The sequence below is a fragment of the Chiloscyllium plagiosum genome, chromosome 9, assembly GCF_004010195.1.
Source record: "Chiloscyllium plagiosum isolate BGI_BamShark_2017 chromosome 9, ASM401019v2, whole genome shotgun sequence".
NCBI classification, from domain to species: Eukaryota; Metazoa; Chordata; class Chondrichthyes; order Orectolobiformes; family Hemiscylliidae; genus Chiloscyllium; species Chiloscyllium plagiosum.
The window spans coordinates 31,350,200-31,422,288 of NC_057718.1; the positions used below are offsets into that span (position 1 = coordinate 31,350,200).

Genomic DNA, 72,089 nt, shown 5'->3' on the forward strand with positions numbered 1-72,089 from the left:
GCTCCAAAGTCCAAACAACATGATCCCTGCAACATCAAATCCAATGGTAATCTGATAGGAACTTAAACTAACAAGGAGTAGGAACTGTTCAGATAAGGGCAAATTCATAAGTCTTAAGGGAAATGTTGAAAATGTACAATAGAGTAATGATTTGGGTAAAATCAAGCAGCTTGTATCTGGCAGAAATAGGAAGGATTATGATAACAGGATCAAGGCATTAGTGACTATAGCCACATTAGGGAGAAATAATAAGAAGTTGGAAATAAGATGTAGTTTCTGAATGTAAACAGTTTTTATCATAAAGTGGATGAGTTAATCGCACAAATAGAGATAATTGAATTTGATCGTGATATTGGATGGCCAAAGTCAGAACATAAATATTTTAGATGCATGAGTTTAAAAAATATTGAAAAGGAGGGAGTTGGCTCCAGTAATAAAGGTAGCAGTGAAAAAGACTCAGGAAATCCAACCAGTGTCTCAACACCGACAACCCCCAAATCTCCTGCAAGTTGCAGGTGACAAAAGCCCATGCCCTCCTTGAATAGATATACAAGTTCATCAACACCCCTCCAGCGGAGAGTCCTAGTACTTAAAAATTTTTTTAATGGAATATGTGTATTCCTGACTCAGCCTGCATTTATTGCTCATCTCTAGCTGCTCTTGAGAAGGTGATGGTGAGCTACCTTCTTGGACTGCTGCATTCCATCTGCTCTAGGTACACCCAGAATACTGTGAGGGAGGGAGTTCCAAGTTTCTGAGCCAGTGACACTGAAGAAAAGGAATTATATTTCCAAATCAGGATGGTGAGTGGCTTGGAGGGAAACTTGCATGAGGTGGTATTCCCATATACACGCTGCCCCTGTTCTTCCAGATGTTGGTGGTCATGAAGTTAGAAAGTGCTGTCATAGCTGCTTTGGTGAATTTCTGCAGTGCCTTTGTAGATGACACACACTGCTTCTACTGTGTGTCAGTGGTAGGTAGATTGAATGTTTATGGATATGATGCCAATCAAGCAGGCTGCTTTCTCCTGGGTGGCGTGAAGCTTATTGAACGTGGCTGCAGCTCCACCCATCCAGACAATTGGGCAGTATTCCATTATACCCTTGAATTGTAGATAGTGGACAGGCTTTAGAGATGCTACTCACTGGTGAGTTGTTCACTGCAGGATTCCTAGTCTCTGACCTGCTCTTGTAGCCACTGAATTTATATGGCTAGTCCAGTTCCATTTCTGGTCAAAAGTAACCCCCAGGATGTTGATAGTAGGGAACTCAATGATTATGTTGACATTGAATGTCAAGAGACTCTGGTTAGATTGTTTCTTATTGGAGATGCTAATTTCCTGGCTCTTGTATAGCGCTATTGTTACTGCCACTTGTTAGCCCATGCCTGGAGATATTGTCCAGGTCTTGCTGCATTTGAACATGGCTTGCTTCAGTATCTAAGGAGTCATGAATGGTGCTGAACATTTTGAAAAAATCGGTGAACATTCTCACTTCAGACCTAATGATGGAGGGAAGATGATTGATGCAGCAGCTGAACATGGTTGAACCTAGGACACTCCGCTGGAGACCTCCTGCAGACTGGTTCTGGAGCTGAGGTGACTCATTTCTAATAACCACAGCCATCTGTGTTTGTGTCAGGTATGACTTCAAACAGAGGAGAGTTCCATAAACATCTAAACAAAAGAAAGTCAGTAATTCTTCTTCAGAGTACATAGCATTTAAAGTTGCTCTAGTGTGGCAGAGGATGGGGTCCTTTGTGCAAATGAACAGATTCAGCTGAGAGTGATTAATACAGACATTCCAGGAAAATTCACAGAGCTAGTTCGAAAGACATGTTTCAGATGAGTCAGAATAGCAGATTGGCATAACTATCAAACCTCTCCGCACACTATCAGCGTGTCTGTATATTATTCCTTCAGGTCTTCTGTAGCACTGTTGTGCATCAAACTTTGTGGTCCCAATTTTTCAAAAAACCAAACAAATACCACCATTCAGAATGCTTTAAAACAGGTCTTGGAACAGATTATTATGCAGTAATTGCTAAACAAGCACTTCCTTGCCAGAGGCGTGTGCATTGCAACAAGGATCCTTTGTCGTCACTTATATACTTTTCATAAACAAGTATCTAATTCCTATTTTACAACAAGTTATTCATTTTGTATCATATGTGGTTTCTTGATTTGGTGTAAATCTGTTGACAACCCAACAAAGTCAACAGGTAGTAGCAAGTTTCAGATTTGTACAGAAACCCATTATAGAACTCAAAAGCAACACCTGATCCTTACTCTGGATTATAGTATGCTCTTTCTTCCACCGCAGGTAATGGTATCTCATGAGGTCAGCAACTGAAAACAAAATCAGATCCTAACATGTCATTTGGACACTTCAGTTATTGTCTTACGACCAGAAACGCGTGCTTTCTGAAACAAGCTTTTATTTCTCCTGTTAACTACTGTATCGTCTACATAACTCCCCCAGGACAATCTCCCACCCAGATTATCCTGAATTGCCACCTATTTTTAGGCCAGATTTGGAATGATGAACAGAATTAAATATGTTCTGATATATTTCCACCTCAAAACTGTTACAAAATTGTGCCTGTATGCTCCTCCCAAACCACATATTCCCTTGAAGGTCATTCCATCAAAATTACATTATGATTCAATATCATTTATAAGTAACTTTCACCAGTTTCTAAGTCTGAGCTGCCCTAAGGCAGATATCACACTAATGCTGCCCTTCTGTTAGCTGCTATTTAAGATTGTTGTTTATTTGCTTGTTCAATGACATTTCTTTTGCAATTTTGGAACTTGAATCAGGACTTTTGCAATTACATTTAATCAATCCTGCTCGAAATAAGAAACAGAAATTTCTTAATGGGAATGCTATCACATTCACTATTTTGAGGAGAGTGTTGAATTTATGTAGATGGTTGCATGGGAGGCTATTAGGGTCAGGCGTTGTTAACTAAAGTAGTCTCTTCACTACAATCACTTACCAGGGTCTGAAGGCCAAGAATGTTTATTTAAGTGCTCTCAAATCACAAGGAAAATATAGAAGAAGATGAGGGCCAACTGCCAAATAAAGAATAGCAAAACTAATAGCTTAGAACTTTCAACAATTAAGAGTAGGTCCAAATAAAGTCACTTTGCATACATCTGCTCTAACCTTTCCTACACACGGGCAACCTTAAAAGGTGCCTCGCTTTTCAAACCTTCAATCACTTCCTTTGTAACACTGAAATCTACTTTTCCCATGACATTATCCAAATTTTAGACTGTGCAACGAGAAATCATACCTTATTTTTGTGAAGTGTCATTTACATTACGTTTCATGGAAGGTTTCTCTCCATGAGACCTAATGGGTTTTCTTGCACTGCCATCACAAACTCACCACATTAACTCTGCTCTACATCAATGGTATCCCTCTCGTCCAACGTTGGCCCAGTTCTCCTAGTCATAATACCTGGATGTACTGGCTATTACTGAGATATCCTATCATCCAGAGTTTCCCTTTGACATCACATAGCAGCAGAGCAACCAAAATGAACACATCTCATGTGTTTTCCCCTGGATCAGTACCATGTGATCTGACAGTTTCATTCCTTTTAAACTATTTGGCATTTAGATACCACTGAGTGGTTGGTTTTCATTCCTTTTCTGAGCCTTTTTGGCAGTTTCCTCCAGTTGAATGGCTTGAAGTAAGGATAGCAGGTTTAGATTCCAGCATCTGCTGTGGTGAGCTTTAAATCAAAGTCGAGGAGAAAGTGAGGTCTGCAGATGCTGGAGATCAAAGTTGAAACTTTATTGCTGGAACAGCACAGCAGGTCAGGCAGCATCCAGGGAACAGGAGATTCGACGTTTCGGGCACAGGGATGCCTTCTTCAAGGATGCCTTCCTTGAAGAAGCTCTCTGCCTCTCTCTATTCCTGAAGAAGGGCCTGTGCCCGAAACGTCGAATCTCCTGTTCCCTGGATGCTGCCTGACCTGCTGTGCTGTTCCAGCAATAAAGTTTCAACTTAAATCAAAGTCGCCCAAGCATTTCCTGTGTCTCTGAATTACTTATCCAGTGATGATACCACTACACCATCACCTCCATAGTAAATAAGCAAGATGCTACTTATTTAATTACTACAACTGTTTATGGATTACATGAATGTGGCTTGCATTACCAAAGAGAATGCTGGGATCACACTAATCTCAAGTCTATTACTAGCTCTTCATTTTTTCTGACCCAGTCCCCATGACATCGCCAAAGTGAGTGGTACTTGCTGCACTCAAACAAGCATTCATCTTTTCAACCCCGTATAAAATAGGGAGAGGATTGTAGTGAGCCACAGGTCACCAATTTCATGTCCCTTTACTTATTTTGATTGCTGTCTGTGTGGAATTTGCACATTCTCACTGTGTCTGTGTATGTGTTTCCTCTTGGTGCTCTGGTTTCCTCCCACAGTCCAATGATGTGCAGGTTAGATGGATTGGCCATGTTAAATTGCCTATACTGTCCAGGAATGTGTAGGTTATGTCAATTAGCCATGGGAAATGCAGGGCTATAGCGACAGATTAAGGGGTGTGTCTGTGTGAGATGTATCTTGGAGGGTTGGTATGGACTCAATGGGCCAAATAGACTGTTTCTACACTGTAGGAATGAGTCTATGAGTCTATTCAATGAATTCTGTGATTCTGTGTTTCTGTTCCTTGATCTGTGTGCATTTGCTGCTGTCAATGAGTTGGAGAGAACTTTGTCACACTTCAGTAAGAGCTGAATGGCCAATGGAAGATTTTAATCAATCCTATCTAAGATGATGTTTTGAGTGAGTTCGCTGTAATAGAGGCTGGTCAAATGTCATGCGTGATGCTCCATACATAAAACTGCTAATTCAACATATGAATACAGCATCACAAAAGCGTGGAATACATTAGCACTCATACTGAAAACAGACTAACCCAATCTCTCTCCAATCACACACATTTCAGCTGGGATATTTAAAGGGATATCACACATTTCCTATTGTTGCTGTACAATTATCCTCTTTCTTTTGCAACTCTTGAGGCTTGGCATCTGCACCAGCCAAGGAGAGCGCAGAGCATTCTTTCCCTTTGATAGAGACAATCTCTGCAGTCCCTATCTCAAACACCCTACCACCCGTCTTGTGTGCCCCACCAAGTTACGTTCATTTGGACTGGTGGACAGTCTATATGAGTCCTGTGATAGTGCAACTTCCTCTGAAGTCTTTGATCTCATAGAGTCATAGATATCCAGTCACACAGCAGTGAAACAGATCCGCCAGTCCAACTAGTCCATGCTGATCAAAATCCCAAACTAAACTACTCCCATCTCCCTGCATTTGGCCCATATCTCTCTCAGCATTTATTATTCATGCACTTATCCAAACCTCTTTTAAACATTGTAATTGTACCTGCATCCATCACTTTGTCTGGAAGTTCTTTTACACACGAACCATCCTCTGTGTAAAAAAAAGTTGCCCTCGTGTCTTTTTTAAAATCTTTCTACTTTCACTTAAAAATATGTCAAGTAGCCTTGAAATCACCCAAACTTGAAAAGACTCCTGCTATTCACCTTATCTATACCTGTCATGATTTTATACACCTGTATAAGATCACCCCTCAATCTTCTATGCTCCAATTAAAAAAGTCCCAGCCTATCCAGCCTCTCCTTATAACTAAGACCCTCCTCCATTTCTGGCAGTATCTTCTGAACTCTCTCCAGCCTAATAATATCCTTCCTATAGCAGGAAGACTAGGACTGGACACAGTATTCCAGAAGAAGCCTCTTCAGTTCGTATGAACTGTTTGAAAGGTTTATGGGAGATGAAGGACATGAATTAGACCTGCCAAGTTGAAAAAATTCTAAGTATCACACAAACTATAGTATTTGAGTTGTTAAGCCAACATAAATAATTGTTGTATTACCTGTGGCCATGTGATATTTTATTCTGTCACTAGATAGCTAAGAGGTCCCCAGTTCTCTATCTCCAGCATTCAGCACACTGAGACTCAACTTATCTCTAGCACCTGTTTGCCTGCAGCTGTTAGTTGTGGAGATAGCTGGAGGTTTCTTCTCTGCCTTTCCCTGCTACCGGGAAGGAAAGAAAGAAGTCTATGATCTATCTTCGTTTATGTTAGCATTGACTGCTTCATTGGTCAGTGCTTTGAGTATGGGAGTTGGGGTGTCATATTGTGGCTCTACTGGATATTGGTTAGGCCACTTTTAGAATGTTGTATTCAATTCTGGTCTAGCTGCTATAGGAAAAATGTCATTAAACTTGAAAGGGTTCAGAAAAGATTTACAAGGATGTTGCCAGGATTGGAGGGTTTGAGCTATAGGGAGAGTATGAATAGGCTGAGACTTTTCTCCCTGGGGTGTCAGAGGCTGAGGGGTGACCTTATAGAGGTTTATAAAACTATGAGGGGCATAGACTGAGTGAATAGCCAGGGGTTTTTCCCCAGAGTCCAAACAGGTTTAAGGTGAGAGGAGAAAGATTTAAAAGGTAGATGAGGGCCAACATTTTCAGATGAGGATGGTGTGTGTACGGAATTAGCTCTCAGAGGAAGTGATAGGGGTGGGTACAATTACAACATTTAAAAGACATCTAGCTGGGTACAAGAAAAGGAGGGTTGAGAGGGATATGGGCTGAATGCTGGCAACTGGAACTAAATTAGTTTAAGATATCTGGTCAGCGCGGATGAATTGGACTAAAGGGTCTGATGACGTGCTGTATTACTCTATGACTATGACTCTAAATACTAGTTGTATGTTTCAACTTTTATCTTAAGAATTGAAATAGCTGACAGTGGTTGTTGTCATGAGCCCTCATACCATTGGTTGGAAATTCTGGAAATCAGACTCTAAAATGCATTCTGAAAGATTGGGTCCCCCATGTGTTGACAGGCTCCCCTACTATCAGAGGGTTGACATCCATCCCAAAGATTATGAGAGATAAGACCAAATGGACTGCAGTATTCAAGATGGCAGCTCACCATCTCCTTCTCAAGGGAATTAACGATGGCAATAAATACTGGCTTAACCAACAATATTCACATTCTGCTAAGTGTAATGAAAAATAAGAATATGAGTGAAGAAGTTTACGTGAGAGAAGATTTATATTGTCACCTGAGCCTCTTAGCCAGGTCAATCAGTAAAGTCACTGATTCTCCTCTAAAGTCATGTTGCCTATTAAAATTGTGGAGATTTCAGTTACATTCTGCCATATACTTCTCTGAGATATGCCCACTTCTTTTATGCGTGCTTAAACAATCTGATTGTTTGACCTCTTGAAAGCTCTTGTTCCTTCTACTCTCTTGTCAAAAAATTATGTTTTCCCTTAATTAGCTGAAATATTTTAAATTCTACAGCAGAACTGAATTTCCATCCATCCAAGTGACAGCAAGCCAATGACCTCAGGTCTTCTGTCCCCTAGATACTTCTACGTGACCAGGTGAGTCTTGGAGGATCAAACATGGCTGGGCGCACTGTTACAACTGCATAGCTTCTTTGTATACATCTCTCACTAAATGTTTTTTCTCATTGCTATCTTTTTGAGATCTGTATAATAGGGTTATGTATTTAAGCCTTTTCTTTTCACTTAATAACATTCAGTTTTAGTGCAGGAAAAACATTGTTGAAATTCATTAATGTCAAGCTTGAGTTATAAAACCCAACATAAGTGCAAAGGAAGTCAGAGTCTCGTCATTTTTTGGTCTTCAGAAAGTGCTTATGTTGCAAGTATCAAAAGATGGAGGAAAAGTTAGTTGCTGCTTGACTCTTTCTTTCTTCATTTGCATTTATGTGTGTTAACCCAACTGGACGACTATCATCCTTCAACAATTCAGCAGACCCAGATAAGGATAAATCATTATGTTCCTCGTGTAACATGACCAAGTAATGATTTTTTTTATGCACAGCCATGTACCCTGCAGCACAACTGGTGTCAAACCCTTGACAGTGACTTGCACGTGTTCTGTGCTACTCTATTGAAAATCTCACTAACACCAAAGCTATTATGTTTGTAGACAATGATTTATGACAATGATTTATTATTATTCTTTGACATTTGTAACTTGAGATGACTTACTGGATTTTAATACTTTAACTGTTTGCTGTAGGAGATATGATACTGCCACACTCCCACTCATGATGAATGTCACATACATGGTGTAGGCACATAACTTGATCCAGGACAAAGGATGGAATATTTGTCTTACTACACCACAGGGTAAATATATTCAAAACTATCTGCAAATGCCCAGAAGCCTAAGAACAGCTTTGATTCTCCAGTGGTTCATCAGTGGAATTAATATCACCAACATGATGTGCTGCCAAATCTTATCTGAATTATTAGGGTGAGGCCAAATGCTTCCTTAAATAAAAATCTGCAGGTGAGTCATCTTTGGCTGCTTTCACAGATATTTTACCAGCTGTTTGCAATGTCCTATTGACAAAATTCAAGGTGATCACCAGGATGGGACTGAAATGGTCAAATGCACAGGTAATTGACCATAATCTCTGTCTAATCCAGATATAGATTGAATTGTTTCTTAAAATAAATGTCTATGCATGAGACGATCTAGTCACAAATCTAAACTGCATACTCATAAAAAAGCCAGTTCTAACTTGCTAGAATTGGTGACAATAGGAAAGCAGCAGTCTCCAAACAAGGTCAGAAGAGTAATTATCATGTTAATGTTAATGATTGGCACGTTGCCAATGTTAGAAAGCCTACAACCAGGCAGCCACAGCTGCTCAGCTGATTGGTCAATTTTAATATACATATTAGAGTCCAATGTTTTATGTAGGACCCTGATTGTTCATTTAAATTACAAGTTGTTGCCACATATCGAGTGCACTGGTTGGTTGGTTTGATTGGCAGCGGTGCAAAACAGGCTCCTGCAAAGTTAATGTTAATTTATAATTATTGGACCAGGAGGAATAAGAGAGCACTAGATCCACAGATTAAATCAGAACTGTTCTTCTTCTAAGTTTCTTCCTCTACTTTCCATTTGTGCAGCTCAATTTTGGCTTAATCTGCACCAAGAAAACTGCAGGCAGCTGGGACTAGTTTAGTTTGGGAACATGGTTGGCATCGACTGGTTGAACCGAAGGGTCTGTTTCCACGTTGTATGACTCTATGAAGCTCATTTACCACCTTCAGATTTCTGATTTCATTTAAGTCAACCCTGAGTTTCTTAATGACTGGAGTCTTCTCCACTGGAACACGTGGACTGCTATTAGGTTCCACCAGCTCACCTTCCATATTTTAGAACTGATTACATGCTAACGTGGATTTGCTCTGTGCTTTGATTCATATCTTCCTGTCATGGAGTCATAGAGCAGTAGAGCCATATAGCATGGAAATATGATCCTTCAATCCATTTTATCCATACTGACCAGGTTTCCGAAAGAAAACTAGTTCCATTTGCCTGTTTTAAGCCCATATCCCTCTAATCCTTTTACTATTCATGTACCTAACCAAATACCTTTTAAATGTTGTAACCATACCTGTATCTACCACTTACTCTGGCAATTAATTTGATATACACACCACCCTCTGTGTGAAAAAGTTGCCCCTCAAGTCCCTTTTAAGTCTTTCTCCTGCCACTTTAAACCTATGCCCTCTAGTTTTGAGCTTCCCTACCTATGGAAAGGACCCTTGCTATTCACCTTATCCGTGCCCTTAAGATTTTAAAAACCTCTATAAGATCACCCCTCCAATGGCCCATCTGTCCAAGGTCCCGTTGCACTCCGAGATAATCTTCTTCATTGTCTATTACACCACTTATTTTGGTGTTATCTGCAAACTTGTGGGCGTTTGGAATGCCTTGCCAGCAAAGGTGGTAGAGGCAGGCACGGTAGATTAATTTAAGATGCGTCTGGACAGATGCATGAGTAGGTGGGGAGCAGAGGGATACAAATGCTTAGGAATTGACCGACAGGTTTAGACAGTACATATGAATCGACTCAGGCTTGGAGGGCTGAAGGGCCTGTTCCTAGACTGTAAATTTTCTTTGTTCTTTATTCTTTGTTCTATTTCCTATATTCGCATCCGAATAATTTAAGTAAATGATGAAAAGCAGTAGATCCAGCGCTGATCCTTGCAGCGCACCACTGGTCACAGGTCTTCAGTCTGGAAAACAACTCTCCGCCGCCACCCTCTGTCTCCTACCTGCAAGCCAATTTTGTCTCCAATTGCCTAGCTCCCCCTGGATTCAATGTGATCTAATCTTGCTAACCAGTATACCATGCAGAGCCTTGTCAAATGCCTTGCTGAAGTTTGTATAGACAAACTTGACCACTCTGCCTTCATCAATCTTCTTTGTCACGTCTTCAAAAATCTCAAAATGAGACACAATTACCCACACACAAAGCCATGTTGACTATCCCTTTTCAGTTCTTGCCTTTCCAAATGCTTGAAAATCCTGTCTCTCAGAATTCCTCCAATAACTTACTAGCCACTGACACCAGGCTGTCTGGTCAATAGTACCCTGGCTTTTCCTTAACACCTTTCTTAAATAATGGCACCACATTTGCCAACCTCCTGTCTTCCAGCACCTTACCCGTGGCTATTGATGATACAAAAATCTCAGCAAAGGGCCCAGCAATCTCTTCCATAGCTTCCCACAAAGTGCTGGGATACACCTGACGAGATCCCAAGGATTTATCCACCTTTATGCATTTTAAGATGCCCAGCATCTCTTTTTCTGAAATATGGTCATTTTTCCAAGATATCAATATTTATTTTCCCAAGTTCACTAGCTTCCATGTTCTTCTCCACAGTAAATACTGGCATGAAATACTTGTTTAATATCTCACCCATCTCCTGTGGTTCCACCCATAAAAGGTCATATGATATTTAAGGGGTTCTGGTCTCTCCCCAGTTAATCTTTTGCTCATAATGTATTTTCTTGAAGAAATGTTCAAGATGGCTTTTTGTCAGGCTCTTTGCACATGTAGTCAGGTGTAATTAAATACAGGCAGTTGAAACTGGGATCTCCATACACATTTTGCTGAGGAAACATTGAGATTTCAGAGGTTTTTTTCATTAAAAGAAAGCTGGAACAGGGTTTCAGTTACCACATGTGCCTGTCACAAAGGTATCTCATAAAGGCAGAGTATGAACTGGGCAGCTTGTCTCACTCTCTCTCTGTACTACAACTGAACACCAAACAATGTCCAAAACAAAGCTGTAAACACCAGGTAGATAATTTTCAGTAAATTCAACAATGAACCAAAGTTATAAGACTCTGATGAACCTAGCCTTGGTTGTTTAATTAGTTTAAACATAATTTCTACTTTCCATGACCTGTCAAAAAGAAAGACAGCTAACTCTTCAACTTTTCAAATGAATCGCTTTTCAATAAAACATTAGTTATGAAACACCTTCATAACAATGTGCATATAACCTGCAGAAAAGTATCAAACCTGAGGAGAAAAGGAAAGAATGATTACCATCACTCATAGTGCATTACAATAAATATGCTGTTACAGTACTGCTGAAGAATGCATATATCAATAACTACCATCATTATTGCTTTATGTTTTATAAGTTCTCCAAAGCTAAAGGAAGAAATGTAGAATCAGAAGACAGTTCAGTAGATGAAACAATGTTTTTCTCTGAAAACATCGGTATACCACGACAATGATTGTTCTTGGTGCTACCACAAGATATATTGAAGTAAGTGCCTCCACTGGCCCTTTGAAATCATTTGCTTGTCCATTTCATTTATATTGGTCAATACCCATGTTAATTTGTAGTGCATCATCATTCTGAACAATCATATATATTCTCAGCTTGTGCAAATTAAGCCCTATTCTCTCGCTCAGATTCCGCAGTTGTTATTACATAATATCAAATATAATTAGATTATGTTTTGACAATATATCCAGTTTTATTTTAAATAAAGTATGAAAAATGCTCAAATTGATGGAGCAAATATGACATGTGATAATGCAGCAAGATCCCCAATTTGCAGAAAATCAGTCTATTCCAACATAGATAAAGGAAGTCTTTTATTGAGCATTTTGAAGCACACAGTGAGAAGGCAGAAAAACACGAGAAATTTATCATTTGACCAAGTTGCTTTAAATTCTTCAGCATAAGATTCATAAGGAGTAAAATATAAATTATTCTTTAAACAGAAATTAGTGTACTTAGCAGTACAGCCATGATATGGATGGGAATCACACAAGGTGTTATATTTGATATTGAGAGCTTGCATAACTCAGAGGCAATATCCTATCTATTCTTAATACTGTTACTTGTTGTTTACTTGATGACATTCTCCCATATAACCTTCGTATATATTGAGCCCTTGTATAAAAGTTTATTATAAGATAAATCCAGTACCTGGGCAAAATACCAAGCTTTATAACATATGTATTTAATGAAGTGACTTAAAGAAATACCCATTATGTCTAATTTTCCACAAATACCATTGTTTACCAGGCATGTGCATTTGTCTTTTATATGTACACAGTCATGCCATCGGCTCCATTTTAACATCTTGATGTGGTAATAAAAGGTTCACTAGCTAAAGGAAGCATAGATTTCCAAAATATTATGCATTGTCCCTACGCGTAGCACACATAATGCCATGGAAATCATAAAAGGTAAAAGCTATATTGGAAATCAAGTTAAGGTGTTCCTCATATTATGAGTTGCCCATATCTGATTAGGATTAATATATTTTTGTTTTATGAAAGATGCAAGTTAAGTGGTGCTGTAACTAGAATTAACATTTATCAGCCATTAACTGGGTGATTACAGGTTTTATGTTAGTGCACAGAACTAGGATCAACGACAGTGACTGTATGCCAAATATCTTAATTCTTGAGAAAACCAACTGTTTGGGAAAACAAGTATTTCTAAACAGTACCCTTTCTTTTATCAATCTTTTGTTTTTGAACACTCTTAATTTCAAACTTAATTTTGGATATTTTATGTGTACCATGAATAGGAGAAAGAGATAGTGATGATCACTTCACCTTTTCATAAGTAGGTTGGTCATTTTGGAAAAATGATTGCATGATGAGGCATTCCACCTCTTTCATTACAATCGCTGATGAAGAAAAACAACAAGAATAATTTCCATTTAAAAAAGTAGTAATGCCTTTTCAATGATATTGAATTTTTCTGTTATATCCTTCATATATTTTACATCAATTATAGTTATACTCATAGAATTAGTTTCTGAAATTTTTTTCCATGTCAGATATATAGTTTGTGCTCATCATTTTGAAGTAGATTTTAATTGATGTGATGGAATGATATTAGCATGATGAATGAATTTAGCTTTATTTACATTATTCAATTTTGTTCATTTTGTGAAGAAGCCAAGAGATAACTCAGTGTTAAAAGTTATCCAGGAGGTAAATGTCACTGATCTTATCTTTCCAACTATTATGCAGTGTCACTGCCATAAGGTTATATGGCATGTTACACTGATTTTTTTGCTATGTAGGTTATGATGTGATGAGTATTATGTAAACTTCAGTTGACAATGATGAAGGCACCCAAAGAACTTCAAGTGTTAGTGTATTCCAGAAAACACCCTGTGTATAGAGCATGCCACTAAAAGCAGGCCTGATGGATAAAAAAATAACAATTTCCTTTGCCAGTCTAAACCTTGTTGTAGAGAATTCATTTTACTCAATTGCCTTAAAACACCTAAGAAGCAATCTAGGGAGACTCTTGTGAATCTTTTAGTACTTTGTTTTAAGTAAAAACAACATTATTTTTGTTAGCTGTCATGTATCAGGTCAAGGGGTTGGTGAGTGGTTACCATTAATCAAAAAATGTTTTGGTTACCAAGATATACAACTATCTCCTTAAGTTTACAAAAAAATGGGATGAACCTTTTACCATTTACAAAAAACAAAATAGGAGATGTGAGAAAATGGAGAGAATGGTGCAAAAGTTTTAAAGCTCAAAATTTCTCTTTTGTTACACTGTATCTAAAAATATAATAGTAATTATAATATGATGCCAGCAAATTTTCACAATGTTTTTTACATTTCTTTAATTTAGGTGACTTATAAGATAAAACAAGTAACATTAAAACATTTCAGCTGGGTTAAGGACAGTTTGAGATTATGATCTAATGAATCAATATTCATTGCAAAATATGATATACTAATCTATCTTTGTGAAATAATTTTGCATTAATACCACCTTCCCTTTTACCTTAATTGCAACAAATATAGAGAACAAATACTTCAACCCAAGATAGTTTGACGCCATCTTGATTGGGTAAGTGCAGAAATAATTTTTAGTTTATACAGACCAGCATTCCTATTCCCATACATTTTTATATTAGTATGTATTTATATTGTTGTTATTTGAAAAGTAATGTGTTCATTGACCTGAATTAGCATTGGACCTTAGAGTGAAATATTACGCAGTCTGCAAGTCATTGACATTGGGCTGAATTTTTACCAAAAGTAAGCTAATGGTCAATTTCAGGAAGTTTCAAGAAGGGTTTCTCTCCGTGAGCTCTAGGTAGTTATCTCACGTAACTGTCCAAGCTCACCTCATTATGCATATACCATACCTTAATGGCACCTCACTTGCAGTATCATGTACTCACCAGTGGCTAAAGTATGTGCCACTGTTACCTTCCAGATTCCTGATGCTAGCTCCATTTTTAAGGTCAGCTGTGCACCAGGTCAAGTACTGCCATCCAGAGGTTGCCCTTCACAATGCATGTAGTGGGAGGGGAATGATAAACAAAAGCTTCTGAGGGCACATAGATGCGATGGGTGACACTTCATTGCAAATATATTGCTCACATTTGAAATGTATTGCTATTCAACACTATCACATATCTAACTAACTGTCATTGTAACTGCAGATACAAGAATAAATCACACAAGTTACCCACCTTGAGCACGATGCAATCTTACAGCCCTGTCTAAGAGATTAATGCTAGCTCTGTAATGCAAGTGTAGAATGACATCTGTTCAATGTGGGAACATTCAAGTAGTGAAAATTGTTCACTTTTATTGAACAGCAAAAACTACATTTGCTTCTGAGAACAAATAGGGAGCATTTGTATTTCAAGCAACAATTTGCAGTCAACGAATGTTCATTGCACCCAGCTCACATCGTATGGAACTGGTTTTCAATGAAGTCCTGACTGGTCTGTTACTTCAGCTGGAATGAATGCATTCCCTAAAAAAACTGGAGAATTTTTTCACATTGCACTCTTCAGGACAGTTTGCAAATCATTACAAAGTACATGGAAACAATATTTATCTGTATAAAAGGAGAATGTTGATTGGTTGGCCTTTGGTCTTTGATTTGCAGAGGCATTGCCTTGCAGAATGAACCAACCAGGTATTAACTGACAGTTAACAGCCAAAATGTGTTTAAACTTTAAAATGGGTAAATTGACTTTGATTGATCAGAAAAAATGAAACAGGTAGCAGTTGTTGCCTATTTTGTTCAGTTGGAAAAAGCATGGTGTGAGTACACGTTCGTTCTGTCTACTGTTAAAATCCACTTGGGAAAGTGCACTGACCTTTAAGCCCCATTACTCCTGGGGCAGCCACAAAAGTTATAATCAAGTACTCATAATGCTTGATTTATATGACTATTTCACTGGTAGCCCAGGCTTACAGAATGACTCCATGCCCCTGGAAAGTGGGAGAGAGAGACCTCAAAGGGCAAGGCAGGTTGACTTTCAGTGGCAGTCTGCCCCTTCAGCACATGGGATGATGGTGGGTTGCATGTTTAGAAGCAGAGAGCCTGGTATTGAGAACCCCCTTCTCTGGAGGCAGCTGGTAAACCTGACAGTTTTACTGGGTGGCATTATGAAGGTATGGGAGACCCATGTGGCCTCCATTTATTTCCTCAGAAGCCACTAAGCAAAGGTGGACTCAGGAATAAAGGATACAATTGACTCAAGAATGAGCCTAATTGATATCCTGCTGTTGGCAGCCTCTCCCACCTCCCTTCAGCCCAACATAATCAGGGACACAGCAGGTACCACCACTGGGTGAACTAGCTTAGGGTGGCAAATGTGATGGGGAGGGATCGCAGTTGGGCTGCAAAACACTATCCTGACTTTTGGAAACAGTACGATGTTAGTTTGTTACAGTTGCTGAATGAGGGAAATGATTGCATACATGTAATTGGAGGGGCTGCTAATCATTAATAATTACTACATTCTCTTCCATCAAGAAAGAAATGATCCAAAATCCCAAAATGTGATAATCACCTGACATATTGTAAAGGAAATGGCCTACTGGTATTATCACTGGACTGTCTGGGGATCTGAGTTCAAATCCTATCATAGCAGATGTTGGAATTTGAATTGAATTTTTAAAAATCTGGAAATAAGAGTCAAATAATGACCATGAATCACATTGCCAATTGTTGGGGAAAACCTATCTGGTTCACTTAAGTCCTGTAGGGAAGGAAATCTGCCATTTCATTCTTACCTGGTCTGGCCTACATGTGACTCCAGACCACATAGCAATGTAATTGACTCTTAACTGCCTTCTGGGCAATAAATGTTGACCTAGCCAGTGATGCCCACATCCTATGAATGAATAATGAAAAAAAGAAACACAATCTCAGCACAAAAGCAAACAAGAAAGTTTCGTGTTTAGACACAGGGCTGAGTTAGAAATAGGAGGGTGAAACCTGAGGTAAATAAACAGGGTCCCCCTTACTTGTTTTATATTGTAGGTGCATTAATTCTTACCATTTTTTTGATGATCAGATTAAAGAACAATTTTGATGGAATCCACACCACTGTAAGAACACTGTCCTGGGTGAAATGGAAGCTGGTTGTGTTCAGCTAGGCCTTTGAAAATATTTAATGCTGACTGAGATAGATTTTTTGATCAACAAGGGAGGTAAGGGTTATGGGAGCCAGGCAAGAAAATAAAGATAAGACCACAAACTGATTAGCTGTGATTGTATTAAATCATGGATCAGGACCAAACGACCCACTCATGCTAATTTTTGTTATGATCTAATGATTTTATAAGTTAAGGTCTTATGATCTAAGATTTTAGAGATCAAAGACTTTTCAAAGCTACTTCCAATAATCTTTTATTTCAACTTGCTGCTAAATTCAGATTTGCCTATGCATTCCATTGTCTTGTGGCCACCAGTTAAAATGTCAATACATCCCTAAAATTCATAGAAGCTCTGGCTGAAATCGAATGACATTCTTAGCACTCAGAATTATTGGGATATAAATGATAGACAGGGCTGATTTGAGCAGTCCTAATGCAGAACCTTATTTAAGTCATGCTTCACTGGGTAACACATTGGAAATCAAGCCCTGGTATTGCTGGAGTCATCACAAAGTTAAAGATGTTTTTTAAAAGAGCATACAAAATTTCCCAATGTATCTGTCTTTCAGACCAAGATGATTGACAGATCAGGTATTCTATACTTAACAAGAATGACTACTTATGACAAATAGGTAAGTCCTAGCCAGAGATAAACAATTATGAACTGTTGCTGACATATAACTGTGCGAGGAGAAAGTGAGGACTGCCTGGACCTCTCCATCTCCATTTCCGGCCACCGGTTCAACACGGACATCTAATTCAAACGCATTGACTCCCACAGCTACCTGGACTATACCTCCTCCCACTCCACCTCCTGTAAAAATGCTCTTCCTTACTCTCAATTCCTCTGCCTCCACCGCATCTGCTGCCAGGAGGAGCAATCCCACTCCAGAACATTCCAGATTGCCTCCTACTTCAAGGACTACAATTTCTCCTACCATTTGGTCAACAATGCCCTCCAATGCATCTCCTCCACTTCCCACTCCTCCACCCTTGAATCCCACCTCTCCAACCCCAATAAGGGTCGAACCCCCTGTTCCTCACTTTCCACCCCACCAATCTCCAGATACAATGCATAGTCCTCCGCCATTTCTGCCACCTAGAGACCCCACCTTCAGAGATACCCCTTTCAGCATTGCACAGTGACCATTCCCTCCACGACTCCTTCGTTAGATCCCACCAACTCTGCACCACCCTCTTTAACTGTCCTACCTGTCCATCTTCCTTCCCACCTATCTGCTCCGCTCTGATCGATCACCATCACCCCTCACCCTCATCTACGTGTCACCTTCCTAGCTACCCTTCCCTTAGCCCTACCCCCGTCCTATTTATCTCTCAACCCCTGAGGGCGCACCCCCCCCCCCCCCCCACATTTCTGATGAAGGGCTTATGCCTGAAACGTCGACTTTCCTGCTCCTCGGATGCTGCCTGACCTGCTGTGCTTTTCCAGTGCCACACTCATATAGCTGTGCTAGTTAAAACTCTAATCCCATTATAAATCCTTCTCTGCACACACACAGACAGATAGACACACATACAGAAAATAACATTTGTATCATGGGTGGAGGGAAAGACTGGATGGCTGATCAGTGGCCTCTGTCTACAGGATTAGTTGAGTTGATCAGAATGTAGCTTCATGATTTTCCTTCTGAGACACATTCACTTATTTTAGCACAGGCTGTTTCACACTTATGAAAGTTTTTGACTTAGCAATTAAAAGTCACAGTTGACACCAACTGGAAAGGAGAAATAAACTAGCTTTCTTCTGGCTTGAGATGCTTTTTACTGCAGAGAAAGAGACCATCCTATCTTCACAAAGATCCAATTGCTTCGTCTAAACATTCCCATCTCCAAGCTGTTTGGCTACCCAAGAGCCTATCCATAGTAATTGGCAGGCAAAGACCTTTGGCATCAATAACTGTTCACTAGTTCACAGACCAATCAACTGATCGTTGGCAACCAAAGCTTCATTTATATGTACCCCTTGGTTCCAGTTCATCTGCAAACTAGTTTTCTACTACTGTTGACAAGCAGCTGTATAAACAGTATTTTTAATGTGTGTCAGGTTATTTCCTTTTAAAAGTACAGCAATCCTTTAACAATTTCTTTTTAAACTGTTTTTTTCCCATTTCGGTCCACAACCAAAAACACAGGGTTTTTAAAAAATGTTTTTTATGCATGTGGTGAGAGGTAATTTTGAAATAAATCAACAAACCTGTGCATAGTTAAGAGTGTCAGAATGCTTTTGACATTTCAATGACAGTATATGGTTCGGCTAGGGAGAGTGAGTTCATGAGGAGCAATAAATGTAGGCACCTTATATTCATACTCACTTGTACTCAAAGACACTCAGTTTTAGACCTAAGCAACCTTTTAAATTTATATATCCGGTACCTCCTCTTTAGAAAGAAGTTGTAACATTAATGTTCAACAGCTTGAAGACCAACTTGGAGGCATTTTAGACCACGGCAATAGGTCATTGCAGGGATTCAGATACCAAACATCTGATCTTGCCAAATCATTTGACTATCCATACCTGTATTAAGCAACTAATAGAATGTTTGTAGGGGTAAATTTTTACAGGGCAGGGAAGGTGGTTCGACAGTATTTTACAGCCTGTGGACAACTTCCCAATAGCCGCAGTGCATTGCTGTTCCCTGTAGAGAATGCCTTGAAATGACAAGGGGAAAACCTTCTTTGCACCTGTCAAATTCACTTTCCCTGCCATCAAACAGAAGGTGTGGTGTTGTTCTTCTCTGTTGCTTGGTCATTAGTTCCTTTTCATGCCTCAAGTCTGAATTTGCCTTTAATTCCCTACATGACCCTCCTACCCCACCCTGATTAGAGGCTGACAATTATTTAATATTAATTTTAATGCATTGTGAACACTGGAAGAATATTTGCTTCTGTCTGAAGCCTTTCACCTTTAAGTTCACAACTTCCTATAAATATCAGCCACTGAGCAGATTGAATGAATCCTCAGTTAAACCAGCTGTTGAAACAGGGTTGTAACTGTGCTTGAAGTCAGTCTAAGCATTCATCTTATCATATGTCACAAGGTTGTGTCCAGTTATCCTTGGACTTGGAGGGTCAGCCAAACATTCCTGGCTCAGATTTTGCCAGTCTCGCAGAATCAAGGCTATTTACTGGCTGTGACAGTAAAGGTGTCTGTGCTATTGCACCCTAACTCTATTCTTCTTTTGCAAGATTGTATTGTTAATGACAATGGAGGCCATTACAACTAAGTTCTATCCGTTCTACACCCAACATTCTTGTGCAGAAAATTCCGTCTCTCCATTATTTGCAAAGGTTTTGCATTTTGTTGCAGATGGAGACAGCTTATTGAAAGATATTCACCACATCATTCTGAGATTGTAGGCAGTGTGTTGAAGCTGCACTGGTTTAGGAGAAAAGGGAGCATGGGATCAAACAAGCAATTAGACACAACTAATCAGTGTAGAATTTATTTGACTAGATATGATCAAGTTTATCAATCAAGGATCAAACTAGTAAGTTGTTCAAAAAGTCATGACAGGGGTATTTAATGTCAGGACTTGATGGAGGATCAGTTTTGAATTTTATAATATAAACTGGATTTACATCATAGTTAGCAATGACCTCAGAGAATGGCTACAGAAACAAATAGCCCTAGGAATGATGATGGGACTTATCTATCATTGTTTTGGGAAATGGAACTTCCAACTGTCAGCACCGTCAGAGGAGACAACAGCTTTGTTTTTGAGAGATGTGTCAGCTGTAAACAAATTAGGAATGAGACAATCTTCAAAATATTCTGTGATTAAATTTTGCCTTATTCATTTTTTCATCCTCTTTGGAAAATTTCTATGTAAATTAATCAAACTGGGTTTAATTCCTTTGTGTAATTGAATGGAATAAATGTGAAACATTTTATCAGACGTTAACTCACTTTTACATAATAAGCCTAATTCTTCTCTTTAAATGCACTTTGGCAAGAATCCTGACTATACTATGGTGGCTTACATCATGGAATTGTACAAAGTTGCAGCAAACCCAGATAGCTGGGTTTTGCTAGTCAGACTGATGGGTTTCATTTGAGCTAAATATTTTGTATATGTTTTTTGGAAAGCCTCTTGATCACTGATGGATGCATGTTATTTTCTGGCTGTCAACGTGCACCTGATATTGTGAGGGTAGCTCTGTGTTTCTTAATTTTTCTTCATAAGTTCTGATTCTGGCACATTCAATGGTTTCCTGTGTTTTAAATCTCTGGTCAAGTGTAATATTTTGATGAATGGATTGTCAGTAATATTTTCAGAAATGTACTTGTACATTTGAAGATCAACTACTAAACAGCTGTTTTAGAAGTTATATTATGGTTGCATCTTATATGATTTTATTTCTGTGACAAATGGTTGCAAATAATTTCAGTTTTTATTCACAATTTCTTTTTTTTTCTTGTGTAATAGATTCAAATATTTGAAACTAAAGCAAGAACTATGACTGCTTGAATCTATATTATAAATACCTTTAAAACAATGATAACACTGCATGCCCATCTATTTTAAACAGATAAGGAAGGGGTCTCCATTGGTAACGTTGATTTGCAGTTTTTCTCTCAGACACTACAGACCTTGTAGTGTATTTCCCCAAGTGGAATTATATGGGACTGGAATGACATCAGCTTTGATGATATTTGTGGCAGAATCAGATAAAAAGTCCAACAAGGCATATCTTGACAACTATGCTTTGGAAAAGATGAGTGGCTAATTTCTCAAGAAACAGTTGTCAATTGTAAAGGTTTTGCATCTTGTTGCAGATGGAGACAGCTTATTGAAAGATATTCGCCACATCATTCTGAGATTGTAGGCAGAATGTGTTGAAGCTGAACTGGTTTAGGAGAAAAGGGAGCATGGGATCAAACAAGCAATTAGACACAACTAATCAGTGTAGAATTTATTTGACTAGATATGATCAAGTTTATCAATTAAGGATCAAACTAGTGAGTTGTTCAAAAACTCATGACAGGGATATTTAATGTCAAGACTTGATGGAGTTTTGAATTTTATAATATAAACTGGATTTACATCATAGTTAGCAATGACCTCAGAGAATGGTTACAGAAACAAATAGCTCTAGGATTATTTCTTGTTAAATGCCTTTTTTGGTGGACCAAGTCACCCAATTTATATTTAGCTTCCTATCCAATCAAATGAGCCGAACAATGAAAAGTCAAGAAAACTTGACATGGAAGTCAAAGTAGGTAACTGGCAGACTCAGGTCACCAGTTGCTCCGAAGCACATTCATGTGACATCTAGCCAAATTGCAACTCAGAGTACAATCCATGGGCAGCAGCCATGTACACTCATTATCCATCAGCAATGGCATCCAGCATTTGCCAAGTTTCTATGATCATCATGAGAAGGGCTACCACGAAGGAGATTTGGATGTTTGGAGGCTCGCTACATGTTGGGGGAGAGGCTACAAGCCACTGGCTGAAGAGTGCTCACTGTCATCTTTCATCTTGCCAGAAATTGAAAGTGTGCAATGGGGAAGAAGACCACAATTGGAGAGGGCAGGTAAGTGACTCCATTTTTAGGCCTTTTGAAGGAATTAACATTACCCACAGACCCATGTATAGTGAAGGACACAGAACTGTGAGGTTCCTATGCCCCAGCCATATTAATATCCCTTTATTTATGTTGCATCTCCTTGCCACAGAGTAAACAACTCAGAAACCAACCCATTCACACCTACTCTTTCAGACTTCAAAGAAGAAGGAACATTGGATAAGGAGGGTCAGATATCTCAGCAGCACCATAACCCCATGTTCGTCTTCCAGGTGATGCTTTAGGCTCTCAACAAAAGGCCTCCATCTATGGAACATTGTCTGTGCCAATGAAGTGATGCTGCATGCTGTAGAAATGACATTTGGACCTGAGTAGAGAAGCCAACAATCAGATGTAAGGGGAAATTAGTGACTTTGCAAAGTGTAAAATTATATTCAGTGCAAAGTCACCCATGTGACCCAAAGTGCCCTCATAAAGTCTTCTTCCATTCCCTTCCACTAACTCTTATTCTACTGCCTGGTTCTGCAGTTTGGGTAGAGGGATCCATCCATTAGGCAAAAGTGAGGACTGCAGATGCTGGAGATCAGAGTCAAGATTAGAATGGTGCTGGAAAAGTACAGCAGGTCAGGCAACATCCGAGGAGCAGGAAAATTGACTTTTTGGGCAGGACCCTTCATCAGGAATGAGGCTGGAAGCTTTGGGGGGGGTGGAGAGATAAACGGGAAGGGGTGGGGCTTTGCACAGGACAGGATTCTTTTCCCATCAGAGTTGAGGAGCTTAATGGCACCTCCCTATCTGTACAGGCTCTCAATGTCTGTTATGGGTTGTCTTCTCCCGAAATGAAAGAATGGTAGGGATTGAGTGAAACAAAGGTAGATTACATGGTAGTTAGTGTTGGTGGGCAGTGAAGTGTTCTGAGGTTGTGAGTAGGCTACACCGAGGTCATGCAGTGTGACTGAAGAGGGATTTTGTTGAGTGTTAGAGTGAGTGAGGGAAAATGGCACAGTGAGAGTGGCCTAGCATGAGCTTTGGTGATAGGAAGGAACAGTAACAGAGATAGAGTGATTGTGAGATATCAAAGAGAAGAATGTGTCACTCACTTTGGCATGGTAGAGAAGGTCATTTACCTTCGTATGACTTTGCTGACCATTCCTCCAATGGAGACTGCATTGAGTCTGCACTGACCTAGGAGGCAACCTTGGAACAAGCTGCCAGGTGTTATCTCCTCTGAAATCCTCCAGGAAGAGGACAGCCCTCCTCTGCACCACCCTGTTGACCAGGATCCCATGTTCAAAATCTGTTTGTGATGAAGTGGACAGCTTCAGAAAGCCAATGTTTATCTGGGTTTACTGCAGCCTTTCAAATATGGCACTGGAACAAGGGGTGCTGGAGTTTCACAGATATCCAATGAGTGATGACTTGTTCTGGGAATGGCGTGTAGTAAGATGGGGCTAGAATCAAACATGATACATTCCAGGGGCAGGGTAGGTAGTTAATTTGGTGAGTTTGGTAAATTAGGTGAAATAACAGTAGTATCCCTCCAATAAACTTGCACAGGTCAGAGTTGGTTCAAAAAGTGTAACATTCAGCACTGAATACTTCCTATTTTGCAACTCTACTACTTGATGACATAAAAACTTTGCCAAATTAAGCACGTGCAACAACAATACTTAAATGTTCCAATTCGATTCATACGAGAAGACTTGGGGTGGCACGGTGGCTCAGTGTTTAGCACTGTTACTTCACAGCGCCAGGGGCCCAGGTTCAATTCCAGCCTCAGGTGTGGAGTTTGCACATTCTCCCCGTGTCTGTTTGGGTTTTCTGTGGGTGCTCTGGTATCCTCTTACAATACAAAGATGCCCAGGTTAGGTGAATTGGCCATGCTAAATTGCCCAAAGTGTTTATGGATGCGTAGGCTAGGTGCATTAGTCAGGGGCAAATATAGGGTAGAGGAATGCGTCTGGGTGAGTTACTCTTTGGAGGGTTGGTGTGGACTTGTTGGGCTAAAGGGCCTGTTTCTACACTGTAGGAATTCTAATTCTAGTCACTGATAATTTTTTATTATCATTACTTGATATTACAGAAATGATATTTCTTAGCTATTGCTTCATTTGAGTCATATTGTGTTTGTGATTGTGCAGTGGAAATTAATTGAATATTTTAAAGAGCATAACTTATTTATCTGAATCTGTTGAAAGTTTTAACTTGTTGAAATATATTCTGTTGAAAAGTACTGTTTTATCTTCTGAAGAATTAGCTTAGAAGTTTTGATGTTGCAAGTATTTGGGGATTATTTGGTAGCAGTTACAGTAAGAAAATGAGATAATTACTGACTTTGCAAAATAGCATGTCAGAGAAAGTATATTTGAGTTTTTAAAAATACAAACAGAAGGAAAGGTAGAGCAAAGAGATAGACATGAAGTGATTCACATATTGAACTCACTGGATATGGGTAATTCATTCCGTTCCAAATCTGTAATTTTGTAATTCATTTCTTTTTAGGGAAATAAATTTTGCAATTTTTAAGAGTAAGGCAAATGAGAATCTCTACTGAGAAGCTAATAAACAGACCTAAAGTTATTTTACTTCAAAGAGCGATTGGCGTTTGTTTGAGAGGTGATCATATCAAACAATTTGTGTCCTCTTTTCTGAATTTCTTGCCAATAAAAAGTCGACAGTTGGATTGTTCATGGGTTTAAATTGATCATTTGGTTTCTCAGAACAAATGGGAAGTTTGGGTATTGGAGGTAGTTAATTTGATTCTCTACCTGAGACATCCCATGTCTTGCTGCATTGTAATGGGGATATATTGCAGGTAAGTTTTTGTTTGGTTGAGTTTAACCTGGAAAAGCACAGCAGGTCAGGCACATCCGAGGAGCAGGAGAATCGATGTTTCAGGCATAAGCCCTTGATTCTTGATGAAGGGCTTATGCACTAAACATCGATTCTCCTGCTCCTCGGATGCTGCCTGACCTGCTGTGCTTTCCCAACACCACACTCTCGACTCTGACCTCTAGTATCTGCAGTCCTCACTTTCTCCTAGGTTTAACCTGTACAATCTTTCAATCAGATTGAATCAGATAGTTGGAGCCTGGGAACAAAGTGCACCCGCAGCAGCTCAGATACTAACACTTCAGTGGGAAAAAATGTTAGTCTTAGAAGATTAGGAGCCAGTGGTGTCAGCAATCAGGGACTTCATCCACACACACAGTGAGGAACAGAAGGGACAGACAGATAGCAGATAAGAAACAAGCATATGTTACGGTAGTAGTCAAATTTAACTATCAATTTTTGACTTCCATCAACTGTTTTCTAATACCTGAGATCTTTCAAAGATGCATGTTTTTAGAAAAGAAAAACATTCATTTAAATTGGCTCCAGTGATCACTTGACCACAAGTTTTACCAGCTCTCAAAACTATCAGTAAACAATAATGGCTTGAGAATGACATCAACATTATTGTCAAAACACATAAACTCAGATCAGTGTCTCTTGTTTAAGTTATATCTTTGCAGATAATTTCACATCCTGGAGATGAAAGTTACTTGCAAATTATCCAGTTAAGAAAAGCAACGAAGCCAGACCCAGGAACGCACAATTTAACTGTATTTCAAGTAGCTAATTTTGGACAAAGCAGAGAGTGGAAGAGCTGGATTTATAGCAGCAAAACTGGAAGATTCTCCCATCCTGTTTCCCCTTGGGGTCTCTGAAGGCAACACATGGAGAGAAACAAATTAGTGAAATGTCCATTCACCAAGAAAACAAGTTATCTAATAACTTCACTGATTGAGGTACAAATCAACAATTAAACAACCATCTCAGGCAAAACGTAACACCTGAAAGGCTCTAAGGATTTTAAAATTGCATTATTCTTTTGTCTTTCTGTACCAGGCACTCTACCCTTTTTAAACCTCATACATGAATCTTTGGGTGTGTATTTGATGTTGCATTATGTTTGAGGTTAGTAAGTAATAAAATTCCTCTTCCTTTCAAGAAAACCTTTTCATTGACTCCTTAATTTTGAACTAGTGAATATCATTTTGATTTAACAGTGATATAGCTGCACGCTAAAAGGAATTAAAAATCTTTGTTGTACGAACTGAGGTGGTCAAAAAGTAGGGAATCTATTTACCCTTCCTCACCTGTAGCACCTCTCCTTTACTTAGTTAAATAGGACTAATTCTCAATCAGAATTTTTCTTCCCACAGACATTTTTCTTTGATGCCATGATTTTTAGAAATTCTTCTTAATTTTTTTTAGAAATTAGTAGAAAGTTATTAGCACTTTTCAGCTTTTTTTGTTTTGCCCAATGTACGTTTCTTTCCCCTCAATATTTCTGTTTCAAATGAGTACTGAAGAGTACATAAGGATACTGACTTCCAAGAATCCAACTGTGCAGCAAAGGAATTACACACAAGTTAATGTTCATGTTCCAAGTTAACCATTAGATAATGAATTGTAACAGATCCAGATCAAAACCTCAATCCTACCATTAACTAACGTTTCTGCAACTTGTTTCAATTTCTCTCCTCTCTTCAAACCAACATCCTGCAAAGCCATCCTGTGTCTGACACAGCCGAAAAATGAAAGGTCAGCCAAGAATCGTGGCCCTATCTGTGGGGAGTAGTTTGTCACAAATTCTTCCATATTCACCTCTCCTCCAATCATGACTGACCTTTTTTTACTCCGTTCCTGGCACACTTTGCTTTTAATTGCTCAGTGCTGTTTGACCCATGAAGGACCCATAGTATAAAAGTTCTGCAGAAGTGATCTTATCCTTATTTTTGCCTCCCCTTTGGGTTATCATCATTTTGTTTTGAGAGCAAATTTGTCTGCTGCAGTTTTATATTTTGAAACATGATGAGAAGACTTTGAGCAGTCTTGAGTCGAGCCAAATGCCACAGAAGTTCAGTTGATTGAAATGTCTGACCACGAACCATCATTATTGCAGCTTTAAAAAACCCACTGTTACGATTTCATTACTGATATCAAGTCTTGACATCATGCAATTTCCAATCAGTTTGTCCCTAAGCATCATTTTGTAATATGGAAAACTTACTTAATGATAATAAAAGACAACAGTCTAGATTCCACTATCCTTAGCAGGTTTATGTTGAGGTGAGACTTCTAACCTGTAATATACCAGTAAGCAACTCAAGTTACCTTAGAAGTGCCTAAGGGCCTAATTAATTATGCAGAGTTAGATGCTAGTGATAAAATTACTGGTTATTGGTTTACCACCACTGCGAGAAAGGGAAATTGAATTCTGATTGAGGATACTGAAACTGATTAAAGTGCCACACAGTTATCACTGAAAGTAGCAACTGAAAAGACTGAAGAAGGAGCTGCAATTTGGGAGAGAGTTCAGTCTCAGGAAGGGTTCTTGGGTTTTCTGATTCATTTGTTGATGTATTATCAGTAGAACAAGGGGGTAGTACTCTGGAAATTTAAACAGTAAGCCTCATGAAATACTGGTTTGAAGATTAAAAGCAAAGATCACTCAGGCAGTATATGTAACCCCCAACATCTCAAGAAAAACTATGCTACAGTTAGAGATTCAGTGATCTCACAAGCTTAATCAAAATGAATGAAAACAATATTCCCTGTGCTGAAGCTTCCCTCTGACCAGTCATTTCCCCTCAATAAGATGAACTGGGACTTGGGAAACCTGCATTATTCACAAGGAGTGTCTGCCATCAATGTTGTGTCTTTTTGATTGCATATCATGGTGTGAACTCACACGGCCTATCTTGAGTGTGTTTAAAGACAGTCTGTGCGTACAAGCATTAGAACCATGGGATAGATGTAGACCCCTGGGTGAAAAGAAGTGGGAATGATGGTCAGTTTCCTTCAACACTTTGTTAGTCCTTTGCTGTTGAAATGGTTGTTATCATCTGTGCAAAAGAATTACAATTAGAGGAGGAATACTAATGCTCAAAACACTAAGTGCAGCTGCGAAGGGAAATTTGCAGTTTGCAAGTTGACAAACTGGTGAAACTGCAGAAGATATAGAAATATGAGGCATGGTGATTGAAGTAACTCCACAAAGGTAGGTATCCTGTCACCAAGTCACACTTTATTTACACGGTGGCGCATAGTACATGGCACTGATCCAGCCCGCTCAAAGTCAGCTCATGATGTGAGTAAAACCCCTGACACTCCTGTTTATATCTGTTAGCTAGGATTCCCTGATTCCAGCTGTTACTTAGTCCAATCATTATATGCAGTCCGCCTGGCTGACTTTATCCGATCATTATAGTGATAAGATCAGAAGTGTGTGGGCACAGCAAAGGACACAATAGTTATTTAAGTTCCATGCGATTCTCAACAAAATAGCAATAGCTACTCTCTCAACTTTTATTGCTTCAAGGTCACCTGAAAATTTGTAAGCTCAAGAAATTTTACTTGATTTGAGATCCGTGAGGATACGTACAAGAAGAAGCAGCCAGTGTCTCAGAAGAGCAGTTAGGCTTATATATATCCATAAGTCTTGCCCTTTGCCCCGGTTGCAGTACAGGATCCTGTTTGCTCCAGCACCAGCCCAGCCATATCCATTCAATAGCAATATTTAGTTAGTCAGAATCAATGACATTCCAAGTACAACTGAAAAGAAGACTCTGGAAATAGGAGAAGGGGAGAGCGTAATCCCAGTTTAAAAGATCAAGAAAAATGCCATTGGCTGGCCAGCTGAGAAATGCAGTCCTCAAAGGTGCCTCAGAGTAGTAAATTATCATGCATAGACAGTGAGAATGATGTTAGTTCCATAATTAAGATGATGGAGACCTTCAGCTGTATGAGCAATTCATTGCATGAATTCTCTCTTGAGTTGTAAAACACATCAAAGGAAATGACAGCTCGTGAAAGGTTTCTATAGGAAGAAAGGGTATCAAAAGGCATTTCGAATCATACGTTCACTTCCTACAGAAGGGTGAAGCACCATCATCTGAGAAATGTTTTGGCGATAAAACCCAAAGATTATTCTCTCAGTCTTTAAAATCTGTATACTAGGCGTCCGTGTGTTGAAGTAAATTCTCATCCTTCTCCTTTTCATAGTGCAAGAAGACGGGCCGTCCCATTGAGAAATCCATTTGCCTAGTCCATTAGTACCTTTCTCAGGTACTATTAAAAACTGTTAGGCTACAGAAAGATTCTACGTCAAGTTAAACAATCTAAAATGACCTTTTAGATGCTGCAGCTGTTCAGTGACAGAGCTCTGCTGTTTATGTTGCTTCTTATGTGGTGATGGTTCTCTGGAAGGTAATTTTATATGCAGATGTTTCAGGGCAATTGTGTGGGTCCATTGGACACAAAGAGCTGAGGTGTTCTTTTGGTGGTGTCCTTCTCCTTGAATGAGGAGACCTGGGTTCAGGTCCCTCTTGCTTCAGAGTTGTGTAATAAACATCTCTGAACAGGTTGATTGGAAAATGTCTGGACACACGCACACCGCCTCCATTTGCAGGGGCCAGGCGTGTACCAGTGCCATCTGGTGATCTAATTCAGCAAATATTTTAAGTGTCATTTTATGAGGCAGTGTGTGACAACAAGAAACAAATTATGCCATTTTACTTTAACTTGCATATCGCCTTAGTCGGAAAAGGGGTAGATTTCCAAAGGAACTTTCAGGTCAATATATTAAATGAAATATCATGCAGAAAGTTATTCCCTCTAGCAGACAGTATAGAATGTTTACTATGTGGATTCTCCTAAATTAATTTAGGCCCTGTCCTTCCTGGTGCTACAAAGGGTGAAAAGTCTTGCTTCATTGGTGAGAAAGTACCACCTTCAAGATTTTGGACTTCACATCCATAAAAGGTCCCAACGGAACTCATATCATCTGAAAGTGAACGTCAATCACTTTGAATGCTTCTGTAGACATCTAAACTAAGATGCTCAATTCCTGACAGGATTGATTACTTCAGCAGTAGGATAAATTAGTCCTTCTTGAGCTGAAAACTCACAAAGATAATGTGTGGAATTTGCCACTCTCTGGCATTTGACAAGGTTCCTCATGGTAGACTGGTTAGCAAGGTTAGATTTCATGGAATACAGGGAGAACTAGCCATTTAGATACTGAACTGGCTCAAAGGTAGAAGACAGAGGGTGATGGTGGAGGGTTGCTTTTCAGACTGGAGGCTTGTGACCAGCGGTGTGGCACAAGGATCAGTGCTGCGTCCACTGCTTGTTGGCATGGCTAATTCTCCTGACCTGCACATCTTTGGATTGGATTGTGGAAGGTAACCAGATCACCTGAAGGAATCCCACGCAGACACAGGGATAATGCGCAAACTCCACACAGACAGTCGCTCGAGCCTGGAATCGAATCTGGGTCCCTGGTGCTGTGAGGCAGCAGGCTAACCACTGAGTCACCGTGTCACCTGTGTTGTGAAACTTGAAATGGTTCAGAAAAGATTTACAAGGATGTTGCCAGGGTTGGATGCTTTGAGCTATAGGGAGAGGCTAAATAGCCTGGGGCTGTTTTCTCTGAAGCATTGGAGGCTGAGGGGTGACCTTATAGAGGTTTATAAAACCATGAGGGGCATGGTTAGGATAAATAGACAAGGTCTTTTTCCCTGGAGTGGGAGAGTCCAGAACTAGAGGGCATCAGTTTAGGATGAGCGGGGAAGGGTATAAAAGGGACGTAAGGGGCAACTTTTTCACGCAGAGGGTGGTGCGTATATGGAATGAGCTGCCAGAGGAAGTGGTGGAGGCTGGTACAATGACAACATTTAAAAGGCTTGGATGGGTATATGAATAGGAAGGTTTTAGAGGGATATGGGCCAAGTGCTGACAAATGGGATTAGATTAGGTTAGGATGTCTCGGCATGTATAGGTTGGACCGAAGGGTCTGTTTCCGTGCTGTACATCGCTATGACTCTATGACTCAATGAGGCATTAGGAATGGTGAGAAAGGTGGAAAAAGACCAGAGAAAATGAAAAAATAATCAGAGTCTCAACATCAAGAAAAATATTTATGATCTTTCCCTCAAGCCTTAAGTGGTGACCAGAATCTCGCCACTGAGCAGCAACTACCTTATTTCTATACATTTGCAACTAAAGAATGCCCCAAGTCACTTTATTTATACACCGCTTCCAATTCTCCTCTCTTTCCTGAGAAACTAGACAAATTCCTGACTTGTAATTCAGAGCAAGTACTTGGCATCTTATCGAATGCTTGTCCCGATCATCGTCCAGCTGCTTCTACACAATAGAGTTCCATGGCCTCCTCAATCCTGCATCCATATAGGCTGGGGTCAGTGAACCATCAGCCTCACCATATCATTGTATCTGCTCCTAGTCCAACCCACACACCAGTTTAACCTGACAACATTTTTCTTTGGTACTCAGAGACTCCTATGACATACATGCTTCTGCCAGATCATTTTGCGTGCAGGGCCACACATGCATCTGCACATGATTCTTAACTGTGTTTCTTAACACTCACACTGTTTGCATTTACTTGGAGACTTCTAACTGTCTACTGCTGCATGCACACTCACTGACTTCAGCAGTGATTTATGGGCTGCCATTCTCTGTGTGACTCCCATTGCTTTCTCAGCGCAGAGTCTTCAGTGCTCAGTTAGAGGCTGCCAGCATCTGTGTTTGCACTGATGTTTAGCTCACTGAATGCATAGGGAACACTGAACAGCCAAAGTGGAGTCACTGTGTAATGCCTTGCAACATCAACCTCACATCTGCATGTGCCAACAGCTTACGTGGCAATCACATTCTTCAGTCAAATGTGTGGAAGTCAAAAGGGAGCAGTTCTTAGAGGGGTGAAAGGAGACTATATTCGATCAGGGAAAGCTGCCAGAATCACTTAAGCAGTTCATGCCGATCACAAATAAGTCAGTCAGGATGCAGTATAGACATCACTTGAGGGACTGGATCATGCTCTATCAGGGTGATCTTGTAAAGTCAGTCTAGGGAAGTGGATCATTGTCAGTCCTGGGGGATTAATGATCAAAGGGGGATATCTATGGACTCCTGGAGTAAACAGCCAATTCAGGCTGGGATGGGCTCCTTTATGTTTGGTCTCTGAGGACATGGTGACAATGATAGGGGACAATTATAATTGGTACTGTGGGGCACCAAAATAAACAGAAGGGGATAGATGCTCCTGGGATCTCCAGAAGAGGGCTTCAAACAGGCTTTTAACTGGGGCAGGTATAGAGCTGAGGACATGGGAATTTCTAAAGTCCATAGCCCCAGTGGGTAAAATTGGGGACATTGGGAAACAGCAGCACAAACCCTAGCTGAAGTCTTGGTCCATGCTGGCTGTGTCTGGCCCTGTATACTGGTCTACATCAGCCCCTCCCACCAGTACTTTCAGATCTGTCTGTGAAGTGTGGAGTGAGCTTTTATTTCTCTGGGTCATGTCCTTAAGATAATGGTCCAGCACCACTATATGAGGAGCAGCTATTGGCTTGCAGCGCCTGCAGTGATGTGTAGCTGGGCGTTGAATAAGGTGCCAGTGCTATTAACACTGGAAGGTCATGGTAGCAGTAAGCGCTTCCTCCCTTCTGTCATGTGATTCATGAAAAGTGGTGCCTAGGAGCCTGCTTGAAGAATTAATGAGGGGAATTGCAGAAGATTGCAAAAGTCATTCTGAGCCATGGTGGACTGGGCACCATGAATCTCACTCGACAAAATGCTCTGACTGAAGATGGGAACATTTTACCCAGACTCTGAATATTCGAACATTGGCGACTCAGTCAGGAAAATGTATGTGATCAGAAAAATGCAAGTCTTAAACGTAAGTCATACTCCACATACAATACTGTTCTCCACTTCAATGCTGCAATTTGGAATGCATCAGCAACTTCCATTGTAAAGCTGCTGCCAGGATGCTTTACATACTGGGACAGACACCCAACTCATGGATTTAACTGAGGTGCATCTCAGGGTTCCTCACTCGCTGTCTTAGCACATGCTCACTTTGCACCTACTGTGATGTTCACTGCAACTCTGCTTTGCTTTATTGTACTTTGCCATCTCATTGAGAACTTAAAGGCTCACAGTCCTTCTGTCTTGCCTTACCTTTGAGGTCAAGGAATGCTTGGAGATCCTAGCAGTCGTGGATATATCTACCATTCCTGAGTGGATGATAACATGAGCTGGACACCACAGAGACATGGTACAGAGCTATTGAGGCAAGCTGTAGAGAACAGTGTGAAAAAACCCATTAGCCTTACAAAAAGATATCCTCCATGAAACTCCCTGAAATGTCTGGTAAAATTCAACCCATTTTATTTTTAATCCTATTGCCCAAATGTCCTGGACACAAAAAACAGAACAAATCCAACTCAGCCAATTATTGCAACATCAGTCTACTGTCGATCATTAGTAAAGTGATGGAAGGTGTCATCAACAGTGCTATTAAGCAGCACCTGCTCAGCGATACCCAGTTCGAGTTCCATCAGGGCCACTCAGCTTCTGACTTCATTACAGCCTTGGTTCAAACATGGACAAAAGAGCTGAATTCCAGAGGTGAGCTGAGAGTGACAGTCATTGACATCAAGGCTGCATTTGACCAAATGTGGCATCAAGGAGTCATAACAAAACCCGAATCAATAGGATTCCATGGAAAACCCTCTGCTGGTTGGAGTCATACCTAACACATAAGAAAATGGTTGTGGTTGTAGGAGGTCAGTCATCTCAGCTCCAGGACATCTCAACAGGAGTTCCTCAGTATAGAGTACTAGCAATCTTCAGTTGCTTCATCAATGACCTTCCTTCCATCATAAGATCAGAAGTAGGATATTTGCCGATGGTTGCACCATGTTTAGTACCACTCAAGACTCCTCAAATACTGAAGCAGTTCATGCCCAAATGCAGCAAGACTTGGACAATATCCAGGCTTGGGCTGATGGGTGGGAAGTAACATTTGTGCCAAACATATGCCAGGCAATGACCATTTCCAATACGAGACAATCTAACCACTGCCAATTGACATTCAATGACGTAACTATCACCGAATGCCCCACTATCAATGTTCTGGGGCTTACCATTGACCAGAAATTGAACTGAACTCATCAGATAAACACAGTGCCTATAAGTGCATGTCAGAGGCAAGGAATACTGAAGTGAGTAACTCACTTTTTGCCTCTCCAAACTCTGTCCACCACTTGCAATGCACAAGTCAGAAATGTGATGGAATACTCCCCACTTGCCTGGATGGGTGCAGCACCAACAACCCTCAAGAAGCTTGACACCATCCAGGACAAAACAACCCACTTATTTGGCACCACATCCACTCCCTCCACCACCAACACATAGTAGTAGCAGCAGTGTATACTATCTACAAGATGCTCTGCAGAAATTCATCAAAGATCCTCAGACAGCACTTTCAAACTCCATGACCACTTCCAACCAGAAGGATAAGGGCAACAGATTTATGGGATCAGCATCATATGTAAGTTCCTCTCCAAAACATTCACCATTCTGACTTGGAAATATCTTGCAATTCCTTCAGTATCATTAGGTCAAAACCCTGAAATTCCCTCCCTAATGGCTTTGAAGGTTCACCTACAGCAGTTCAAGAAGGAAACTCACTGTTGTCAGGTGTGGGTTGCCAGTGAAATGGCTGTCCCCTCCAAAGTGAAAGCAATTTAGAATGAAAAATTAAAGTTTTACCTTGGAGGCAATGTAGGACCTAGATTTTACTCTTTGTTCAATCAGTATAATTATTCTCTGGTTGTCTTCTCACCCAGAGTCTGAGCTGGGAGTTTCCCATGTTTGTTGTCAGATAAGTATAGTACAGCATGAAGAAATATTTGACAACATCTTGGTGTGGACAGCCAATTGGGTTACATTGATCGTCTTGACATGCACTACCATTGAAAATCCAGGTGGATAGCTTTCCAAAAAAGCCCCAAATGTTGTAGTTCATCGACTTAGTGACTGCGAGTACATCTTCTGACTCAGCTTTCTTTGAAGAGTGTCTTCCATTTCAAAGCAAAGGAAAATAGTTTTACTTCTGAAAATCTAGACATGTAGATGTCAGCCACTGGACTCCATCTCTCATGCAACTCAACCAACATAGTATCTTTTTCTAGGTTGCCTCTTCTTCTAAATATGTAAGAAAGGGGCTTTCCATGGGGAAACTCATTAGTATCGTAGCAGTGCTAAGGGTAAGACATACTTTTTAAATTAGCAGTAGCTTCCATTGAAGTTGATAATAGATTGACATTCATAAAACAAACCTAGAGTCAAGTCTTTGTCCCTTATTTATTTATTAAAAGCAGCTAACCTGAGTAATACAGATTGCAGTATTTGGCTCTGATATTCATGCATCTGGTTCTGGCCCGAGGCTAGAGACTCCATTCTGGCAACAGTGTCTTTTGCAGTGCAAGCAAGGTTACAAACCTTTTGCCAAGCAACTAAATCTACTGCGAACGCTGAACATTTTGGGACTTGCCAGAACAATAATGCAAGTCAATGTTTCAGTTCTGCTGGGGGAGCAATAGCAAAGTGACGTTGTATGCTGCAGCCTCTGTCCTGGGACATGTGTACCATAGTTTATTTCTGCAAAGAACCATCCAATATTGTACATTTTTGTGTTAATCGTTTTGTGATTCCAGGCTGCTCAGAAAACATTGACAATATTAATCAATCTATATGCATAAAGCAGGTGTCCATTGCTTTAGCTGACAAAGTAAATTTCTTCATCACTTTCTTGATACACAGCTAAAAGTACTTTTCCTAAATTGCATTCCTGGTCTTCCTAGCTCCAGATTTTGTAAAATATTCCAGTCTTCTTGTCAGTTAGTGCTGGATACTGCTAGGAAAGTTCAGCACATAAGAAGTGGTGATTGCTGCATGCCTGGTCACAAATGCGATCAACGCCCATGCTTGCCATATCAGGAATTTAATAGGTTAGTACTTGAAAAATTCTATGCTGTGAAAATACTTAGTTGTTCCAGTTCCTTCTCCTAAAATCTTCTTATCCTAGCGTTATCTTAATAAACTATTCTGCAGTCTTCATCACCTTACTGTTCTTATCAAGGATTGTCACCCAAAGGTTGGCACAGTTCTTGCTGTGGACTAGGTGATTATTTGGATTGGTTTAGCATTGTGCTTTGTACTCAATGGCTCGACTGAATAAATCTCAGATCCCTACAACTGTGAAAATGTGATTTCTTTTACAGCTTTATTAACTTGTCCTCCCATTTATAAAGATTTGTAGGTTTGAAACTCTAAGTCACTCTGTTCCTCAATTCTTTTAATATTGAAGATTTACTATTCAGTGCATATTTAATTTCTTTATTCTTTTTCTCAAAATGAATCACCTTTTTCTCCCAAAACGTATCATGTCACACTTTGTATTTTAAGATTACATCTGGCATCCAACTGCCGAATCTATTAATTGTGCATGTCCTCCTCTTCACAGTTACTACACTCCACTGGGTAAGGCATATTATTGGTGTTGCAGAATTGTGTGGAAGAGAAAATAATGTGGCAGTATGATTAAAAGTAGCAACAAAAATGTCAGTAGAAATTCTGTTATCCAGAACGGGAAGTGTTTAAATCTGAAATGGCTACATTTTGAAATGGCAGCTTGTGGATCAATGAAATGACAGCTGGTCACATTGGTAAAGGAGCCTTTCCCTTCTCTCATTTCCCAGGACCCCACTTGCCTAACTCTGACCTGCACAGTGTGCTCTATTCAGCCACAATCCCAAACAGACTATTCATTATCGATAAATTTAAAGTATATTTCTTCTCATATGGTAGTGTGCCTCCATGAATGAGTCAGCTAAATATGCCAAGAAGGCAGACCATAAGCACCTGCTCAAGAGCAATTAGGAATGGATGATAAATGTTGGTTTTACAGCAGCACTCCCAACTGATGACTTAATTTTTAAAAATTTGTAGTTACAGTAGACTTAAACAAAGAGATTTTGATTTTTTTTTAAAAAGAAAATAACTGTTAATCTCATTGATTTGCTTTGTTAAATACAAACGGAAATCTCCCTCTTGTGCATTGGTAATAAAGGAAAGAAACAATTAACATGTAATTCAAGACATGCAAGTCAGCCTCAAAAGTGATGCTATAACTTTTGTCCTTCAGTCAGCCTGTCATGCTCAGTTTGGTCATGACAAAGTTCAATATTAATTTTCATTCAAAGTTTCTGCTGCAATTTGATCCTCTGTTTTATATTTTTGGTTATTTGCTGGCCTGATTGCTTACAATATCTGGTAAAGCTGTCCTCGCTGCGGCTTGATTGAAGGCACAGTATTTGATGTTTTTAAATATGTATAGAAAACCAATATGAACAACAACTTGCACCTATATAGCACTGTTCAGCCTTAAACCTCTCAAAGCAGTTCACAGGAACATGAGTGCTGATTAGAAATATCACATAATTTTATATAAAATAAACTGATTTTAGAATCAGCAACTATTTTGTTGTTGCCTCCAGTGTTCTGAATTTTCTGCATTCAAAGTGATTTACTGTGCTTTGTAGAACTGTTTTTACTAGAAGTAGTTCTGAAATATAAAGGGTGCTATGGAGGTTAGTGACTTTGTAAGGGTATAAAGAGATAGAACTTTACACATTGAAAATTTGGAGTTTTTACAATCATATATTTTGTTCTTCTACATCTTAGTGTTGCACCTTCACTAGAAAAATTGCAAACAGAAGTATCTGGATAGGTTATAGTGCAAGAATTAGTCATATATCAGTGAACCTATTTTATAAGTAACGCACCTGCACAAATCGTTTAATCACATCAAATATCAGCCCTTCTCTGATTGACAATCATGTTGGTATATGATGTTGAGATGAATAATTTGTCAGCATCTGTGTGACAAAAACTTCCCATACACAAAGACGTAAGAGCATTGGTAAAGCCTTGTCTCAAGTTTCATTTTGGCCTTGCATGCTTCAACTTGTGTCTCTCTTGCCCTAAATGTGGAAGATGAGACAGACTCTATTTCACTTTGTTGATTGACTGTTGAATGGACTTAGCTAAATAGCTTTATCATCTTGAGACTCTCGTACCAACTTAACACCCTGTCAAAGGACATAAGTGTATTTGTTCAGGAATTATGTCAATAATGAAATGAAGCTTTCAACACCATGGTGCAAACTGACTTTCTTCATTTGTACTGAACATTGTTCTGATATAAAAGGAAATGCTGTGCAAAAAGCTAAAACACTTAGTAATAGGTATATATCAAAAGGTGAAAAATGATTTTGCAATTTCTGTTGTGGACTGTTAATGATTGGATGCTGACACAGCATCTTAGGGTTTTAAAGCCCCGTGAGTGTGGTATTCAGAGATATGTGCCCCCAACCCTCTGTATGAGTGTGTGTGTGTGTGTTTTTTTCAGGGTTGCTTTGGGGTTGGGTGGCTCATACATAAGGGAATCAAAGATCAAAATTCCTTGCACAATCATGTCAAGAGGAGCCTTGCCACTTGTATGGAGAAGTTCAATTAGCTGCCTTCCTTATGCATCAGATGTAAGTTGTTTTCTTACACTTAAATAAATTAGTCAAAAAGGATGATACATTTTTTAAAATACAATGGCTAGCCACTGTATATGCAGTGCATTTTCATGTAACTTCAGTGTGTAATCGGATAAAGGGCTGGAAGTCCTTTGGGAAGGTTTTTCAAATGAAAAATCAAGGAAAGGTTGACAAGCTTAGTCTCTTATTCCTCGAAAAAGACTGGTAGTGAGTGACCTATTAAAGGCATTTAAAATAATGAAATATCTTTAATGCATGGATACAGAGAGAACAGGTCTCTTCCTGTGTGAAACAGGATAACTAGATGTCATTAATAAAAGATAATCACCAAGAAAACCAATAGGGAATTCAGAAGAAACTTTTAATCCAAAGAATGGTGGGACTTCATACTTCAGGGAGTGGTTGAAGTAGGTTGTATGGATGCAATGAGGGGAAAGCATATGAAAGAAGGGAATAAATGGGTTTTTGATTTAGATAAGAGAAGGCTCACATGGAACATAAACAACTGCATGGACAGTTTGGGATGAATGGCCTGTTTCTATTTATATATCGTATGTAATAGTTTATAAAATTTGAAGAGCCCAAAGCAGGTAATACAAGGATCATCACCCCCATTGAAGAGATCTGTGTTTAACCTACTTAATATGCCTATTATGGATAAATGTTAATTTTTATCTGATTACTCACATGTTATAGGCCTTGGGACATTTCGTAACATGTAAGTTATAGTGTGAATTTCCATGTGGTAAAATACTCTGTTATATAATACTCATACAGTCATAGAATCATAGAGATGTACTCCACGGAAACAGACCCTTCGGTCCAACTCGTCCATGCCCAACCCAATCTAGTCCCACCTGCCAGCACCCAGTCCATATCCCTCCAAACCCGTCCTATTTATACACCCATCCAAATGCCTTTTAAATGTTGCAATTGCACCAGCCACCACCACTTCCTCTGGCAGCTCATTCCATACACGTAGCACACTCTGCATGAAAAAGCTGCCCCTTAGGTCTCTTTTATATCTTTTCCCTCTCACCCTAAACCTATGCCCTCTAGTTCTGGGCTCCCCCACACCAGTGAAAAGACTTTGTCTATTTATCCATACCCCTCATAGTTTTGTAAACCTCCATAAGGTCATCCCTCAGCCTGCTACGCTCCAGAGAAAACAGCCCCAGCCTGTTCATTCTCTCTCTATAGCTCAAATCCTCCAACCCTGGAAACATCCTTGTAAATCTTTTCTGAACCCTTTCAAGTTTCACAACATCTTTCTGATAGGAAGGAGACCAGAATTGCATGCAGTATTCCAGCAGTGGCCTATACAATGTCCTGTATAGCCGCAACATGACCTCCCAACTCCTGTACTCAATACTCTGACCAATAAAGGAAAGCATACAAAATGCCTTCTTCACCATCTATCTACCTGCAACTCCACTTTCAAGGAGCTCAGAACCTGCACTCCAAGATCTCTTTGTTCAGCAACACTCCCTAGGACCTTACCATTAAGTGTATAAGTCCTGCTAAAATTTGCTTTCCAACATGCAGCACCTCGCATTTATCTGATTAAACTCAATCTGCCACTTCTCAGCCCATTGGCCCATCTGGTCCAGATCCCGCTGTAATCTGAGGTAACCTTCTTTGCTGTCCACTACACCTCCAATTTTGATGTCATCTGCAAACTACCTAACTATATCTCTTACGCTCTCATCCAAATCATTTATATAAGTGACAAAAAGTAGAGGACCCCCCCAGTTACTAGTGGTGTACCGCAAGGGTCAGTGTTGGGTCCACTGCTGTTCGTCATTTTTATAAACGACCTGGATGAGGGCGTAGGAGCGTGGGTTAGTAAATTTGCAGACGACACTAAGGTCAGTGGAGTTGTGGACAGTGACGAAGGATGTTGTAGGTTACAGAGAGACATTGATAAGCTGCAGAGCCGGGCTGAGAGGTGGCAGATGGAGTTTAATGCGGACAAGTGTGAGGTGATTCACCTTGGTCGGAGTAACTGGAATGCAAAGTACTGGGCTAATGGTAAGATTCTTGGTAGTGTAGATGAACAGAGAGATCTCGGTGTCCAGGTACACAGATCCTTGAAAGTTGCCACCCCAGTTTTCAGGGTTGTTAAGAATGCATACAGTGTTTTAGCTTTTATTAATAGAGGGATCGAGTTCCGGAACCATGAGCTTATGCTACAGCTGTAAAAAAACTCTGGTGCGGCCGCACTTGGAGTATTGTGTACAGTTCTGGTCACCACATTATAAGAAGGATGTGGAAGCTTTGGAAAGTGTGCAGAGGAGATTTACTAGGATGTTGCCTGGTATGGAGGGAAGATCTTATGAAGAAAGGCTGAGGGACTTGAGGCTGTTTTCATTGGACAGAAGAAGATTGAGAAGTGAGTTAATAGAGACATATAAGATAATCAGAGGGTTAGATAGGGTGGGTAGGGAGAGCCTTTTTCCAAGTATGGTGACGGCGAGCACGAGGGGGCATAGCTTTAAATTGAGGGGTGATAGATATAGGACAGATGTCAGAGGTAGTTTCTTTACACAGAGAGTAGTAAGGGTATGGAATGCTTTGCCTGCAACGGTAGTAGATTCACCAACTTTAAGTATATTTAAGTCATCATTGGACAAGCATATGGACATACATGGAATAGTGTAGGTTAGATGGGTTTCAGATTGGTGTGACAGGTCGGCTCAACATCGAGGACTGAAGGGCCTGTACTGCGCTGTTATGTTCTATGTTCAGGACCCAGCACCAATCCTTGTGGCACTCCACTGGTCACAGGTCTCCAGTCTGATAAACAATCCTCCACCACCACCCTCTGTCTTCTATCTTTGAGCCAGTTCTGTATCCAAATGGCTAGTTCTCCCTGTATTCCATGAGATATCTAACCTTGCTAACCAGTCTCCTATGGGGAACCTAGTCGAACGCCTTGCTGAAATCCATAAAGATCACATCTACCGCTCTGCCCTCATCAATCCTCTTTGTTACTTCTTCAAAAAACTCAATCAAGTTTGTGAGACATGATTTCCCACACACAAAGCCATGTTGACTATCCCTAATCAGTCCTTGCCTTTCCAAATACATGTACGTCCTGTCCCTCAGGATTCCCTCCAACAACTTGTCCACCACTGAAGTCAGGCTCACTGGTCTATAGTTCCCTGGCTTGTCCTTACCACCTTTCTTAAACAGTGGCACCACGTTAGCCAACCTCCAGTCTTCCAGCATCTCACCTGTGACTATCAATGATACAAATATCTCAGCAAGAGGCCCAGCAATCACTTCCCGAGCTTCCCACAAAGTTCCAGGGTACATCTGATCAGGTCCTTGGGATTTATCCACTTGTATGCATTTCAAGACATCCAGCACTTCCTCCTCTGTAATATGGACATTTTTCAAAATGTCACTATCTATTTCCCTACATTCTACATCTTCCATGTCCTTTTCCACACTAAATACTGATGCAAAATACTTGTTTAGTATCTCCCCCATTTTCTGCAGCTCCACACAAAGGCTGCCTAACTGATCTTTGAGGGGCCCTATTCTCTCCCGAGTTACCCTTTTGTCCTTAATGCCGTTGTAAAAACCCTTTGGATTTTCCTTAATTCTATTTGCCAAAGCTATCTCATTTCCCCTTTTTGCCCTCCTGATTTCCCTCTTAAGTAAACTCCTACTGCCTTTGTACTGTAGGCTAAAAGTTGGATTGCTTCTGTTTTCAGAGATTGGAATACTCAATCATGCTGAGACCCGCTAAGGTAGGCATTGTGCAAACGTTCTGTTGTCTACTCATTCAAATTATTGTAGCATTCAGCCAAGTGTGACCAACACTACTGCTTGGCTAAATGCTCAATAGGAAGCTTAGCTTTGTGCGTGGCAAACACATGTTTCAGCTAGCCTGAACTTCTTAAAGTGGAGCTTTACTCGCCTGACAAAAGCTGCTGCTGACTGCTTGTGATACAAAGGAGTCCAGAAGACGCAACAGTCAAATCAATGGGCTAGGATAGCAGCTATGTTTCTATGGGAGGACAGGAGGCCCTCAAGCAACACCCTGAGAAGGCAATAGAGGCAGGTAGCCAAAATTGTCAACTCTGAAGTCTGACTCGAAAGACCTGGCAGTTCTGTTGAGAGACATTCAGTAACTTTATTCAGATTATCAAAAGATTTGTAAATTTATCATTGAATTGCAACTTCTACCCATCATATCATCAACAGTTATTTCAATGCATTATCTCTAGCCATAGGACTCAGTTTAATCCTAACACACTTCCAATGAGGCCAAATCATACCCATTGGTTGCAGTCTCTCCGGTGAGTCTGCTGTTAGAAGCACATCATTCAAACAAATTAGAATGCACTCGCTGATGTTCTTGGATAATGCATTTGGGGATAAAGGGATCAAAAAATATAGGGGAAAGTAGTAACGGGCTAATGAGTTGGATGGTCAGATATGACAATAATACATTTTTCAGGCTTGAAGTGCTGAAAAGCTTACTCCTGTTTCTATTTTCTATACTTCTGTGCTTCTTCCCTCTCTCTCGCAGGACAAAGTGGCCTATTGTTTGGTCCAGAATTGAAGGAGAACAGGCAGATCAGCATCTAAACTTGAACTCTGCTCAGCATTCTGACAGTATGCTCCTAAAACAGCACCTTCTCATATCCTACCTAACCCTCATCCTGCTATCTAGCAAGCCACAGATCATGTGACTTTTTTTCCTATCCCAACCACCTTTCCTCACTATGACTCTTGCCTTATAATCAGGAACTACATCCAGGACAACCCTTTCTGCTTCATGAGGAAGACTGAGAGCTGTACCACTTCTCAGATAATTTTACATTATTAATTGATCAGAATTTTGGAACTACCAGCTCAGGTACATACCTTGAAAGGCATCCTACTTTCTGGGGAATGGTAGTCAACTCCATGGCAAGACTGTCACTATCTCATATTCCATTGCAGCACAGATGAAATGTTTTCAACATTACAACCCTGGAGTGAAAGCTGTGATGAAGCCCGTGACATTCATGATTGGTGCCATACAGACTACAGCCGTCTTGGCTGAGGATCTCTATAACAGATTTCCAAGCTTATTGAGGCACTGCTCTTACAGAGTGGCAGTGGCTCCACAGAGTGTAAAAGTACAGTTCTCCCTGAGGATGATGGCATTCATGCCCCATCGCTGCCACTGCACCAATGCCTTTGCAGTAGCTTGACAGCTCATCAGTTCAGATTACTGTCACCATTGCCAAGGTAGTCAGTCTGAAGACAGAATATCAAGATTCAGAACAGCTTCGTGCCGTTTAAAGTCTCCCCCAATAAAAATTAACTTGATCTGCGATCTGTGGAAATTGTGAATTTATATCTTTCTATTGGTTGCTTGCTGGATTGGAACAGCTTCTCCAGTTGTGCATAAGTAGTTATGATCCCAGCAGATATTATTACTGGATAATTTGTGTAGGGTTGATAGATTTTTTTGTATTTATTTTTAATTTACCAGATGGTCTTCCACTGAAACAAAGGTCTACAATGCTGAAGATTTGGTTTTAACAGTAAACAGAACTTTAGTATATATAAAAAATGAAGACAAAATAGAATAAATCAAACTATATATGTGTAACACAATATTGAATATTTGAAACATACAGTAAAATACAGTATTCCATCCATCCTACCAGCATCCTTTAAAGGTCTCAAGCACCTCTCTTTATCACATCTGTAGAGTTTCACTTAACTGTAGCTTACCATGCCTAGTTTTGATAATCTCTTCCATGAGTATTCACATAACTGAGCTTAGAGTTTCTCAGTTTCAAATAACATCTTCAGGGTTTTAACCAAACACTTCTGGTCTGGATTTTCAAGCTAAACTCCTTACATTGAGGTGACCTATTTTCTAGCAGTTCTAAACTACATCCGTTCTTCATCAGAAATTGTTTTCACATTTAACTTTCACCAGGACATCTGCAAACTGAAAGCAAAAATCTTTCCAAACGGTAGGTGATTCTTAGGCAAAAACAAAATAAATGTTTGATCCTTCTAGCTGAAAGAAAGCAAATGTCCTTCAATCTTTATTTTGTCCACTTCTAAAACTTGCGCATTACCAAATACATTCCCATTACTACTCTAGGAAATCTCTTTTTCATACTGATTATTGAAAAAAATCTGATAGCTCCGGAAATACTGACAGTTAATCATTAAACACATCACACACATAAATCAAAACCCACAAGTCACTAGTTCAAAATCCAATATCTAAAATAAATGATGGTTACATTGTAAAGCACATATATAACAAACACCATATTTACAATAGTGCGTACAGTTGAGTCAGTATATTTTGTTATTTGCTTCCAAAAGGTACAATTTAGGTGACATCTCCTCTAACCCTAACACTAACCCTATTGCAGGTTCCAAGTTGTCACTGGGATTATTCTTGTTGAGAGTAGTGAAGATTTACACCAATTGGTCATCCAACTGTAGTAACAGGTTGCCAGTTTTTCCAGAATGAAATTCAGCTTTCTACCATTACATCTAAATTTGTCGTTCACACCCATTACTACTTCTGGCTAAAGTAGCATTGTTGCCATTGGAGGAGTAGTATTGGATGCAGCGTGGCATTAGTCTTTGTATGAGATTAGTCTTCATGCCTTCAGAAGGTTTGTTTCTCCGTTTGAGAATTGCCTTGTATACATTTGATTCCTTTGTAATTTCTCTGGTGATTTTTACTCCCACCTCAGTCTTTCAATGTGACAGGAGATGATGTGAAAATCATATATGATGTTGTATTTCCCAAACCTTTGTGAACCACCAGAATGCTTTGCTAATAAACTAAAGGTTATTACCACTATCACAATGTCAAGAATGCCGTAATAACCAAAGAATGATTTCATGTTGTCTTGTTTAGTTGATATCATTAGAGGTACTTCACTGGTTGATGTACTCCTTGTTTTCATGGCTTAGGTTTGTTCAGTAGAACATTCCTCTTGCCTTCCTCAGACTCAAGTAAAGTCTTTGGTCTCTTGCATGAATGCACTTTAACATTTATTCTCTCAACTCCTGAGAGATAATGATTTTATTACTTTTGTATAATATGCTATATTGGGCTGTCAATTCACTTCTGCATGGCTAATGTATACTTATAATCACAGGAATGTCCTTGCTGTTTCCAGGCCTTTCATTACAACTTCATGCAACACTGATTGAGAGTGGCATCTTGTTGGCTAGTTGGCTTGATTTGGGCATAACTGTCTCTGCTAGATTGATGACTTTCACAGTATGTTAAACTGTAGCTTCATGTTGGACATTGCCATGCCATTCTCTATTTCATAGGGAGTGCTAAAAATTAATGAACATTTTTCCATTATGAAAATGTTCAGAAGCAAAGAGAATAGCCAAACACTGTATCTCAGTATGAGCATTTATGCCCTGGATGTAATGGTTATCCTTACCAAATACGCACTACTTTAAGTCCAATTCACTGGTGTCACATGCAGAGTGACTTTATCACTTACATCATAGTATTTCAGCACTGGCATTGCTATCACTAGTTGTTTGATTTTATTAAATGCACATTTCTTGCAGTAAGTTGATGTAGTGGGTCATATTCTGACGATGAATTGGGGGTTATGAATTTTGCTCAGTTGTTGATGAATTCAACAAATTATTGTGTTGTTTTTATATTGGTTGGTTAATGCATTGCTTATTTGTCTCTCACGTGTATGTGATTCAGACAAATACAGACAAATACTGCTGTCAGTATGTGACCTATGTACTTGACTTTGGTTATTTTTAATTGTAATTTTTATTATTCAACTTCAGGTTCACGTGGCAAGCTATGTCGAGCAATCGTATCAGATTTCAATTGTGGTCAGCCATGACTTCATCTGTTGTATTTCCACATCCAGAAACTAGCAGATCATCCATTATAACTTCCACAGAGGAAGCAACCTCATTCTTCCCTTTTAGTTAGAACATTTGATCAATAATGTTTTTACCTATTTTTCCACTCATAACTATTTTCAGAGCCATATCATCTCATCCTGCCTGTGTATGAAGGTGTGCATGTTTGGAATAAAAGAGATATAGTTTAATTTGGTATGGGTTCTTAATTGATAAGCAGTTTGGCCACATGCTTAAAGCATTGGCTTGTTTCCAATACACAAGTTACTTTTGAGTTTACTGAAGAAACCTGACAACAGTTTGCTTTGCTTGAGGTAATAATAAATTGAGTTTTTCCAGCAATTTCTGATTTATACTTACGGTATTGTTGTGAAGTAATGAGCCTTTTCCATGTGAACTCCTACTTTCAGAGTTTTAACAAAGTTAGGGAGCTTGGTGTGGGATGTTTGGACATAGGCAATGTGTGATTGGACTTAAGGTGTTAGTGAAGGACAAAAGGACAGAGATCAGGATTCTCATATTACAAAAATAAGGTGGCATTGGAAATAGCTAAAACTTTCTAAAGGTAGAGGAAAAGTTTACAAGATTTAAGTAAAGCTAAGCTAATAGAATTGGCAAAGAAGTTAAAGATATAATTTCGTGTACAAGCGAAGAATGCAGAGATAATTGAAGTACTGGCAGGGCATTTAGGATTGGTGGAAATATATGAGAGAATAGGTACTCCAAATAATGAGTCACTGAGTTAGTCTTAGCTGGGTAATGTTTAAATCAATTTGAACATGAAAAAGAAATGAAGCAGTTCGGAACAGAATTCCAACTAGAAGTGAGGAACATCAGAACTCAAAATTAACTGAATTGAACTTGAACAAAAAGCTTATATGTTATGAAATTCTTTATGTTGTGACACTCTCTGTGAGGGAATTTTCCCCATGAAGTGATACTCCATGTGAGGTAGTACTGTTTATGGGGTGAGTTCGTGTGTGATATGGTGCTCACTGTGTCATGATATTCACTGTGATTCTCTGTGTTATACTTGATCATTTTATACTCTTTGTGATGTGATACTCTCTGTGACAGGATACTCTCTTTGGTGTGATAGCCTATGTACTATGACACCCCTTATGTATCAAAGCTGTTTGTTTTGTAATATTCATTGTGACGTGATGTTCTCTCATTTGTGGTACTCTCTTTGGTGGGATATTCTCTGTGATGTTATACCCTGTATGCTGTAGTACCCTCTATGATTTACTACTCTCTGTGATCTAATAGTCTGTGAGATAATGCTGATACTCTCTGTGAGGTAATAAACTGTGTTGTCACACGCATTGTGATGCAATGCTCCATGTGATGTAATAGTGCATGTCATGTAATACTACCTTTGGTGTGATATTCTGTGATGTAATAATCTATGTGATGCAATACGCTCTGTGATGTAATAATCTCTGTGAAATAATAATTTCCATGTTGTAATAATCTCTGTGATGTAATAATCACTGCATTGCGAGTGTCACTGACTTTTGGTGTGATACTCTGCGTTATGATGCCCTGTGTATTATGCAACTTTGTATTGTGATATTCTGTGATGTAACACTCACTATTTTGTGTTGCTCCATGTATTTTAATACTCTCTGTGATATAATACTGAAAGAGGTGTGACATTCTGTGATGTGATGCCCTGTGTGATGTGATAATCTTGTCTGTGGTGTAATATTCTCTGAGCTCTATTATTGTTTCTAATGTGATAGTCTGTGTGACGTGATATATGTGTGATGTGGTACACTGCAGTTTCACTTTCTTTAACATATTTTCTAATGTGCTGCATCTCTGTTTGGAAATATGTTCTATATTTTATTGACTTTGACATGAGTATTTGTTTTACCAGCTTTCACCACAGTGGACACTTGTATAGATTGCTCATGGGAAGCTTATGATTTCATACTTGGGGAGATGGTCCATTAAACAGAGGAAACACCTAAACGATAGGTATTGTGTGTTATTGAATAAAGAGTTTACATTTCAAATAATTCATCAAGGGATACATAAGGAATTAATTTTTCAATTTTTGGTTAGGTTGAAAGTAATAGAACCCCTTTGGTTAGCATAAACTGTATTTGTTTCCTCACAAGTATTTGAGAGTAACTTTAGCCTCTAAAACTTAGTCTTTCTGAAAAAAATGTAATTAAAGAGGAGAATATAGAGATCTTGTTTTTACTAGTATGTGTTTCCATTTGAAAGTTGCCAGAATCTAGCTGAAAATGACCCTATTTTTGTGCAAGGAATTGGAACTTGTCAACACTTATTGTGGTATTCAGAAGGGTTGCATGACATTGCAGTGAATTCAATCACTAGAATGTTGTGTGGGGATGTTTAGAGGTGGGATGGGGGGGAGGGTAGAGTCGCAGGTTTGATATTCCACTCCAATAAATTCATGATCTGGCTGCGCTGCAATGAGGGATTGCCAAGTGGAGATCAGGTGCTTTCCCAGGGGATGTGGGGGATGAGAAGGAATAGGAAGTAGGGAAAGAAACACCCTCAGGCATATGTCACATATTCTCTGATAGTTGCATTGTCAAAGACCTGGAAGCAGCTTGCTAGCTCATCCGCCCTTTCAGACATAGTCAGTGCATGACCCGGAAAACCTGGGAAGCAGCCTAAAGTATCAGCAAAGGAAATCTTATTCCTTTTCTTCAGTTACTCTTGTATGATCATGGAAGAGATTAATATAAAAATATCACTTTGATAAATTTATCGAGTAAAATTCTTTTCATGATTATATGACAATAACAGAAGCTGATAAGAACGGATGTTAATTTCAAACTTGTAATTTGATGATGCAGTGAATATCTAATGGTGGCTAATAATCTGAATTTCCTTGAGTGTAAATGAGACATCTTTTTTTTCTCCTGCAATTAGCCATAATGTTGATTTTTTTTTCTACATAAAACAAGTCAATGCTCTAACCACATCCTTATTATAATATTTGGCATTAATATTGTGGTTCCAACTTTGGATGCACTGCGGCCTCAAAATGAAGTGGCATAAGCAGTTTAAGCAATGAAACCAGAATACATTGCAGACCATATTGTAAATCCTCCATATATGTTCAGCACTACATTAACCCTTTTTGCATATCCAATCATTGATTATGTCAATATTTATATCAATAATGTATGTCTATGCACTGCACAGAAATAATGGGTGGCATCAAGAATCATCTTCTGAAGCTGTTCTCTATATAGGTATCTATAATTGGAAGGAAAGATTTAATCTTGGATAGGTCAGTGGCAAGAATAAAGTTTATGTGGAGATTCCTTTTGGAATAAAGGATGATGCAGTGCCTGGGTTGAGGTTGGCTGGGGGCATTATACTTCACAGTTCTTACGGAATTGTGAGGCAGTCAAGCAGTAGGAAGGCCCCTATTATGTGTAGAGTGATCAAATCCAGATGTTGGCATGGCGTGACCTCCTTGACCATGACTTAGCTACATATTGAATGGCAGACAGCTGGTCAGTAGTGAGGTGAAACTATGTTATGCCGATGGGGTGTAAATTTATATACAGTTTACAGAATGTGACTGACACTGAACAAACACTGACTTAAGTGATGAATCTGAAGACGATTTTTTCATTTGGACGGGATTTTAACTGTACCAGAAAGAAAAAAAATCAAAAATGAAGTCTAAAAGGTCTGAGCACAAAGCTGAGTGTTTTTTTTGCTTAAGCATATATATATCTTATTTATGACAAGTTCTCCGATGTTCTGAAAAAAATGTACTAGAAATGGGACTAGTTTTTCCTCTTTCCTGTGAGATCAAATTTCTTTTAAAGCCATCAGCTGAGCACAGTATTAGTCAGGGTTGATCAATGACAGGAAACCAGGGATCATGTGTTAATAAATCAGAAATAGATATCGCAGTTGAGCAGAAATATGTCACTAAACCGATAATAAGGGCAAGTTATTTGACAAGTTTTTAGATTTACTTCAACAGGAAGCTCTGCAATAAACAGCTCTTTTTTAAGACTGGGGGGATGCAGTCATCCTGGCCATGTTACCATGTGCTCCTGTGAAAACAGACTGTGCTAAATTGAATCAGAAATTCCTGCTAGGCCGGCAGGACAGCATTTCCTTTCCTTCCTATTCTCCCATTCCTCAATCTATCACCTAATTAAGAACAGTAAGGGATCATCTTCACTGGATTAACCTTAACTAAATTGTATTCATTCAACATGTGCCCTTTTGATTATCTAAACCCTGAATTGCTGCCTGCGGTAAACTTGGTCCTGGTCTACACAGCCCTATGGAGTTAATTAATTTCAGATGAGTAGAAAAAGGTGGTTAAATTAAACTTTCTATAAAAACATTTGTTACTTTTTTTACTTACTCTGTTAATAACCGCTGTAATGTGTATATTTCCAAAGCACACTAATATACCAGTTGCATATTGTTAGACAGTTGATATTTATACTTGAAAAATTGTTCTAAAATGTTTATTAATATGGTCCTAATTCAAGGCCATCTGATTTAGAACCTGAATTTTCTTTAAACTTGGAATACTTTGTACATCTTAATATTTAAAACCAGTTCTGCAATATTGTGCTGCAGATTATCCAAACAGTTCATCTGACAAATTCTATAAACAAAAGGATCTCATCTACTTTTCAGCAATACAATCTGAATGCACCAGGATCATGTCAGAATCGTTTTGCTAATTTTTCCCAGTAGCTGAAGCCTTTGACTCCTTGTGCTGGCATTTACAATGTCTAAGCCATTGATAGGATGTGGATAACTTGAGCCAGTTCAGTTACATCAACTCAAATTAAAATTACTGCATTATGGAAAAGTAGAATTAGATACAAAGGAGAAGCTATAGTTTTCCTTACCACCCTGCAGCTATCCCCCCACCCACATTGTGCACTTTCCAACTTCTTTGACAGACACTAGTGCCGTATTTGCATCTTTTCATTATCTCTCTATTAAAAGCTGAAATGTCTCCTTTTTAAAAAAATGTTTTTAGTATCTTCTGAAAGGTTGAAGGGTCAAGAGCAGATTCATGATTGGAGCCCAATTTTATTTCAGAGCTGTTGAAATGGAAAAGGTTTGAGTGTAAAGTGATTATGTTTCAGTTTGCATTTTCACTCACAGTTCAGCTGTCAGCCAAACTGCAAGTCGAAGGATTGGCTCCATATCCATTCAACAAACAAGCGGTGCAAAAATTCCTATGTCTCTGCGGGTGGGACTCAGTGCCTGTGGCGGGAATGTCAGTTTCAGAGAAAAGAAATAAACAGTGCACTATAGTAAACAATCCTCTAAAAATGTTTTTTTTTGAAGAGAGGGAATATTTAAGTGTCAATTCTAATTAATAACATCTTTCCTCAATCTCTAATGTATTTTTTCAGTTAGAAAAATACATTATGGCATTATGCAGTTTCACTCTAAATGGAATGTGAAGCAAGAGCTACATTGATGTGTACCATGTCATTTTAAACATAACTGGCATTGATCAGGTAATGCGTATGAACAATATGCTCAGCTTTGCACTTCACACTTATCATGCAAACTTGTAGAGAACGTCACCCTTTCATCCCATGGATAATGATCACTCATTTTAATTCTTCATAAGTGGCAGCAGCAACCCTCTTGTTTCATCATGTCTAGTATATTAGCACCAGAGGACATGGCATAAATTTGAAAGGATGTAAATTCAAAAATAATCTGCAGACACTATTCCAATGAGTGGGTGGCAGGTCTACAGTTCTCCCGAGGGAGATGATGAAAGCAGATATGTGTTGATTAAATCAATTGAAGATTAGATAGATTTCTGACAGAAAATTATTTCTGGGACATGGCAAAGGAGATGTGTTATCCACAAAGTGTAGAATGCGTGGAGGGAACAGGGTGGCTCTAGATCTATGGTTCCCAAAGCTTACCATTGGTGGGGCTCTTCTTACCTCATGTCCAGGTCTAGTTGATGGAAATTTATTTTAGTGGTTAGCTAACAACTCCATTCACATTTATAATGCAATAGCCAAACTGCAGAAGGAAAAATAGGTACACTGGTGGTCCTTTCTCATCTAACAATAATTATATTTTGAATGTTTATAGGAGGGGTCTGAGCGATATGGGCTACGGAGAGATTTGTGGCAGAATTGGCTGAGAAGTCTGCTGAGGTCAACCTTGATGTCTGAGCATCTCACTGCATCCTTTATTCATTTGCTGAATGATGTGAATTTCTCGCTAGGCAGCGATGGGTTGTCAATTAATAGCGTTATTGCTTACGGACACCACAACTCACCTCATTAATATTCAGTTGCCTATCTTTTCAAATGAACCAAACAAGCCACTGAAGTATGGAATACACAGAACAAAACAGGCCATCTGGTCAATAATTCTCCAAATGGAAGTCAGAGTACCTGTGACTTCAGCTCACTGCTTGATCCAAATGACCTCCATATTGGACACTAGGCACTAAAATCTCAGGGGTATACTCCATGGACAGCAACCATGCACAACGGACATTTACATCCAACATGTGCCAGCGTCTAAGAACCCTTATGACACTTCACCAAGTGTAGGAACAGTATACTTCTGCATTTCAATTATGCATCTCACGGTACAATGGCAGCTATCATTCAAATACTGTAGTAAGTACATTTCCAAGTTCTTCACTTCCAGCCATAACACTCACTCATTCTGAGCCAAGCTGGATGGTCACAACATCTCTGTCTTACTTTAACCTTGCATTGAATTTTTGTGCATTGTTCCCTTGTCAAAGATACTGGGCTCACAGTACTGCTTGCCATTTAGCACAGACACAGAGCCAGAAAACTTGTCAACATTGTCAGCTGATCTTGGCCAAGTGAAGGGCGATAGCCTTCACTCGGAGAGTCCTGGCACTGTAAGTCAAGGGCAGCTTTTGTTACCAGACCAGGGTATCATTAACAAACAGGTGTCAAAGGTTATCGGGGGTTGGCAGGAATGGTGTGTGGAGACCATGATCAGATCAGATCAGATCTTATTGAATGGCTGAGCAGGATCAAGGGATTGAATGGTCTACTTCTGTACATAGTTCACAAAAGTGTAATTTTATTCAATTGCTGATCAACATTTTCAACAAAGCGAACACACAGCAGAGTTCCACATATTACCAGTCATTTTAATGAAAATCTAATTTTAGGAGGACTTCAAACTCTGCCTCTTTCATTCATTCCAATGGTGACTCTTTTTAAAGTGCTGTTTTAGTATTTGCATTGAAGTATGGAATACACAGAACAAAAACAGGCCATTTGGTCCAACCAGTCCATGTTGGTATTCATACTCCATTTGAGCCTCCTATCTCCTTCCTCTATCAATATCATTCTCCATTGTCTTCCCTTTCATAGACTTACTTAACTTCCCCTAATGCATCTTCGCTATCTATCTCAACTGATCCTTGTAACAGTGAATTCCGTTCTCACTGTTGCCTGGATGTAGAAGTTTCTTCCGATTTGATTTCTTGGAGACTATGTTATATTGTTAGTCTCTCAACTAGAGACTACATGAGTTTAGTTAAGTGGAGATTCACTCACTGGACTGAATTTTATGTCTGAGATCAAGAAATAAAGTGGATGAGGCCAGTCAGCATGTTGGTTTCACAACTCTGCTTCTGTTATAGGCCAATCGGGCTGACTTGGTAAACAAGGCTGGCCAACTCTCTGAGAAGGACAGGCAATTAAGCTCACTGAGATGGTTCACCAACTGGGCATGGAAGAGACCATTTCCAGTTTCCTAATGTGACAGAGGTGCAACTTAACTGCCAGCACCAGATCAGGGTACCAACATTCCAGTCAGCCCTATAGGCCATCTCTACCTGTTTCAGTACAATTACAGCAAAAGCCACTCACAGAGAGACTCCCCACTGTCCCTCACCCACACCTCCATTTCCCTTGCAGTCGTGACCTGACTGCTTTCTCTTTTTTTCATTTAAATGCTCAAAAAATGGCTGTGATACCACCTTCCTGCAAGTGCCTTCTCAGTTTTTTTTTAACCATTTATTGCACTCAAGTGCTCCATTGAAACTTGAAGCCCAGTGATTGGCTGTTTGTTTTCAACAGCACATTGCCACCAGGCACCAACTCAAAATTCCAATGAGTAACTGTTTCTCTCCAGCAGAGGTTTCCTCAGGGTTTCATGCTCATAACTGGGTTTCTGCCGAACTTCCTCCACAGTTACGCTAGCAGAATGGGGATAGGCCAAAGGAAATTGACACCCTCCCCCTTTCCCAAAGCTTCTATTGGAAATCACCATCTCCAACACAGTTCAAACTTCATCACCACTCTATTAAAGCTGTCACCATTATTCACCTTTTTAAACTGACGCTCTTTTGCTTTGCCGATCACATCAATTCATCTTACTTGTGGATAACAAGGCTTTCAGTCATTCCCTCCCTATATCCTCCACCTCATAATCTCTCTACCTCTCTCTGAATTATCCTTAAAATGTCCTATTTTGGTCCAGTCTGGATCACCTCTGATTTCAAACTTCTTGTCCTTCAAGCAATGATTGTGACATATGGTCATAGTACTATTCAACTGAAAGTTGGTAGAAACTGACCTGTGAAGGTATTCACAGGTGGAAACGCAGGCTGTGTACTGTGGTTCTGATCCAGAGCATGGTCATACCACCTGATGTAAAAAGGCAGCTATCCCATCTCAGGACTGAACTGCATTCTGATAATTTATGACATCAGCTGGACCCTTCAATTAAATTATGGCAGGGTTACTCACTCTGAGTTGTGGGTTATTCTACAAGTGTTTGATTTGTGGCTTTTTAGTACCACACTGGGAAAGTTATGGCAACAGTAGTCATTTCTTAGCCAGGGTGATTTAATAGCACCAAGTATGGAGCAAATTAGGTCATTACATGAGAGATTTGAAATTATTCATGAGGTAAACTATGATTTTTTTTTGCCTTTTGGTTTTCATTAAGCTGGACAGTCAAACCCAATCACTAGACTCAATAATAATTTGTGCATCCACTTACATAATGTTAGTGAGAAGGCTGCTTGACCAACAGCTTTTCTAAAAGCAGGAGGCAGACAATATTCTTAGCAGTGCTGATGTTTTATTTAGAGCATAAGTAATTGTGAACATGATTCAGCAATTAAGGTGACACAGAACAGACCTCGTTTTACATATCCTGATATGCAGGAGTTTTACCAACTGTCTAAAATTCTTTAAAGGGTTTTCAGATTAATTACAACCTAACTGTGGACATAAACACAAACATGCACACAAACATGCCTGCGAGCACACATGTGGCACATAATGAAAAATAATCAGACACGTTAGCTGTACTAATTTATTAACAAGCCCCATCAATTTTTCCTTGAAACATTCTGTCTAATGCCAAGAGAATAGAACTTTTTTTCCTTCCTAAATTTCTTTGCCAAATTCTTCTCATGCTACTTTTCTGCAGGCTGGAATACAACTCCACAGGCACTCAAAAGTACCTCTCCTGAGTGACTTTTATATATATAAGGCTTAATAATCACATGGCAGGCTAGCCAATCATGAGGGGCAACACAGCAGTATCTAACTCTCTGTTCATCAATGTCTACACAACATCCCCAGCAGGCGTTGTTGGGCTAATAAACAGGGCTGATGACCCAGCTCATTTTCCCCTCCGGAACCCCAGGGGTATTTAAAACAATTACAATGTTGAATTGCCACCCATGTTGAGATCAGTTAACTCTGCACTGACTGGGCATCCAACTTTGGGATCTTCCTCTGAGAATGAGCTGGACAAGTAAATAGATAAATAACTGAACTGCTTACTGGATACATTTGTGAAACTACAAACTAAACTGCAATTGAATCTTTCCAGTACAGATCTGCCTAAACACCATAAACTTTTGCATCCCTAGTTTGTTCTTTGACATGCTATTTGCAATTTTCTGTCTACATCAAATATGAATTCCAATGCAATTCGCAAAACAAACTACAAATTGGCTGTCATGTATTGCACTTCTTCCAAATTTTTCTTTCATTTATATCAACCAGATGCACAGGATTAATTTATACCCCATATTCGCATTGTGTCACAATTCAGCCATCATTCATTAGTACTTCTTACAGTTCTATCGTCCAGATCTTCTGTTTCTGCATTGTCATAAACCAGATGTCTGACTCAGATGTATGTTGGGAGTCCCTGCAAAAGTTCTGATGCATTGATTCTGTGTGAATGACTTGGGAAATTTGAATTTCCAATGTTCTGCTTCAAATAGGTCTCCAACTTTGAGTGAGAGTCAAAGACTTCAAGCAGTTCTGACTTACTTATCTGGATAGTTATCTCGGAAATATTAGGCAGAAAAGACTGAGTCTAACTCCTGGGTAACTATACAATTGAGTATCCATTGACCCACTTAAATACAGCATCACTCCCAACTTTCATGACTCCTTCCCAACCCAACTGGATGATACCCCACCAACAACACACACCCTCACAACTGCCCCGTTTTTACCCCTGACTCTCTATCTATTCAGGTCTGGGAAGAAAGGTTCATATGCTAATAGGAAGATTTGGGCCAGTGATACCTGTAAAGTGAAGAAAGCAAGTTTGAAGTATTTCTGACTGAGCAAAGTGAGACAGCAAGTTGAGAGTGCAAACTAATTCAGCTTGTGGCATTGTCGGTTTATCGTTGAAACTTAAATTTGGCCACCTTTGAATATTGGACGCAAGCTGGAACTGTCTAGTGAAAGGAAAATTGTATTTCACCTGCAAAAATGAATAACACGCTAAGGATAATATACATTTGATATTTTACCACAGCATGCAAACTAAATGCAACAGTACCAAAAGTAGAATATCTGTAAATGTTTTTCTTTTCAGCTTAATAACTGATGGGCTAATGGGCAGGGGAGGAAAGCCTCTTATTCCTGTTGGTTTAGCCGTCTGTATATCCAATCTGGCAGTCTGGGTGTGTGGGTTGGGGGAGAACTCGTTTATATTCCTGTGTGGTCCACTGGTGAGTTTGATGTCTAGTGGTTTAGTGTGTTAAAGGTGAGGAAGGATTTTTTAGTCTTCCTGGTAGTTTAGTGACAGCATCAAATTTGGGATTCATAATGTCAGCAATTTAGGACTGGCTGCAGTTCCGAATGATCCAGCACATTAATCCAGAAATATCAATTGAAGAAGAAAAAGCAGTAAACTACCAGATTGCTGGCATAGCAATGTGATTACATTTCAATCATTTCTAATGTGAGCAGGGGTGAGGGTACAGATTAACAAAATAGCTGCACTAACTATACGTTACATTATGTGGGCATTATCTCATTGTCGTTTGTGGGGGTTTGCTATGCATTTATTGGCTGCCGTGTTTCTAGTAATTACACTTCATAAATAATTATTGTCGGTAAAGCACTTTAAGGTGTCCAGTAAAAAACTGTATAATTGCAAGATCTTTTTAACTGTTGTGGATATCCTAAATATGTGCAAGGATAGACAATTCTGTTAAAAATACCACACACTAAAAATGCTCGTGTCATGTGTCTTCATTCATTAGAGGAGACACTAATCCATTTAAAATCAATGTGAAAACGCATTGCAAACAAATGGATGTCATACGAAGTCATCAACATTTAAGAATAAGTTAGGCTTGTAGTTTGAGTAAAGTAATAGGGAATGTGTTCAGCAGATCTCTGGTCCAACTATCAACAGCTATTTTGTTTCACGCAGTCACTAGAAAGTGTGTGAATACAGTCCCAGGATACCACACACTTTCTCTCTCTCTCTCTCTCTTTCAATTCATCCTTTACATTTGACCTTTCCTCCAAATTTCTTAATGGAAATATAGTGAGGATCAGGAAGCTATTTTCAATGCTAATTGCAACCATGGGAAACCAATGGTGCTGTTTATCCTTGATGTGAAATCCCAGGTTAATGCAAGGCTCTGTCTCTTTAAATAAAAAAGGGAGCGAAGGAGGGTAGAACAGAATTAATTATAAGTGAATTAACATATACTACAGAATTGTGGAACATATATTTAACTATCCATTATCGAGTCCCAGGCATGGCATAACTCGGAGTCACTGAAGGGAGATCAGATATTTCATTTTGAAAAAGGAGGGAAAACTGCTTTTGCACATCCTTTCCTGGTTGGTTCAAATTGGGCACTGGCAGAGTCCAACATGCAGTAGTCCAACCAACTGCTGTCTTGGCCACAGGTGGCAAATATTCCATGTTGGAAGGAATCTGATGTTCAATATCCCAGAAATGTAGTTATTGAAAACAGATTAAAATGAACTTTGAGAAATATGTTTAAAAAGAATGTCTGCCACCCTTCATAGCTCCAGCCACAATGCTAAGTATTTAATGTCAACTAACCAGAGAATAGGAAATTTAAAGCTGTGATAGTATTTCGGTATTTTATATTTTGTAATGAATAGGTTTACAGTAGGGTAAAGTGGATCAATCCCGTAGAGGTTCAAACCGCAGGTACATATTAACAGTGTTAATGAGCTTTTAATGATCTGATTTAAATCCATTCAGGTTTTGAATTTTCTTGGATTCTCAGACCAATTTACTTTTTTTTAATCTGACACTAAAATTTTATGTTTCTACATAAAATCATTTTATTGCAATTTTCTCATTTCGTGTTCCTTCCCTCATATCATATAGATTTATTTTAATCTAAAAATGTGAGCTTTAGTCTCTCTTCTTTGCTTGTGAGTTTTGCGTTCCCTTGTTTGCATTCCTCTCGAGTTTGATGAAGAGGAACTAACCCACTAGCTCTGTGGTTAGTCATGTGGTGTGTGGTGGCTTGATGCTCTCAGACCTTAGTTAAGGAGCACAATAAATCATTCAAAGCATTTGTAGCTAGTTGCACGTTATGACCAATGCCCTGATTGCACAGTTTGGAAGAATATTTAATTCAGTTAAACTGTATCTGTGTAGAGACCTGCTCCAGCCCAGGATCATTACTTAAAACTGCATAATGTCAGCAAGATTGTGACCAGAATCCTGGGATTAGATTAGATTACTTACAATGTGGAAACAGGCCCTTCGGCCCAACAAGTCCACACCGACCCACCGAAGCGCAACCCACCCATTCCCCTACATTTACCCCTTTACCTAACACTACGGGCAATTTAGCATGGCCAATTCACCTGACCTGCACATTTTTGGACTGTGGGAGGAAACCGGAGCACCCGGAGGAAACCCACGCAGACACAGGGAGAACGTGCAAACTCCACACAGTCAGTCGCCTGAGTCGGGAATTGAACCCGGGTCTGAGTGCATAGTGTGAGGAGGGAAGGCATGGAAAGCACAGAAATTAAGGGCAGCTAATACGTTTAATTGTTGATAGTGAGAAGTATGATCTCAGGCTAGTGTATGATATTGATCATCTGGTAAATTTGGGAAAGCAATGACGGATGGAATTTAATCTTGATAAGTTTGATGTGATGTATTTTAGGAGAGGTAACAAGTGAAGGATACCCCCTATGAATGGTAGCTCTTTAAGTATTACTGAGGAACAAAGGGGCCTTGGTGTACAAGTCAATAGATCCCTGAAGGTGTTTAGCAGAAATAGACAGGATGGTGAAGAAGACATACAGGATGCTTGCCTTCATTAGCTAAGACATTAAATATCAGAGCAATGTGTCTCGTTTCAACTTTATAAAACATTTATTAAGCCACAGATGGACTACTGTGTGCAGTTCTGGTCACCATACATGATTATAATAGAGATGATGCAAAAGAGATTCACGAGGATGTTGCCTGGGATGAAGACTCTCAGTAATCAAGAGATATTGGATAGGCTGGGTTTGTTTTCCTTGAAGCAGAGAAGGCTGGGGGATGCGTGTGGGGGTGGGGGAAGGTATCTAACTGAGGAAACAAGAATATGAAAGGCATAACAGAGCAGATTGTGACAATCTTTTTCCCCTGGCAGATGTGTCTAAGACCAGAGGGTATAAGTTTAAGATGGGGAGTAAGTGGTTTAGAGGAGATTTGAGAATTTGTTTTTCACCCAGGCGATGATAGAAATATGGAACATCCTGCCTGACGGGGTGGTGGAGGCATATACTCTCACATTATTTCAGAAGCATCTAGATAAGCACATAAAATACCACAGCATAGCAGGCTATGAACCAAATGTGGGGGTAAATGGGATTAATGTAGTTTAATGTTTGTTGGTTGGCAAAGCCATGGTAGGCTGAAGGGCCTGTTTCTATACTGTATGACTCTATGACTCTATTAAAGCTTATTAGCAAAGGAGACACTGAGATAGAAATTCATTCACCATTGTTCACAAGTTGTTCACCAACACTACAGAGACTTAGGTTGATTTCCACAGTGAAAATTAGGGTGAGAAATGTGCACTGATCCCTTGCATGACCAGTGCTCTTTTAAATGAGTTGCTTCTACCTGCACAAAGATGAATATGGGTGGCATGATGGCTCAGTGGTTAGCACTGCTGCCTCACAGCGCCAGATTTGATTCCCGTCTCGGGCGACTGTCTGTCTGGAGTTTGCATGGGTTTCCTCCATGTGCTCTGGTTTCCTACCCCAATCCAAAGATGTGCAGGTCAGGTGAATTGGCCATGCTAAATTGCCCATAGTATTAGGTGCATTAGTCAGGGGTAAAAATAGGGTCGGGGAATGGGTCTGGGTGGGTTACTCTTCGGAGGGTCGGTGTGGACTTGTTGGGCCAAATGGCCTGTTTCCATACTGCAGGGAGTCTAATAACTGCCCATCCTAGAAGAACAAAGATCTTCTCAAACTTCTGACAGATTAGATGCCTCCTATGGTCAGCAAATAAGATTACTGGGCCAATTTATTACAGACCTCTGCCAAAACCCAGTATGAACTTTACTCATTTGCACAGCGATGCATACACATATATGGTATATATGAGTATGATAGTCATCATGTGCTGACAGCATCTGAGGACCAGGACTTCCCAGTAAAACAATGTATATCATGCAACAGCATCATAGAATCACAAAACAGAAAGGCAACATTCTAGCCATTATGGCAGAGCTAGTTGTCTGCAGAATAAATAGTGTTTAGGTTAGAGTGGTGCTGCAAAAGTACAGCAAGTCAGGCAGCATCCGAGGAGCAGGAAAATCAACGTTTCAGGCAGAAGTCCTTCATCAGGAGGGCTTTTGCAGCACCACTCTAACCTATACACTGGTTTCCAGTATCTGCAGTCCTCACTTTTGCCCTGCAGAACAAATAGGTCAATCCTATTCCCCAGTCCTTTCCATGTAGCCCTGAAGTTTATATTCCCCTCAGAGGTTTATCCAATTCCTTTTTTCAAAAGCCACAAGTGAGTCTGTCTCTGCCACACTATTAGGTAATGCATTCTAAATCCTTGCAGTATAAAATAATCTATTTTATTTAAGTTACCATCCATAATTTTGATAATTACCTTCAATCAGTTCTTGATCTTTCTGAGAAGCCAATGATAACAGCCTCTCCCTACACCTCTCATGGTTTTGAACACTTCGATCAAACCTTCTCTATGAGAACAATCCCAGTTTTGCATAACTGAAGTCCCTCATTCCTGGTACCAATCTCAATATATTTTTGCACCTTTCTAAGGTTATCTCTACAATGTAGTGCCCAGAATTGGGCAGTTGAGACTGAATCAGTATTCTGTTGAGGTTCATTGTAACTTTGTTGCTTTTCATTGTCTCTGCTCATAAAGCTCAGGATCTCAGATGCTTTTTAGCCATTTTTCATAACCTGTCCTGCCATTATCAATGATTTTTGCACATATTCCTCTAGTCTGTGTGTTCTAGCATATGATTTTGTTCTTTTTTTTTATGTTGTCTCCCCTCAGGATTTCAGTGTCCAGGAGAGACATTATTGCCTCATTGGGCAGAATTTGGGGTCTGACTGTGGGATAGAGAGCCACAACTATTGGGAAGGCTCACCACTTTTTTTTGTGTTACTCAGGCAATTGACAGGCCTGTGACCCACCTTGCCTTGGGATCAAGGTGCCAGGAACAGAAGTCTCACCAACAAGAGTTATTGGCTAACCGAAGACCAGCACCTCTTCAGTACTCAGCGGCAACACCAGGGAAGCAATGGCTGCTGTAGGAAGTCCTCAGATTGAGGAGGAGCACGAGCCCAGGTGAGTGATGGCAGGAAGAGCACAGGGTGTTTTGGAGGAGGGGGGGGAGTAGGGGAGGAGGGGGGGGAGTAGGGCGACATATGCTGGGTAGGTCTTCCTGTGACCTCAATTCCCAACTGGCCATTCTCTAACTTAAGTAAACTTCTCCCCCCTCCAATCTGGCTGTGAGGGAAGGAATGAGATTCCATCCATTGATTTTAATATCATTGGGCACTGTGTTTGTACAACTGAACCCAGTCAGTGATGTAGAATGGTGGTGTAGTGTGCGGGCATCAAAAACTAGAATTAAGAGATGGAAATGTTGGGCATGGTGCAATGATATGGATCTTTAGGTTAGCAGTTGGTCATGTAGGAAGAGAGTAAATGTCAGAGATATTGTGAAAATGAGGATTCCCACTTTTGAATGACTTTTTAGTTCAGCTACTCACATACCCTTTCTTTTGTTGATCAAAATTAATTTCAAAACACAACAACTTACAGTTATCCAGGTTTTGACCGGGGTAAAGACTGTAACCAGAAATGGCCCACATGATCTGTTCATTTAAAGCTACAGCTAACGTGATTCTTTATTGAGTAACAAAAGTAAAGGAACAGCACGTGTAACTGCAGGTTAACAAGAGCAGAAGAGGAAATAAAGTAGAGAGAGAAAAGTGATGAGGTGACTCAGAGCTGGGTTTTAAAAGCCTGACAAGCTTTGAGTTCTTTTCTGTTCACCACATCTAAACTGTGCCAACAAATCAACTCCAGTGTAACTGAAGGCCTTGCTCCATATCTCTTGCTTCATCCACATTCTACGAAGGGCTCAGTGTCACACTGACACATTGCTGTAGGCCTACACTTGCTGCCCACTGTTTGTATAGCTTTCATGAACTGGCATCCATCTGCAGCTGTTTAGAACTGCGCTGGTGGTCTGCAGCAATTGACGCGCCAACAGGCACAAGTGCTGGGTTGCATCTGTGGTGAATATGAACGAGAACAATAAAACATGAATTTTCTGCTCGACTAAAGAGCTGCATTTTAATTATGCCTGCATTAGAAAAAAGACTGATTAACTTAATCTGGAATCTACTAACACATCATCAGCAACGAATGCTCGCCTTCTTTTAAATCGGGAACCAGGGCTTGTTTTATTGAAAGGAGACAACTTAAATTAGTGGTAAGTACAAAATATGTTTTATTTAAGAATGATTTCTGATAGAAAATCATGGTATGTTTAATTATAAAACACTTAAAAATGTTGAAATGAAGGATCCTATGATATTGAGGGTGGAAAACATTAAATTCTGCTGCAAATGATCCTATTTAATTTAGTTTAATGAGATGTGATGTACCCTCGTTAAAAGGCCTAATGGAAGATTAAGTAAGGAACAGGCAGTGCAGAATTCTCTTAAAATGGGAATTCTGGAAATGTTTTCTATTACTCTGTCTCCAGTAATGCTGACCTGCTACACCAGAGATCAGAACAAAATAGCTGTGCATCAAGGGTTCCAGACTCCTTAAATTGATTTTCTTTTAACCTTTTCAGTACCAGGTCACTCGAACATTTCACTGCCTCCAATATGTATTTGTTTGTTTGTCTTTGAAATTGGAACACATTGTCACACATTTCAATATATGTACAGCTATCTAGCATGCAACCTGGTGTTGAGAACCTTTTAACTGCAGCTCAGTATACTTGCTTTGTTTTAAAAATGTCTATTAACACACCTTCATCGTCACATACATTTTAAATAGATTTTTTTCAAACTATTAGCAGTTGAACATAGTAGGTAATTTCTTGCCAGACTTCCAGCAAGAATATTGCAATATTCATTGCAAATAATCTCATACTGCTTTTAGTGCCTGTAAGTAGAAAATCCATAAAAGAACAAAAGTAATTCATAATGTTGAATTGTACAAACTGATAGTATAAATGTAACAGTTATATTGGAACAATTACAATGTTTTTGACTAATATGTGTGTTTAGGTAGTTAAAAAGAAAGTAATTTGTGGTTGTAGTTTATGCCACATATAGATTCTGTATTTAATATAGATAAGTGATCTAAATCTTTGATTAGATTGTTATGAAATTATTCAAATTACTCCTAATTAACTTAAACCATTTTTAAAATTTTCCCTGTTCAACTGACTTCTGGGATCATTAATGTTTGATAAAGCCAAGCAACTTTTTTTTTGTTTTAGCTTTCGGTGTAAAACTTACCATGTTATTTAACATATAAATCTCCCAGCTTGATTGTGTAATTGTGTGGGACTCCATCTCTTAATGTTACAGGTGAAGCTTGGGTCTAGACTGCTACAGACAGCGGTATGCAAACTATGTAATCATGAGATTAATCAACAGCAATGGTAGTCAGGGGTTATCCAGAATTTTTATCAATACATCAGCAGGGTGTAATGTCACATGACAGAACAACACATGGCCATTTTCTTGATAGTCAGGGACCACAGTGAAAATGTGTAGGCTGCAGTTTATAGGGTGACTGCATAAACCTTTACAAAGGAGGCCCAGAGCTATTTTCTAGCATTCCTTGCCCCATTTCCAATGATCCTGGCTTCACCAGCATGGATTAAGGCTTCATAATTGTGTTGGTCATGAGCCTATACCTTGCATTTCTGACCTGGCTGGCTCCAATGCAGGAAGAGGAATCTCCTAGTGTCCCACAATTCTCATGGAGTCTGGGCAACCTTTTAAGGCATTGCGATTCATGACCCTTCTGAGATATTGTGAACCATAATTCAAAAGATCTTACTCATGTTCCCTTGCTATATATCTGTTCAGTCACACACTTTGTGCACATCATGCCAAACTATACCCCTTCACCCACACCCCATGTGGTTCCTCATGCATTCCTTGCCAACATATGCCCTCCACTCACTGTTCATGGTCTTTAAGGTACTTTATGCCAACCTGTGTTCCTCTGCCCCCCATTCCCCCATAGGCCTCATACCCCCCATGCCAATCTATGGTGCTTATATTTATCCATTCCACACTCTTTACAGAATATCAATAGCATGAGTGGAAAAGTTTTAAAAACTGGTCATTCATTTATAACTTCCTACTTGAGTTAAAAAAGCTAAATTTGCTACAACCCTATAATATTATCAATTATCCAGACTTCTAAAGTCTCAGTATCAGATACTACAAATACTTGACCCTTTTTTTGTGAAATTAACACATGCAATTGACAGGCTATATCACAGAGAAAAAAGCTGTCAGTCAAACAAAGTTTTCCCTTTGGCATAATCATTTAATTTGGGCATTCAGCAAGAATGCAAAATGCAGCATTTACTGTAGTATTCCAGCTTGTGCAAAGTTTCAGAGCACTGAGGCAAATCTTTTAACCATCTGACTTAGCATCAGCAGCACTGATTGCTGCCTTTGAACTTTTTCTGGAGACATTGGGTCAACATCCAGGTATCACCTGTCCTCTGAATGAAAATTCCATCTCTAGCTCTGTATTTCCTTAAAATAGGAAGATGTACTATTGTTATAGACTGTAACAGGTTGAGATTGAATCTCCTTTTTGTGACCAGTAATGCATTTCAATAAGTTTTATTCTGTGTTCAGCTCACAAATGAAAAATAAGAACAAAGTTTATCTAAATTTTATGAGCAACATCTTGTACATTTGAAGTAACAAAATTGACCCATCAATTTTATTTTACATTACAAGCTTCTTGGAGTTAATTAACATACTATTGAGATTGCTGATATCTCGTGATGCAAAATCAACTATTCTGGAGAAAGGTAGGTATGTTTTTTAGCCTATTTTACTTTAGTTTATGGAGATAACAAAATTGGAATTAAGAACCAAATAAATTGAAAACAAATATGCCCAGTTTAGCTGGCTAATTAGTTGTCTGGCCAACACACAGCAACAATATACATTGCACAAAATGGTTGCCTGGATTGCTGCCAGTGTTGCAGCCGAGTGTAAGAGTCCAGTTACTGAGACTGTTTGGCTTGTTTCCTCTGCAAAATGAGAACAGTTTTCAGATCTTGGAAGAAGATATCCCTTAAACAATTGGTTTCAAATAAGTTTAAAACAGAAAAATGTATATGAATATGATTTGAGTCTCTATTTCAAGTAGCAATCAAGAGTATTTAGGATAATATTTAGCTCACATGTTCTCCTGAACGATCAAGAAATGTGGTCCTATAGTCTGTTTCAGTTTGTAATTTTAAATGTGCATTTTTTTAAGAATTTAGGATTGCTAAAACAAAGAAGTGATACAAAACAGAACACCTTAAAGTTTGGATGAAGGCTAATTTAATGATAATCAACCTGCTATCAAGAGAGGTATGCACACATGGCCAGTGTATTTAGTTTGCTCTTAATCCTGGCTGTGGGTAGCTTCAACCCTCTAGTGGTCACTTCAGGCCAATACAGGACTATGGAAAGTACTTTGTCAGCTTTACCTTTGACACTTTGAGTGTTAGATTTTTCTTTTTGTTTTGCACTTGCTCTTCTGACATTATTCTCACATCGGTTATTCTTCCTTAACTTGATGAGGTTCATATCTAAACTCCTCCTCAACGTCGAGGTTAGAATCACTGGCAAAATTCAGACTCTGGTTAGGGTTTCCTGTGCACAAAGGGTTATAAAAATGACAATTAAATTGGCATCCTTTTTTTTCACAATTTCAAGTGGTTTTTTTTTTCACTACAAGGAGGAGATGAAGTCCAAATCAGTAATAGCTCCTGTCAATTTTCTTCTATAGGATTTATCTCTAAGTAAGTTTGACAGTGAGGCAGGGAGAAAGAGGCAGACTTTGAATTTGACAGTTTGCCAATGTTAGGAAATGTACAGGGCAGCCAGTCCCTTCAGACAGCTGCAACATTTCATGGCGTCATGTCAACGAATTTCCACAGGCCATACTGCCAGAGACCACAAGATGGTTTCGAACAACGGTTCAGTTCATGATATTTTTGTTTTATAAAAAATGAACTATTGCTGAGTGGGCAGTATGTACTGAATTAACAGATTAATGAAAATGCTTCACTTGCATAAGATTTGATTGCTCCTTCATGCAAAATTGCTTGCAGATTGAAAAACAGTACGATATGTTTCACGCTCTCCGACTCATTTCTATATTAGCACTTGTCAGTGCAACTATTAAACAAAGCTGGTGGAGAAATTTAATTACAAAACCATTTATTTTATTGGAATGAAAATAAATGAAAGCTACCTCAAATGCATTAGGTGGGTATAAAACATGCTCTTCGGATAACACCCAAGGGTAGTGAGACTGCTGTCAGAATAATGTTCCTTTCATGTGCAGGAGGAACCAATATTAGAAACAGCTGCTTTAAAGTCACTCTTTATTTAAGTTCAATTATAAATTAAAGAACAACCACTTTAATGAAGGGGCTATTTATATTTGAAGTTATTCAGCTGTGGTGTTCAATCCTGGCTTCTTCTTTCAATCAAGTATATTAAAAAAAACTGCCAGTGTTTGCCTGTAAGTGTCTGAGTAGGCTTAATGGACGGCTCAGTGCTAGAGCTGTGTTCTTCAGATGGGGCCATTTCTGTTGATGCTGAGTATGTTCTGCTCTCTTATCTCATCCATCTAAAGTCATATATAAAAAGTAGTTGAGAGGAGGTTTTTTTTAATCATGTCAGTAGTCTTTCAGTAGCATATGGCAAAAAAGCGAAGAGACTCCTTTTTAAAAGGAAATAAAAACTGTGCGCTGGTACAGGAGCAGCCTTCAAAGGTTCTTTTTTTTTTAAAAAAATGGCATGTTGCAATGCTCCAGCAGAGTATTTTGCCAATTGTGAAACTAAAAGTAGTTTTAACAGTCACAAAACAGATAAATGCAAACAGTTTATATTTTATCAATAAATTGCATTTAGAAAAATTAGGTGTGCTAGCACAAATTTGGCTGTGTTTTGATGTTATGCTTTGATGTTGTGTTTTAATAACAAAAGCTGAAACTTTACTCCCTAGTCCCATAACTAGCAAAGATCTAGTCACGTTTTGAGTAATATATACAATAATATGCTAGCAAATTACTATTGCTTATATATTGTAGTTGAATGCTTGTCGTTTATAAAAATTAGTTTGTCTTGTATTTTGTCAGACCTTGTCCCATTTAACAAAACAGACAACACCTGCATCAAAAATAGTGGACAAAAGAACACCAGTTCTAAAAGTTTACTCTTTTCTTTGAAACTAGCACAAGTCCTATTGGGCACATAAGTTTGGAAAACAAAATGACGTGGTTCAATGGATTCCCCCAGGTCATCAAAGCATAAATACAAGGCAGGAAAGGCCCATTGCTTTCCTCCCACAACACATTTCTCTCAGACTGGTCAACTCTATCGACCTGAGCCGCCCAACAAATCTGCAGGGATTTGGGCTGCCACATCCAACACATCTGAAGATATCAGTAAATTGTCAATTTAGCACAGTGCAAGATGTGAAGACTTCAGAGAGACTGCAGGAAAGATTTATGGGAATGGCTCCAGGGATGAGGGACACCAGTCATGTGAGTGGACTGGAAAAGCCGTGCTTGTACTCCTTAGAAAAGAGAATTTTTAATAGATCTGTTCAAAATCATGAGGGATTTAGAAAGAATAAATAACGTGGGACTTTTCTCATTGCAGATTGGTCAGGAACCAGAGGACATCAATTTAAAATGCTTGACAAAGGAGCCATTGGTGAGAATAAATCTTTTTTACGTAGTGAGTGGTCAGGATCTGAAATGCACTGTCTGAGAGTCTGTTGGAAGCAGATGCAATCATGGCTTTCAAAAGAAATAGGATAAGCATCTGAAGAGAAAAAAAATTTGCAGGCTGTGGGAAGACTGGAAAGCTGTTTTCCTTGAGGCTCTGCAGAGCACAGAACTAGAATCCTGGCCTTTTGTCGCATCCATCATTGACATGGACTTGATTTTAGGGCACAAGATTCAGAAGTTCTCGGGTGATACAAAATTGGTTGTGTGATCAATAATGAAGAAGAAAGCATGGAAATGGGTGACTGACTGTGTGGAGTTTGCACATTCTCCCCGTGTCTGTGTGGGTTTTACTCCAGGTGCTCTGGTTTCCTCCCACAGTCCAAAAATGTGCAGGTTAGGTGAATTGGCCACGCTAAATTGCCCGTAGTGTTAGGTGCAGGGGTAAATGTAGGGGAATGGGACCAGCTTCGGCGGGTCGATGTGGACTTGTTGGGCCGAAGGGCCTGTTTCCACACTGTAAGTAATCTAATGTAAGTAATCTAATCTAAGTAAAACAGTCACAAATGGAGTTCAATCCAGGTGAGGTGAAAACTTGTGGAAGGGAAGGGAATATGCAATACCTGAAAGGATCCTGAGATGTATAAAGCAACAGGAGGCTTTTAGACTGAATGTTCATAGATTCCAGAAGGTGGTTGAAATGGTAGAAAAGACCATTAGGAAGAGACATGGGATAATTGTCATTGTGAGCTCAGCCACAAGGTTATATTGGAACTTCATAAACACTAGTTAGGCCACAATTAGAGTATTGCATGCAGTTCTGGTCTGAAGACTATAGGAAAGTTGTAACAAAATCAGGTGTTGGAAAAACTCTAAGCTTGCCAGCATCTATAGAAAGGAAAACAGAGTTAACGTTTCAAGTCCAGTAACTTTTCATCAGAACAGAAAAGGTATACTTGCACTAGAGGGATCAGAGATTTCTGAAGATGTTGCCTACACTGGAGAATTTCACCTATGGGGTGAGGCTTGGTTTATTTTAGAACAGAGGAGATTGATTGGACTCTAAATAGTAATGTATAAAATTGTGAGGAGTCATAAGAACTAGGAGCAGGAGTGGGCAGTCTGGCCCTTCAAGCCTGCTTCGCCATTCAATAAGATCATGATTGATCTTTTCGTGGCCTCAGCTCCATTCAGCCCACCCCACCCCACCATATCCCTTAATTCCTTTATTGTTCAAACAAAATCTACCTTATCTTTAAAAACATTTACTGAAGTAGCATCAACTACTTCACTGGGCAAGGAATTTCATAGATTTACAACCCTCTGGGTGAAGAAGTTCCTTCTCAATTCAGTCCTAAATCTACTCCCTCTAATCTTGAGGCAATGCTCTCTTGTCCTAGTTTCACCTGCCAGTGAAAACGTCCTCACTATGCCTATCTTATCTATTCACTTCATAATTTTATATGGTTCCATAATATCCCCCCTCATTCTTTTAAATTCCAATGAATATAGTCCCAGTCTACTCAGCCTTTCCTCATAAGCCAAACCCCTCAACTCTGAAATCAATGTAGTAAATCTCCTCTGCACCCCCTCTAGTGCCAGTACATCCTTTCTCAAGTAAGGAGACCAAAACTGCACACAGTATTCAAAGTGTGGCCTCACCAGCGCTGTACACAGCTGCAACATAACCTCCCCTCTTTTAAACTCAAATCTCTTTAGCAATGAAGGACAACATTCCATTTACCTTCCTAATTACCTGTTGTACCTGCAGACCAACCTTCTGTGATTCATGCTCAAGGACACCCAGGTCCCTCTGCACAGCAGCATGTTGCAACTTTTTACCATTCAAATAATAGACCTTTTTACTTTTACTCCTACCAAAATGGATGACTTCACATGTATTAACATTGTATTCTCTCTGTCAGAACTTTGCCCATTCACTTAAAGTATCTATGTTCCTGCAAATTTTCAGAGTCCTCTTCACACTTCGCTCTCCCACTGATCTTAATGTCATCCACAAACTTTGACACACTACACTTGGTCCCCAACTCAAATCATCTCTGTAAATTGTGAATAATTGCAGTCCCAACACTGATCCCTGAGGAGGCACATCATTAGTCACTGATTGCCAACAGAATAGCATTCATTTGGTCATTTTCTATCTAGATGCCTTGCTATTTCTTCCTTGATAGTAGGCTCAAGCATCTTCCCCACTACAGAGGTTAAGCTAACCGGTCTATAATTCCCCATTTTCTGTCTCCCACCCTTTTTAAACAGTGACATCACATTTGCTGCTTTCTAATCTGCTAGAATCTTGGTAATGTTGATAGAAAGGCCTTATCCCTTTGGTAGAGGAGTCTATAACTAGGGAACATGGTTGAGGATATGAAGTAGGATATTTAGAGCATATCTGATGGAAGTGTTTTGCCCAGAGTATATAGCATGTCTGAAACTCACTACCTAAAAGATTGGTAGATTCAGGAATCCTCATTACAGTCAAAAGTACTTGAAAACGTATTTGTAACGTCGTAACTTACAAAGCTGTATACCAAAA

At 39.4% G+C, this 72,089-nt stretch overlaps 2 long non-coding RNA genes across 2 annotated transcripts; one reads left to right on the top strand and one right to left on the bottom strand.

Moving 5' to 3' along the window:
* Positions 1–7,375: 7,375 nt before the first annotated feature.
* On the top strand, positions 7,376–47,817 carry LOC122552744. Its single transcript, XR_006312477.1, has 3 exons — positions 7,376–7,460; positions 14,222–14,267; positions 46,663–47,817. It is a non-coding gene; the product is annotated as an uncharacterized LOC122552744 (long non-coding RNA).
* Positions 47,818–63,360: 15,543 nt separating this feature from the next.
* On the bottom strand, positions 63,361–68,162 carry LOC122552743. The gene is made up of 3 exons (XR_006312476.1): positions 68,050–68,162; positions 67,280–67,445; positions 63,361–63,813 (listed from the first exon to the last, which is right to left on the bottom strand). It is a non-coding gene; the product is annotated as an uncharacterized LOC122552743 (long non-coding RNA).
* Between the last annotated feature and the right edge of the window lie 3,927 nt (positions 68,163–72,089).